The sequence below is a fragment of the Triticum urartu genome, chromosome 2A (genome assembly GCF_056163025.1).
Source record: "Triticum urartu cultivar PI428250 chromosome 2A, HENAU_Tu73, whole genome shotgun sequence".
Classification (NCBI taxonomy): Eukaryota; Viridiplantae; Streptophyta; class Magnoliopsida; order Poales; family Poaceae; genus Triticum; species Triticum urartu.
This window is the reverse complement of record NC_141874.1, coordinates 8,686,803-8,758,353: the sequence shown is the minus strand read 5'-3', so window position 1 is coordinate 8,758,353 and position 71,551 is coordinate 8,686,803. Positions and strand designations below refer to the sequence as shown.

At 42.4% G+C, this 71,551-nt stretch overlaps 5 protein-coding genes across 5 annotated transcripts; 2 read left to right on the top strand and 3 right to left on the bottom strand.

Annotated features, from left to right (window-relative positions):
• The first annotated feature begins 22,903 nt into the window (after nucleotides 1-22,903).
• Nucleotides 22,904-24,041, top strand: LOC147982797 (uncharacterized). Its single transcript, XM_087539351.1, has one exon. It carries the CDS (start codon nucleotides 22,934-22,936, stop codon nucleotides 23,936-23,938), a length of 1,005 nt encoding a protein of 334 aa, XP_087395477.1. The 5' UTR covers nucleotides 22,904-22,933; the 3' UTR covers nucleotides 23,939-24,041.
• Nucleotides 24,042-25,208: 1,167 nt separating this feature from the next.
• Nucleotides 25,209-33,354, bottom strand: LOC125535027 (uncharacterized). The gene is made up of 4 exons (XM_048698090.2): nucleotides 33,093-33,354; nucleotides 26,277-28,051; nucleotides 26,110-26,193; nucleotides 25,209-25,535 (listed from the first exon to the last, which is right to left on the bottom strand). The coding sequence occupies exons 2-4, from the start codon at nucleotides 27,994-27,996 to the stop codon at nucleotides 25,435-25,437; spliced, it is 1,905 nt and encodes a 634-aa protein (XP_048554047.2). The 5' UTR covers nucleotides 27,997-28,051; nucleotides 33,093-33,354; the 3' UTR covers nucleotides 25,209-25,434.
• Nucleotides 33,355-34,280: 926 nt separating this feature from the next.
• Nucleotides 34,281-42,425, top strand: LOC125535026 (protein DA1-related 1). The gene is made up of 12 exons (XM_048698089.2): nucleotides 34,281-34,758; nucleotides 35,752-35,905; nucleotides 37,439-37,529; nucleotides 38,220-38,427; nucleotides 39,237-39,357; nucleotides 39,433-39,516; nucleotides 39,810-39,929; nucleotides 40,048-40,260; nucleotides 40,346-40,408; nucleotides 40,493-40,608; nucleotides 40,989-41,047; nucleotides 41,821-42,425. The coding sequence occupies exons 2-12, from the start codon at nucleotides 35,786-35,788 to the stop codon at nucleotides 42,138-42,140; spliced, it is 1,515 nt and encodes a 504-aa protein (XP_048554046.1). The 5' UTR covers nucleotides 34,281-34,758; nucleotides 35,752-35,785; the 3' UTR covers nucleotides 42,141-42,425.
• Nucleotides 42,426-44,719: 2,294 nt separating this feature from the next.
• On the bottom strand, nucleotides 44,720-48,741 carry LOC125535025 (disease resistance protein RPM1-like). Its single transcript, XM_087542698.1, has 3 exons — nucleotides 48,585-48,741; nucleotides 45,117-47,984; nucleotides 44,720-45,047 (listed from the first exon to the last, which is right to left on the bottom strand). Exons 2-3 carry the CDS (start codon nucleotides 47,900-47,902, stop codon nucleotides 44,846-44,848), a joined length of 2,988 nt encoding a protein of 995 aa, XP_087398824.1. The 5' UTR covers nucleotides 47,903-47,984; nucleotides 48,585-48,741; the 3' UTR covers nucleotides 44,720-44,845.
• A 16,088-nt stretch (nucleotides 48,742-64,829) lies between these two features.
• On the bottom strand, nucleotides 64,830-69,342 carry LOC125534709 (L-type lectin-domain containing receptor kinase IX.1-like). Its single transcript, XM_087542697.1, has 3 exons — nucleotides 68,433-69,342; nucleotides 65,882-66,521; nucleotides 64,830-65,762 (listed from the first exon to the last, which is right to left on the bottom strand). Exons 1-3 carry the CDS (start codon nucleotides 69,325-69,327, stop codon nucleotides 65,123-65,125), a joined length of 2,175 nt encoding a protein of 724 aa, XP_087398823.1. The 5' UTR covers nucleotides 69,328-69,342; the 3' UTR covers nucleotides 64,830-65,122.
• Between the last annotated feature and the right edge of the window lie 2,209 nt (nucleotides 69,343-71,551).

Here is a 71,551-nt window from a genome sequence, read left to right as displayed (position 1 = left end):
GATGAGTTTGATAATTTTATGTTTAAGCAAAAAGACTTCAATGTTTATTTTGGTAGACAATTAAAACAAGATGCTGATATGATTAAATACTTGGGTGATTATATGGCTAATATTAGAGGTGAGCTTAAACTTGTTAGCAAACATGCCTCTATGGTTAGCACTCAAGTAGAACAAGTACTTAAAGCTCAAAAGGAATTGCTCAATGAGATGAATAGTAAGAAAAATAATTATGCTGTTAAAGTGGCTACTAGAACTGGTAGAATGACTCAGGAACCTTTGTATCCTGAAGGCCACCCTAAGAGAATTGAGCAAGATTCTCAGAGAAATAAAATTGATGCACCTAGTTCTTCTAAAAGGAAGAAAAAGAAAAATGATAGAACTGTGCAAACTTCTAGTGAACCTATTGCTCAACCACCTGATAATCCAAATGATATCTCTATGTCTGATGCTGAAACACAATCTAGCAATGAACATGAACCTAATGAAAATGTTAATGATGTTGTTCATAATGATGCTCAACCTAGTAATGATAATGATGTAGAAATTGAACCTGTCGTTGATCTTGATAACCACAATCAAAGAATCAATGTTATGATAAGAAAGACTTTGTTGCTAGGAAACATGGTAAAGAAAGAGAGCCTTGGGTTCAGAAACCCATGCCTTTTCCTCCCAAACCATCTAAGAAAAAGGATGATGAGGATTTTGAGCGCTTTGCTGAAATGATTAGACCTATCTTTTTGCGTATGCGATTAACTATATACTCAAAACAATCCTTATGCTAAGTACATGAAAGATATTATTACAAATAAAAGAAAGATACCAGAAGCTGAAATTTCCACCATGCTTGCTAATTATACTTTTAAGGGTGGAATACCAAAGAAACTTGGAGATCCAGGAGTACCTATTATACCATGCTCCATTAAAAGAAACTATGTTAAAACTGCTTTATGTGATCTTGGAGTCGGTGTTAGTGTTATGCCTCTCTCTTTATATCGTAGACTTGACTTGAATAAGTTGACACCTACTAAAATATCTTTGCAAATGGCTGATAAATCAACTGCTATACATGTCGGTATTTGTGAGGATGTGCCTGTTGTGGTTGCAAACGTTACTATTTTAACGGACTTTGTTATTCTTGATATTCCCGAGGACGATAGTATGTCTATTATTCTTGGAAGACCTTTTCTTAATACCGCAGGGTCTGTTATTGATTGCAACAAAGGCAATGTCACTTTTCATGTTAATGGTAATGAGCATACGATACACTTTCCGAGGAAACAACCTCAAGTTCATAGTATCAATTCTATCGGAAAAATTCCATCGATTATATTTGGAGTTTTTGAATTTCCACTTCCTAGTGTCAAGAAGAAATATGATATACTTATTATTGGGGATGTGCATATCCCCATTAAGGTAACCTAGTGTTATTCGAAATTTCTCCGGTTTCATGTTAATCGGAATGAGTTTGTTAACAAGGCTTGGTCAACCTTGTTAGTGGATTCCTTTTGACGAGCATGAGATGGATGAAACTAGAAGCACAACCTTCTGTACCCTCTCTATACTTTCTGTTATTTATATTAAATAAAGTAAAAAAATAATTTTCTGTCTGTTATCTGATTATCCGTGCAATATAAAAATACCTCGAAAATAAAAGTTCTCCAAATGCCCTGAAAATTAAATATGATTTTTATAGAATATTTGAGGATTTATGGAACAAAGAACACACCAAGGGGGCCAACCACCTTGCCATGAGGGTGGAGGGCGCGCCCACCCCCCTAGGGTGCGCCCTCCTGCCTCGTGGGCCCACTGTGGCCCTCCTCCACTTATTCTTCCAGCTACACACTTCATCTTCCTCCCCCGACATGAAAAACCAACTCAAACCCGAGTCCAAGCTCGTTTTGCTGCCATTTTTGATCTCCTTGCTCAAAGCACCTCTCACAAAACTGCTTGGGGAGATTGTTCCTTGGTATGTGACTCCTCCATTGGTCCAATTAGTTTTTGTTCTAGTGCTTTATTCATTGCAAATTTGTGTTGCTTAGGTGACCCTGGTCTTGAGCTTGCATGTCAAATTTATATGGTCAAAAGTAGTTTTGATGCATGATATAGGCTGTAGGCACTTGTAGGAGTAGCTGCTATCAGTATTATTGAGTCTGGTTTACATTTATTTTGAAGTTACTAAAAAATTCAGAATTTTTCAGAGAATAATGAAGAGATTTTTGAGGGGCTCATCGAGCCAAAGCTCGAAGGAAAAGGCACCGAAGCCTAAGTATAATTTGCCGCGCACCACGGAGATTCGGGCATGTGAATGGCCTTCTGATGATTTCTTGAGAGCAGCCGGTATCTATGAAGATTTTCATGAATTGGCTCATAATGCAGGCCTCACCGCTTTCCTCCACGACCAATGAGATCAGTATCTCTTACTCACAAATACCTTTGTGCAAAACTTTCATTTTTATTCTAGGAACTCACCACCTATGGTGGAGTTTCATTTATATGATGAGCATAAGGAGATGTCACTTTATGATTTTTGCCGGATTTGTTTAGTCCCTTTTGAGGGCAAGACAGAAGAACCACATCATGATGATGTGGAAGGGTTCATTAATACTATCACTGTAGGAGAAACTAGGAAGGTTTCCGATGCACGAATCACTAGCATACATTTTCTGTTTTACGTTACTTTGCATTATTTGCTAGTTGTTGCTTAATTGGGCGCGGAAACTGTGGAAACCTTAGCATCCCTGATATCATTATTCTGCTCCACGGTTTATACAGTGATAACACTTTTAGTATTGGCGGCATTATTGCTAGATGGTTAAGTATGAACCGTACCAAAGGCCCCATCTTTGGAGGCATTTATGCCTCACGCCTAGCTGCACATTTTAACATACCTATTAGGCATGCTAAGAAGGAAGAAAAAGTGCTGCCCCGTGTTTATCTAGATCATAAAAGTATGGTAGCACATGATTTTATTATTAAGAATGGGGCAGGAGAGCTTAAATATCAATTGTTCTTTAATAAACATCATCCTGAGACTATTACCTTGCCTGATCCTTGTTTGTTTGATTTGACTGTAGGCATGTACCTTGTTCCGTTGACGGCTATCCAAGCCTACTAGAACCCTGCACCAGCCCCGGAACCGGAACCACAAGAGGAGCCTCCACGACAGTTTGTTTATTCTTGGGATCCGGAGGTGGCTGTCAGCCAATGGCAATCGGAGTCTTCTTCTTCCTCATCACAGTACGACCCCAACAACTATTATTATGGATATCCGCCAGGCCAGCCGTGGCCATAGACCAACTTAGGCCAAAAGCCTAAGCTTGGGGAGTACGTATTTCCCACCGACATTACATTTATGTTCACACACACTCATTGCTAGATGTCGGTGCTCATACTTTTTCATTGTATCATCCATGTTAGTTTATTTCCTTTTATGCTTTCTTCTTGTGTGTTTAATAAACCTTAAGAAAACCAAAAAAAATAGTTGTAGCTTTTAATTAATTTACTTTCCATGCCTGTAGTAGTAATTAAAAAGAAAACCCAAAAATATTTCATATTCTTCTTTTACTTGTTGGGAGCTTTCCCGTATAAATAGTTTTATCTCTTTTCTTTCTTTGGGGTCAGTAGGAGAAGATCATGATTAAATTGTTGAAGTGGCTCTTTTATGCATTATTGTTTATCTGATAGAAGAGCCCATATTTCCTTGTCTTCTCCTATTTATTAAATGCCTGTAGATTCCAGCTTAGTCCAATGCACGTGCACTCTTATTATTATTCACATCTTTCGGTCGTGCAAGTGAAAGGCAATTATGATGATATATGATGGACTGACTGAGATGAGAAAAGCTGGTACGAACTCGACCTCTTTTGTTTTTGTAAATATGATGAGTTCATTGTTCTTGATTCAGCTTATTGTGAATAAACATGTTTGCAATGACAATTAGATATCATAGTTGCTTATGCCATGCTTGATTAGCTATGAGTTATAATGGTTTACCTTGCGTGCCAACATGCTATTAAAATGGTTATGATGTGGTATGATAGGGTGGTATCCTCCTCTGAATGATTTAAGTGACTTGACTTGGCACATGTTCACACATGTAGTTGAAACAAATCAACATAGCCTTCACGATATTTATGTTCATGGTGGCTTATATCCTACTCATGCTTGCATCCAATGTTTATTAATTTTAATGCATGTACATGGCTGTTGTCGCTCTCTAGTTGGTCGCTTCCCAGTCTTTTGCTAGCCTTCACCTGTACTAAGCGGGAATACTGCTTGTGCATCCAACCTCCTTAAACCCCAAAGTTATTCCACATGAGTCCACTATACCTTCCTATATGCGGTATCTACCTGCCGTTCCAAGTAAATTTGTATGTGCCAAACTCTAAACCTTCAAATAATTATCCTGTTTTATATGCTCGAATAGCTCATATATCAACTAGGGTTGTCTGTATCTTCCATGTTAGGCGGGTTATTCTCAAGAGGAGTGGACTCCGCTCCTCACTCACGAGATAAAGGGCTGGTCACTGGGATGCCCAGTCCCATGCTTTATGCAAACTAAATCAAAATAATTGAAACAAAACTCCCCCTAGGACCTGATGTATGTTGGAGGCACTCGTTGTTTTGAGCAAGCCATGGATTGATGTTTGTTGGTGGAGGGGGAGTATAAATTTTACCATTCTGTTTGGGAACCGCCTATAATGTGTGTAGCATGGAAGATATCGCCATCTCTTGGTTGTTATGTTGACAATGAAAGTATACCGCTCAAAATGTTATTCACCTCTATTTCAAAACCAAGCTCTGGCACCTCTACAAATCCCTGCTTCCCTTTGCGAAGGGCCTATCTATTTACTTTTATGTTGAGTCATCACTCTCTTATTAAAAAGCACTAGCTGGAGAGCGCAACTGTCATTTGCATTCATTACTGTTAATTTATATTGGGTGTGACTATGATTGGATCTCTTTTACCATGAATTACAATGTATAGTCAGTCATTGATCTTTAAAGGTGCTCTGCATTTATGTTTTGTGGTTTCAGAAAGGGCTAGCGAGATACCATCTTGTTATATCATATTATGATTGTTTTGAGAAAGTGTTGTCATCCGAGATTTATTATTATGGCTTGCTAGTTGATTATGCTACAGATATGGGTAATCATGAGACCTGAGAATTATTGCAAATGTGGTTAGTTATAATCTTTGCTGAAAACTTGAATGCTAGCTTGACATATTTACAACAATAAGAGCAAACAGAGTTTGTAAAAGTTTTTCTTTATTTCTTTCAGTTTGTCAACTGAATTGCTTGAGGACAAGCAAGGGTTTAAGCTTGGGGGAGTTGATACGTCTCCAACGTATCTACTTTTCCAAACTCTTTTGCCCTTGTTTTGGACTCTAACTTGTATGATTTGAATGGAACTAACCCGGACTGGCGCTGTTTTCAGCAGAATTGCCATGATGTTGTTTTATGTGCAGAAAAAAAAAGTTCTCCGAATGACCTGAAACTCCACGGAATACCTTACAATAAATAATAAAAAATCCTCGCCAAAGATTAAGACCAGGGGGCCCACACCCTTCTCATGAGGGTGGGGGCGCCCCCCCCCCTAGGGCGCGCCCCCTACCTCGTGGGCCCCCTGTTGCATCTCCGACTCCAACTCCACCTCCATATAACTGCTTTCGGGGAGAAAGAAATAGAGGAGAAGAAATCATCGCGTTTTATGATACGGAGCCGCCGCCAAGCCCTAAAACCTCTCGGGAGGGCTGATCTGGAGTCCGTTCGGGGCTCCGGAGAGGGGGGTTCGTAGCCGTCGTCATCATCAACCATCCTCCATCACCAATTTCATGATGCTCACCGTCGTGCGTGAGTAATTCCATCATAGGCTTGCTGGACGGTGATGTGTTGGATGAGATTCACCATGTAATCGAGTTAGTTTTGTTAGGGTTTGATCCCTAGTATCCACTATGTTCTGAGATTGATGTTGCTATGACTTTGCTATGCTTAATGCTTGTCACTAGGGCCTGAGTGCCATGATTTCAGATCTGAACCTATTATGTTTTCATCAATATATGAGAGTTCTTGATCCTATCTTGCATGTCTATAGTCACCTATTATGTGTTATGATCCGTTAACCCCGAAGTGACAATAATCGGGATACTTACCGGTGATGACCATAGTTTGAGGAGTTCATGTATTCACTATGTGCTAATGCTTTGTTTCGGTTCTCTATTAAAAGGAGGCCTTAATATCCCTTAGTTTCCATTAGGACCCCGCTGCCATGGGAGGGTAGGACAAAAGATGTCATGTAAGTTCTTTTCCATAAGCACATATGACTATATTCAGAATACATGCCTACATTACATTGACGAATTGGAGCTAGTTCTATGTCACCCTATGTTATGACTGTTACATGATGAACCGCATCCGGCATAATTATCCATCATTGATCCAATGCCTACGAGCTTTTCATATACTGGTTTACGCTTATTTACTTTCCCGTTGCTATTGTTACAATCACTACAAAATGCCTAAAACATTACTTTGCTTTCATTACTCTTTTGTTACCGTTACCATCACTATCATATTACTTTGCTACTAAACACTTTGCTGCAGATACTAAGTTTCCAGGTGTGGTTGAATTGACAACTCAGCTGCTAATACTTGAGAATATTCTTTGGCTCCCCTTGTGTCGAATCAATAAATTTGGGTTGAATACTCTACCCTCGAAAGTTGTTGCGATCCCCTATACTTGTGGGTTATCAGTATGCACCGTTGCCAAAGTTCGTCGTGCTGAGACACCATGTGATGATCGGGTGTGATAATCTCAACGTTCATCTACAACGGGTGTAAGACAGTTTTACACATGCATAATACTTGGGTTAAACTTGACGAGCCTAGCATATGCAGATATGGCCTCGGAACACTGAGATCAAAAGGTCGAGCGTGAATCATATAGTAGATATGATCAACATAGTGATGTTCACCATTGAAAACTACTCCATCTCATGTGATGATCGGACATGGTTTAGTTGATTTGGATCACGTGATCACTTAGATGATTAGAGGGATGTCTATCTAAGTGGGAGTTCTTAAGTAATATGATTAATTGAACTTTAATTTATCATGAACTTAGTCCTGGTAGTATTAGCATATCTATGTTGTAGATCAATAGCTCGTGTTTAGCTCCCTGTTTTATTTTTGATATGTTCCTAGAGAAAAATAAGTTGAAAGATGTTAGTAGCAAAGATGCGGACTAGCTTCGTGATCTGAGGATTATCCTCATTGTTGCACAAAAGTATTATGTCCTTGATGCACCACTACGTGACAAAACTATTGCAGGAGCAGATGCAGACGTTTTGAACGTTCTGACAAAAGCTCAGTGTGATAAATACTTGATAGTTTAGTGCACCATGCTTTACGGCTTAGAACCGGGACTTCAAAAATGTTTTGAACTCCACGGAGCATATAAGATGTTCCAAGAGTTGAAATTGGTATTTCATACACATGCCTGTGTCGAGAGGTATGGGACCTCTGACATGACTTTTCCTACAAGATGGAGGAGAATAGCTCAACCAGTAAGCATGTGCTCAGATTGTCTAAGTACTACAATCACTTGAATCAAGTGGGAGTTAATCTTCCAGATAACATAGTGATTGATAGAGTTCTCTAGTCACTATCACCATGTTGGAAATATGCCCTAGAGGCAATAATAAATTGATTATTATTATATTTCCTTGTTCATGATAATCGTTTATTATCCATGCTAGAATTGTATTGATAGGAAACTCAGATACATGTGTGGATACATAGACAACATCATGTCCCTAGTAAGCCTCTAGTTGACTAGCTCGTTGATCAACAGATGGTTACGGTTTCCTAACCATGGACATTGGATGTCGTTGATAACGGGATCACATCATTAGGAGAATGATGTGATGGACAAGACCCAATCCTAAGCATAGCACTAGATCGTGTAGTTCGTATGCTAAAGCTTTTCTAATGTCAAGTATCATTTCCTTAGACCATGAGATTGTGCAACTCCCGGATACCGTAGGAGTGCTTTGGGTGTGCCAAACGTCACAACGTAACTGGGTGACTATAAAGGTGCACTACGGGTATGTCCGAAAGTGTCTGTTGGGTTGGCACGAATCGAGAATGGGATTTGTCACTCCGTGTGACGGAGAGGTATCTCTGGGCCCACTCGGTAGGACATCATCATAATGTGCACAATGTGATCAAGGAGTTGATCACGGGATGATGTGTTACGGAACGAGTAAAGAGACTTGCCGGTAACGAGATTGAACAAGGTATCGGGATACCGACGATCGAATCTCGGGCAAGTATAGTACCGATAGACAAAGGGAATTGTATACAGGATTGATTAAGTCCTTGACATCGTGGTTCATCCGATGAGATCATCGTGTAACATGTGGGAGCCAACATGGGTATCAGGATCCCGCTGTTGGTTATTGACCGGAGAACGTCTCGGTCATGTCTGCATGTCTCCCGAACCCGTAGGGTCTACACACTTAAGGTTCGATGACGCTAGGGTTATAAAGGAAGTTTGTATGTGGTTACCGAATGTTGTTCGGAGTCCCGGATGAGATCCCGGACGTCACGAGGAGTTCCGGAATGGTCCGGAGGTAAAGATTTATATATGGGAAGTCCTGTTTTGGTCACCGGAAAAGTTTCGGGGTTTATCGGTAACGTACCGGGACCACCGGGAGGGTCCCGGGGGTCCACCAAGTGGGGCCACCAGTCCCGGAGGCTTGCGTGGGCCAAGAGTGGTGAGGGACCAGCCCCTGAGTGGGCTGGTGCGCCTCCCACAAGGCCCAAGGCGCAGCAAAGGAGGAGAAGGGGAAACCCTAGGCTTAGATGGGCCCTAAGGCCCACCCTAAGGGGCGCCCCCCCCTCTCCCCCTCTTGGCCGCCACCCCAAGACCCATCTAGGGCTGCCGCCCCTCTAGGGGTGGGAACCCTAGAGGGGGCGCACCCTCCTCCCCTTCCCCTATATATATGAGGCCTAGGGGCTGCCCAATACACGCGATTTGATCTCTCTCGTTGGTGCAGCCCTCCCTCTCTTTCTCCTCATATCCCATGGTGCTTGGCGAAGCCCTGCAGGATTGCCACACTCCTCCACCACCACCACGCCGTTGTGCTGCTGCTGGATGGAGTCTTCCTCAACCTCTCCCTCTCTCCTTGCTGGATCAAGGCGTGGGAGACATCGTCGGGCTGTACGTGTGTTGAACGCGGAGGTGCCATCCGTTCGGCACTAGGATCATCGGTGATTTGGATCACGACGAGTATGACTCCATCAACCCCGTTCTCTTGAACGCTTCCGCTTAGCGATCTACAAGGGTATGTAGATGCACTCTCCCTCCCCTCGTTGCTGGTTTCTCCATAGATAGATCTTGGTGACACGTAGGAAAATTTTGAATTTCTGCTACGTTCCCCAACAGTGGCATCATGAGCTAGGTCTATGGTAGTTTCTATGCACGAGTAGAACACAAAGTAGTTGTGGGCGTTGATTTTGTTCAATATGCTTGCCATTACTAGTCTTATCTTGATTCGGCGGCATCGTGGGATGAAGCGGCTCGGACCAACCTTACACGTACGCTTACGTGAGACCGGTTCCACCGACTGACATGCACTAGTTGCATTAGGTGGCTGGCGGGTGTCTGTCTCTCCCACTTTAGTCGGATCGGATTCGATGAACAGGGTCCTTATGAAGGGTAAATAGCAATTGGCATATCACGTTGTGGTTTTGCGTAGGTAAGAAACGTTCTTGCTAGAAACCCATAGCAGCCACGTAAAACATGCAAAAAACAATTAGAGGACGTCTAACTTGTTTTTGCAGGGTATGCTATGTGATGTGATATGGCCAAGAAGAATGTGATGAATGATATGTGATGTATGAGATTGATCATGTTCTTGTAATAGGAATCACGACTTGCATGTCGATGAGTATGACAACTGGCAGGAGCCATAGGAGTTGTCTTAATTTATTTATGACCTGCGTGTCAACATAAACGTCTTGTAATTACTTTACTTTATTGCTAACCGTTAGCTGTAGAAGTAGAAGTAATAGTTGGCGAGACAACTTCATGAAGACACGATGATGGAGATCATGGTGTCATGCCAGTGACGATGATGATCATGGAGCCCCGAAGATGGAGATCAAGAGGAGCAAAGTGATGATGGCCATATCATGTCACTATTTGATTGCATGTGATGTTTATCATGTTTATGCATCTTGTTTACTTAGAACGGCGGTAGTAAATAAGATGATCCCTCATAATAATTTCAACAAAGTGTTCCCCCTAACTGTGCACCGTTGCGATAGTTCGTTGTTTCGAAGCACCACGTGATGATCGGGTGTTAGATTCTAACGTTCACATACAACGGGTGTAAGACAGATTTACACACGCGAAACACTTAGGTTGACTTGACGAGCCTAGCATGTGTACAGACATGGCCTCGGAACACAGAAGACCGAAAGGTCGAGCATGAGTCGTATGGTAGATACGATCAACATGAAGATGTTCACCGATGTTGACTAGTCCGTCTCACGTGATGATCGGACACGGCCTAGTTGACTCGGATCATGTAATCACTTAGATGACTAGAGGGATGTCTATCTGAGTGGGAGTTCATAAGATGAACTTAATTATCCTGAACATAGTCAAAAGGATTTTGCAAATTATGTCGTAGCTCGCGCTTCAGTTCTACTGTTTAGTTATGTTCCTAGAGAAAATTTAGTTGAAAGTTGGTAGTAGCAATTATGCGGACTAGGTCCGTAAACTGAGGTTTGTCCTCATTGCTTCATAGAAGGCTTATGTCCTTAATGCACCGCTCAGTGTGCTGAACCTCGAACGTCGTCTGTGGATGTTGCGAACATCTGACATACATGTTTTGATAACTACGTGATAGTTCAGTTAAACGGTTTAGAGTTGAGGCACCGAAGACGTTTTTGAAACGTCGCAAAACATATGAGATGTTTTGAGGGCTGAAATTGGGATTTCAGGCTCGTGCCCACGTCAAGAGGTATAAGACCTCCGACGATTTTCTCAGCCTGCAAACTAAGGAGAAAAGCTCAATTGTTGAGCTAGTGCTCAGATTGTCTGAGTACAACAATCATTTGAATCGAGTGGGAGTTGATCTTCCAGATGAGATAATGATGTTTCTCCGAAGTCATTACCACCAAGCTGCTAGGGCTTCGTGATGAACTATAATGTATCTGGGATATATATGATGATCCTTGAAATATTTGCGATGTTTGACACCGCGAAAGTAGAAATCAAGAAGGAGCATCAATTGTTGATGGTTGGTGAAACCACTAGTTTCAAGAAGGGCAAGGGCAAGAAGGGATACTTCATGAAACGGCAATTCAGCTGCTGCTCTAGTAAAGAAACCCAAGGTTGAACCCAAACCCGAGACTAAGTACTTCTGTAATAAGGGGAACAGCCGCTGGAGCAGAATTACCCTAGATACTTGGTAGATTAGAAGGCTGGCAAGGTCGATAGAAGTATATTGGATATACATTGTGTTGATGTGTACTTTACTAGTACTCCTAGTAGCACCAAGGTATTAGATACCGGTTCGGTTGCTAAGTGTTAGTAACTCGGAATAAAAGCTATGGAATAAACGGAGACTAGCTAAAGGTGAGCTGACGATATGTGTTGGAAGTGTCTCCAATGTTGATATGATCAAGGATCGCACGCTCCCTCTACCATCGAGATTGGTGTTAAACCTGAATAATTGTTATTTGGTGTTTGCGTTGAGCATAGACATGATTGGATTATGACTATCGCAATACGGTTATTCATTTAAAGAGAATAATAGTTACTCTATTTATTTGAATAATACCTTCAATGGTCTTGCACCTAAAATGAATAGTTTATTGAATCTCGATCGTAGTGATACACATGTTCATGCCAAAAGATATAAGATAGTAATGATAGTACCACCTACTTGTGGCACTGCCACTTAAGTCATATCGGTATAAAACGCATGAAGAAGCTCCATGTTGATGGATCTTTGGGCTCACTCATTTTTTGAAAAGTTTGAGACATGCGAACCACGTCTATTGGTGTTTATGCATGAAGAAACTCCATGCAAATGGACCGTTTGGACTCACTTGATTTTTTGAATCACTTGAGACATGCAAATCATACCACATGGGCAAGATGACTGAAAGCCTCGGTTTCAGTAAAATGGAACTGGAAAGCAACTTGTTGGAAGTAATACATTTTGATGTGTGCAGTCCAATGAGTGCTGAGGCGTGTAGTGGATATCGTTATGTTCTTACTTCACAGATGATTTGAGTAGATGTTGAGTATATTTACTTGATGAATCACGAGTCTGAATTATTGAAAGGTTCAAGTAATTTCGGGGTGAAGTTGAAAGATCGTCGTGACAAGAGGATGAAGTATCTATGATATGATCATAGAGATGAATATCTGAATTACGAGTTTGGCACAGAATTAAGACATTGTGGAAATTGTTTCACAACTGATACAGCCTGGAACACCATAGTGTGATGGTGTGTCCGAACATCATAACTGCACCCTATTGGATATGATTCATACCATGATGTCTCTTATCGAATTACCACGATAGTCTATGGGTTAGGCATTAGAGACAACCACATTCACTTTAAATAGGGCACCACGTAATTCCGATGAGATGACACCGTATGAACTATGGTTTAGAGAAACCTAAGCTGTCATTTCTTAAAAGTTTGGGGCTGCGACGCTTATGTGAAAAAGTTTTAGGCCGATAAGCTCGAACCCAAAGCGGATAAATACATCTTCATAGGACACCCAAAACAGTTGGGTATACCTCCTGACTCAGATTCAAAAGCAATAAGGGATTGTTTCTGGAATCAGGTCCTTTCTCGAGGAAAAGTTTCTCTCGAAAGAATTGAGTGGGAGGATGGTGGAGACTTGATGAGGTTATTGAACCATCACTTCAACTAGTGTATAGCAGGGCACAAAGAGTTGTTCCTGTGGCACCTACACCAATTGAAGTGGAAGCTTATGATATTGATCATGAGACTTCGGATCAAGTCACTACCAAACCTCGTAGGATGACAAGGATGCGTACTACTTCAGAGTGGTACGTAATCCTGTCTTGGAAGTCATGTTGCTAGACAACAATGAACCTACAAGCTATGGAGACGCGATGGTGGGCCCGGATTCCGATAAATGGCTCGAGGCCATAAAATCTGAGATAGGATCCATGTATGAAAACAAAGTGTAGACTTTGGAAGAACTACTTGATGGTCGTAAGGCTGTTAGGTACATATGGATTTTAAAAGGAAGACAGACAATGATGGTAAGTGTCACCATTGAGAAAGCTCGACTTGTCGTTAAGATGTTTCCCGACAAGTTCAAGGAGTTGACTACGATGAGACTTTCTCACACGTAGCGATGCTAAAAGTCTGTTGGAATTATATTAGCGATTACTGCATTATTTATGAAATCTTGCAGATAGGATGTCAAAACAAGTTTTCTTACCAAGTTTTCATAAGAAAAGTTGTATGTGATACAATAGAAGGTTTTGTCAATCCTGAAAGATGCTAACAAGTATGCAAAGCTCCAGCAATCCTTCTAAGGACTGGAGTAAGCATCTCGGAGTTGGAATGTATTCTTTGATGATGATCAAAGATTTTGGGTTTATACAAAGTTTATGAGAAACTTGTATTTCCAAAGAAGTGAGTGGGAGCACTATGGAATTTCTGATAAATATATGTTGTTGACATATTGTTGATCAGAAATGACGTAGAATTTCTGGAAAGCATATAGGATTATTTGGAAAGTGTTTTTCAATGGAAAGCCTGGATTAAGCTACTTGAACATTGAGCATCAAGATCTATAAGGATAGATCAAAACGCTTAATGGTACTTTCAAATGAGCACATACCTTGACATGATCTTGAAGGTGTTCAAGATGGACCAGTCAAAGAAGGAGTTCTTGCCTGAGTTGTAAGGTATGAAGTTAAGACTTAAAGCTTGACCACGGCAGAAGAAAGAGGAAGGACGAAGGTCGTCCCCTATGCTTTTGTCATAGGCTCTATACGGTATGCCATGCTAAGTGCCGCACCTGATGTGTGCCTTGCCACATATCTGGCAAGAGGGTACAAAGGTAATCTAGGAGTAGATCACCAGATAGCGGTCTAAATTATCCTTAGAGGAATAAGGATATGTTTCTCGGTTATGGAGGTGATAAAGAGTTCGACGTAAAGAGTTACGTCGATGCAAGCTTAACATCTATCCGGATAGCTCTGAGTAGAGATACCGGATACATATAATGGAGCAACAATTTAGAATAGCTCCAAGTAGAGCAGTTATTTGAAATGGCTCCAAATATAGCGTAGTAGCTGCATCTACAAGATGACATAGAGATTTGCGAAGTACATACGGATCTGAAAGATTCAGACCCTTGACTATAACATCTCTCACATGCATAACATGATCAAACCCAGAACTCATCGAGTGTTAATCACATGATGATGTGAACTAGTTTAGTGACACTAGTAAACTCTTTGGATGTTTGTCACATGGCGATGTGACCCATGAGTGTTAATCACATGACGATGTGAACTAGATTATTGACTCTAGTGCAAGTGGGAGACTGTTGGAAATATGCCCTAGAGGCAATAATAAATTGATTATTATTATATTTCCTTGTTCATGATAATCGTTTATTATCCATGCTAGAATTGTATTGATAGGAAACTCAGATACATGTGTGGATACATAGACAACATCATGTCCCTAGTAAGCCTCTAGGTAACTAGCTCGTTGATCAACAGATGGTTACGGTTTCCTGACCATGGACATTGGATGTCGTTGATAACGGGATCACATCATTAGGAGAATGATGTGATGGACAAGACCCAATCCTAAGCATAGCACTAGATCGTGTAGTTCGTATGCTAAAGCTTTTCTAATGTCAAGTATCATTTCCTTAGACCATGAGATTGTGCAACTCCCGGATACCGTAGGAGTGCTTTGGGTGTGCCAAACGTCACAACGTAACTGGGTGACTATAAAGGTGCACTACGGGTATCTCCGAAAGTGTCTGTTGGGTTGGCACGAATCGAGAATGGGATTTGTCACTCCGTGTGACGGAGAGGTATCTCTGGGCCCACTCGGTAGGACATCATCATAATGTGCACAATGTGATCAAGGAGTTGATCACGGGATGATGTGTTACGGAACGAGTAAAGAGACTTGCCGGTAACGAGATTGAACAAGGTATCGGGATACCGACGATCGAATCTCGGGCAAGTATCGTACCGATAGACAAAGGGAATTGTATACAGGATTGATTAAGTCCTTGACATCGTGGTTCATCCGATGAGATCATCGTGTAACATGTGGGAGCCAACATGGGTATCCAGATCCTGCTGTTGGTTATTGACCGGAGAACGTCTCGGTCATGTCTGCATGTCTCCCGAACCCGTAGGGTCTACACACTTAAGGTCCGATGACGCTAGGGTTATAAAGGAAGTTTGTATGTGGTTACCGAATGTTGTTCGGAGTCCCGGATGAGATCCCGGACGTCACGAGGAGTTCCGGAATGGTCCGGAGGTAAAGATTTATATATGGGAAGTCCTGTTTTGGTCACCGGAAAAGTTTCGGGGTTTATCGGTAACGTACCGGGACCACCGGGAGGGTCCCGGGGGTCCACCAAGTGGGGCCACCAGTCCCGGAGGCTTGCGTGGGCCAAGAGTGGTGAGGGACCAGCCCCTGAGTGGGCTGGTGCGCCTCCCACAAGGCCCAAGGCGCAGCAAAGGAGGAGAAGGGGAAACCCTAGGCTTAGATGGGCCCTAAGGCCCACCCTAAGGGGCGCCCCCCCTCTCCCCCTCTTGGCCGCCACCCCAAGACCCATCTAGGGCTGCCGCCCCTCTAGGGGTGGGAACCCTAGAGGGGGCGCACCCTCCTCCCCTTCCCCTATATATATGAGGCCTAGGGGCTGCCCAATACACGCGATTTGATCTCTCTCGTTGGTGCAGCCCTCCCTCTCTTTCTCCTCATATCCCATGGTGCTTGGCGAAGCCCTGCAGGATTGCCACACTCCTCCACCACCACCACGCCGTTGTGCTGCTGCTGGATGGAGTCTTCCTCAACCTCTCCCTCTCTCCTTGCTGGATCAAGGCGTGGGAGACATCGTCGGGCTGTATGTGTGTTGAACGCGGAGGTGCCGTCCGTTCGGCACTAGGATCATCGGTGATTTGGATCACGACGAGTACGACTCCATCAACCCCGTTCTCTTGAACGCTTCCGCTTAGCGATCTACAAGGGTATGTAGATGCACTCTCCCTCCCCTCGTTGTTGGTTTCTCCATAGATAGATCTTGGTGACACGTAGGAAAATTTTGAATTTCTGCTACGTTCCCCAACACACCAAGTTGCTAGAACTTCGTGATGAACTATAATATGCAAGGGATAACGGAAAAAATTCCCAAGCTCTTCGTGATGCTGAAATTGACGAAGGTAGAAATCAAGAAAAGCATCAAGTGTTGATGGTTAACAAGACCAGTAGTTTCAAGAAAAGGGCAAAGGGAAGAAGGGGAACTTCAAGAAGGACGGCAAGCAAGTTGTTGCTCAAGTGAAAAAGCTCAAGTCTGGACCTAAGCCTGAGACTGGGTGCTTTTACTGCAAAGGGACTAGTCACTGGAAGCGGAACTGCCCCAAGTATTTGGCGGATAAGAAGGATGGCAAAGTGAACAAAGGTATATTGGATATACATGTTATTGATATGTACTTTACTAGTGTTTATAGCAACCCCTCGGTATTTGATACTAGTTCAGTTGCTAAGAGTAGTAACTTGAAACGGGAGTTGCAGAATGAACAGAGACTAGTTAAGGGTGAAGTAACGATGTGTGTTGGAAGTAGTTCCAAGAATGATATTATCATCATCGCACACTCCCTATAGTTTCGGGATTAGTGTTGAACCTAAATAAGTGTTATTTGGTCTTTGCGTTGAGCATGAATATGATTTGATCATGTTTATTGCAATACGGTTATTCATTTAAGTTAGAGAATAATTATTATTCTGTTTACATGAATAAAACCTTCTATGGTTATACACCCAATGAAAATGGTTTGTTGAATCTCGATCGTAGTGATACACATATTCATAATATTGAAGCCAAAAGATGCAAAGTTAATAATGATAGTGCAACTTATTTGTGGCACTGCCGTTTAGATCATATTGGTGTAAAGCGCATGAAGAAAATCCATGCTGATGGGCTTTTGGAATCTTGATTATGAATCAGTTGATACTTGTGAACCATGCCTCATGGGCAAAGATGACTAAGACTCCGTTCTCCAGAACAATGGGGCGAGCAACTTGACTTATTGGATATAATACATACTGATGTATGAGGTCCGATGAGTGTTGAGGCTCACGGCGGGTATCGTTATTTTCTGACCTTCATAGATGATTTGAGAAGATATGGGTATATCTACCTGAAGAAACATAAGTCTGAAACATTTGAAAACTTCAAAGAATTTCAGAGTGAAGTGGAAAATCATTGTAACAAGAAAATAAAGTTTCTATAATCTGATCGCAGAGGCAGATATTTGAGTTACGAGTTTGGTCTTCAATTAAAACAATGTGGAATAGTTTCACAAACTCATGCCACCTGGAACACCACAGCGTAATGGTGTGTCCGAACGTCATAACCGTACTTTATTTGATATAGTGCAATCTATGATGTCTCTTACCGATTTACCACTATCGTTTTGGGGTTATGCATTAGAGACAGTTACATTCACATTAAAAAGGGCACCATCTAAATCCGTTGAGACGACACCGTATGAACTGTGGTTTAGCAAGAAACCTAAGCTGTCGTTTCTTAAAGTTTGGGGTTGCAATGCTTATGTGAAAAAGTTTCATCTTGATAAGCTCAAACCCAAGTCGGAGAAGTGTGTCTTCATAGGATACCCAAAAGTAACTGTTGGGTACACCTTCTATGACAGATCTGAAGGCAAGATATTTGTTGCTGAGAATGGATCCTTTCTAGAGAAGGAGTTTCTCTCAAAAGAAGTGAGTGGAAGGAATGTAGAACTTGATAACGTAATTGTACTTTCTCCCGAATTGGAAAGTAGTTCATCACAGAAATCAGTTCTAGTGATCTCTACACCAATTAGTGAGGAAGCTAATGATGATGATCATGAAACTTCAGATCAAGTTACTACCGAACCTCGTAGGATAACCAGAGTATGGTCTGCACTAGAGTGGTACGAAAATCCTTCCTGGAAGTCATGTTACTAGACCATGATGAACCTACGAAGTATGAGGGAGCGATGATGAACCCATATTCTGCGAAATGGCTTGAGGCCATGAAATCTGAGATAAGATCCATGTATGAGAACAAAGTATGGACTTTGATCGACTTGCCCAATGATCGGTCAGTCATTAAGAATAAATGGATCTTCAAGAGGAAGACGGACGCTGATAGTAGTTTTGCTATCTACAAAGCTCGAATTGTCGCAAAATGTTTTCGACAAGTTCAAGGTGTTGACTACGATGAGATTTTCTCACTCGTATCGATGCTTAAGTCTGTCTGAATCATGTTAGCAATTGCCGCATTTTATGATTATGAAATTTGGCAAATGGATGTAAAGACTGCATTCCTGAATGGATTTCTGGAAGAAGAGTTGTATATGGTGCAACCTGATGGTTTTGTCGATCCTAAAGTTGCTAACAAAGTGAGGAAGCTCCAGCGATCCATCTATTGACTGGTGCAAGCATCTCGGAGTTGGAATATGTGCTTTGATAAAGTTATCAAAGCATATGGTTTTATACAGACTTGCGGTGAAGCCTGTATTTACAAGAAAGTGAGTGGGAGCACTACAACATTTCTGATAAGAATGTGTCAATGACATACTGTTGATCGGAAATAATGTAGAATTTTCTGGAAAGCATAAAGTAGTGTTTGAAAAGGGTTTTTCAAAGAAAGACCTCGATGAAGCTGCTTACACATTGTGCATCAAAATCTATAGAGATAGATTAAGACTCTTGATAAGTTTTTTCAATAAGTACATACCTTGACAAGATTTTGAAGTAGTTCAAAATGGAACAGTCAAAGAAGGAGTTCTTGCCTGTGTTGCAAGGTGTAAAGTTGAGTAAAGACTCAAAACCCGACCATGACAGAAAATAGAAAGAGAATGAAAAGTCATTCCCTATGCCTCAGTCATAGGTTCTATAAAGTATGTCATGCTATGTACCAAACCTATTGTATACCCTGCTCTAAGTTTGGCAAAGGAGTACGATAGTGATCTAGGAGTAGATCACTGGACAACGGTGAAAATTATCCTTAGAGGACTAAGGAAATATTTCTCGGTTATGGAGGTGACAAAAGAGTTCGTCGTAAAGAGTTACGTCGATACAAGCTTTTGACACCGATCTAGATGACTCTAAGTCTCGATCTAGATACATATTGAAAGTGGAAGCAATTATCTAGAGTAGCTTTGTGCAAAGCATTGTAGACATAGAAAATTGCAAAATACATATGGCTCTGAATGTGGCAAACTCGTTGACTAAATTTCTCACAAGCAAAACATGATCACTCTTTGGGTGTAGATCACATAGCGATGTGAACTAGATTATTGACTCTAGTAAACCCTTTGGGTGTTAGTCACATGGAGATGTGAACTAATCACATAAAGATGTGAACTATTGATGTTAAATCACATGACGATGTGAACTAGATTATTGACTCTAGTGCAAGTGGGTGACTGAAGGAAATATGCCCTAGAGGCAATAATAAAGTTTTTATTTATATTTCCTTATATCATGATAAATGTTTATTATTCATGCTAGAATTATATTAACCGGAAACTTAGTACATGTGTGAATACATAGACAAACAAAGTGTCACTAGTATGCCTCTACTTGACTAGCTCGCTGATCAAAGATGGTTATGTTTCCTAGCCATAGACATGAGTTTTCATTTGATTAATGGGATCACATCATTAGGAGAATGATGTGATTGACTTGACCCATCCTGTTAGCTTAGCACTTGATCGTTTAGTATGTTGCTATTGCTTTCTTCATGACTTATATATGTTCCTATGACTATGAGATTATGCAACTCCCGTTTACCGGAGGAACACTTTGTGTGCTACCAAACGTCACAACGTAACTGGGTGATTATAAAGGTGCTCTACAGGTGTCTCCAAAGGTACTTGTTGAGTTGGTGTATTTCGAGATTAGGATTTGTCACTCCGATTGTCGGAGAGGTATCTCTGGGCCCACTCGGTAATGCACATCACTATAAGCCTTGCAAGCATTGTAACTAATGAGTTAGTTACGGGATGATGTATTACGGAACGAGTAAAGAGACTTGCCGGTAACGAGATTGAACCGGGTATTGAGATACCGACGATCGAATCTCGGGAAAGTAACATACCGATGACAAAGGGAACAACGTACGTTGTTATGCGGTTTGACCGATAAAGATCTTCTTAGAATATGTGGGAGACAATATGACCATCCAGGTTCCGCTATTGGTTATTGACCGGAAACGTGTCTCGGTCATGTCTACATAGGTCCGCACGCTTAAAATTCGGTGACGATCGGTATTATGAGTTTTTGTGTTTTGATGTACCGAAGGTAGTTCGGAGTCCCGGATGAGATCGTGGACATGACGAGGAGTCTCGAAATGGTCGAGACGTAAAGATCGATATATTGGACGACTATATTCGAACATCGAAAAGGTTCCGAGTGATTCGGATATTTTTCGAAGTACCGGAGAGTTACGGGAATTCATCGGGGAGTAGATGGGCCTTATTGGGCTTTAGGGGAAAGAGAGAGGAGAGGTTGCGCCCCCCCCCCCCAAGGCCTAGTCCGAATTGGACTAGGGGGAGGGGCGGCGCCCCCTCCTTCCTTCTCTTCTTCTTTTCCTTTCCTTCTCTCCTACTCCTACTACTTGGAAGGGCTTTAATAGTAGGTATAGATATAGATATAGATATAGATATAGATATAGATAGAAGATAGATATAGATATAGATATAGATATAGATAGTAGGTATAGATATAGATATAGATAGAAGATAGATATAGATATAGATATAGAGATTTAGATTTTTCCATTCATGAACATTTTTTGAATAAGAAAAGTTTTATTCAATTTCATTAATAGTTTTTAATACACGAATTTTTTAAAAAAATCATAAACATTTTTTCACTACCCAAACATTTGTTTTTAAAATTACGAACTTTTTTTGAATAAGAAAATATTTTATAAAGTTGCAAACATTTTTTGAATCCACAAACATTTTACAATTTATTAATAAATTATTCCAAAATTATCATATTTAAAGTTTTCGAACTTTTTTAAGTCCCATATTATTTAAAATAGAAAAAAATAAATTTAAAAACGAGGCCGCCCGGATATGGGCTGGCCCAAACGGACGCGCTGCGTCTTCTCTGATTTATGCTACGTTTCTTGCCCAAAAGATAATGGGCGATCAAAAGGAAATCCTATGAATGGCGCGTGCAGCGCTCCCTAAATGGGATGCTACTTCGTTCGTTTCCTTTTGATCGCACATTATCTTTGATCTATTCTTTTCTTTCATAATTTTATTCATATTCCCAAATATCCTAAAATAAAAATATTTATATTTAAAATGCTTACACGGTGTTTAGAAACTGTTTATGCAGTACTTAAAAAAGTTCATGAAACTTTTAAAAATGTTATTGGCTTTAAACGAAATGTACGTTAAAAATGTTCACAAGTTTCCCAAGAAAACATGACATTTTAATAAAATATTACGTACCATTGAAAAAATAAAAATTTGTGCACACCTTTCAAAAAATATCTTCACGGAATTTCTAAAATATTTATGCAATGTACAAAAAAAATATCATAGTCTAAAAATGTTTTATGGCACTAGAAAAATTCAATGTGCATTTGAAAAATGTTTAACATGTATTAAAAAAACATCTAAACATATGTATTTTTAAAAATGTACATCAATTAGAAAATGATCAACGTGTATCAAAAAGATGTATACGAAAAATGTAGAATGTGTATTGAAGAAAGTATGGACATGTTGATTAAAAGAATAAAAAGAAAAAAACAAATAAAACCGATGAAGAAACACGAAAAACGGGGAAACCCGATGAAAGAAATACAGAACCACCCGAAACAAGCATGAAGAAAACATGCAAAAAAAGGTTCAAAATAATCACAAAAACAAATAGGAAAAAACAACCACGTGAAGCGAACCAACCCGTGGTTGGATGGTTAGGTGGACAATGGTATCCCCAGCCCACCAGGGTTCAAGTCTTGGTGCTCCCATTTATTCCTGGATCTATTTCAGGATTTCCGGCGATGCGCATTCAGTGGGAGGAGACGTTCCCGTCGATGACGAGGTGCCTACGGTGACTTTGTAAATTTCAAGATGATATGCCGGCTCAGTCTCTCGGAGGTGCTTATAGGGGTAGGGTGTGTGTGCGCGTATATATGAGCGCTTGCGTCTGTACTGTGTTAAGAAAAACAACCACGTGAAAAAAAGGTCAAAACTACCAGAGAAACAAACATGAAAAAAGCACACACGGAAAACCGATCAAAAATCTTCCCTAAGAAACCGCTTCCCCGGACCCCTATTAGACAGGCCCATCAGTCCTTGTCTCATTCGCGGGCTGGATCGTGGCTGAGGGCCCTGCATGGCCCAAGGTCGCTGGCACCAAAAAAGATGAGCCCTCGTACTATTACGTGTTCCAGGTGTTACGCGATCGACGACGTAGGCCTTCTCCGCCTTCCACTCAGAGATCTGGTAGGCTTCGTTGCTAATCGACCGGGGCCGCGTCGGATACGGCTCCTACCTCCACTCAGATATCGATCCAGCCGCTACAAATATATACATATCCCCGCACCACGTATGCCACCAACCACCAAAGCAACACATAAGAGCGGAACCATGAGCCATCTGAAGACGAGCGCCTGCACCATGGCCGCCGGCGACGACGACGACTGGGTGTACATCGACGGTGACCAAGAGACGAAGGCTTCGCCGGCGCCAGCGCCGGCTGTCGTGTGTGCCTCCGATAGCCTCGACGAGTCGGAGCATTGCGCATTCGACTTGAAGCTGCTTGCCGATCTAGACTATCTCACAAGGAAAAAGGATTCCCGGATCAGGATGGATGTCCGCGCCCCGGCGCCTGACGATGCTGCGACGGAGGTGGTGCCTGCCGCGGACGCTGTCGGTGATGGCGCCGACGTCGTGGAAGACGAAGACGACTGCTCTGGCCGCCTCGAGAAAGCCTACGAGTTGGACCAAGACCTCGGTCAAGTCGACGACGAGTCCGAGCGTCTCGAGGATGGGACGTCCGACCTGAGGCTGAGGGGACTGCTCGACAACCTCAAGACCATCGAAAGTAAACTGCTCGACTGCCAGAGGGAACTGCTAGACTGCCAAAAGTCCATCCAAGACCACCACAAAGCTACACGCGATGCCCCTGCGCCGGCACTGTCAGCTCTTGCCTCGTCGTACAGCTCTTACGACGGCTACCGCAGCGGAGGTTACGGCACCAGCTCTGTCTATGGTGGCAACGGCTACGGCGGCAGAGGTTATGATGGCGGCCTCTCAGACTATGACTACGGCGGCGGACGTGGAGGTTACTACTGCGGCATCTCGGGCTATGACTACGGCGGCCTAGGTTACCATTACTACCTCTTAGGCTATGACTACGGAGGAGGTTACGGCATGAGCAGTGGAGGGGGTTACGGCATGAGCGGCGGAGGAGGTTACGACATCGGCTCTGGCTATCGCTACGGTGGCGGCCGAGGCTACGGCGGCATCTCGGACTATGGATATCGCTACAGCCGCGACGGAGGTCATTACTCTGACTTTGACTACGACGGCCTTGGAGATCGTTACAACGGCAGTTCCGGCAATAGCTACGGTTATTTGTTCATCGCATAGGTGTGTGGTGCTTGGTATCGTTTCATGTAATAGTAGTTGGCAATTGCTGTTTGGATCTATATATTGTTACGTAGTATTATTAGATCTTGTCAGAAAGAATTAAACTATTAGTTATATCAAGTGTGTTGCTGAACTCTTGAACTTATTTGCTACTTCTCCGTTGCTATGAAATCCTATGTGACAGTTTGATACTTCCTTTCTTACACGTATAGCACTTACTTCCTCCGCTTAAGAATTAGTCTAGATATATACATCCGTTTAAGCATCAACTAATTCAAGATGGAGAGAGAGTAATATATAACCCAAGTCCCAACTAATAGAAGACTAGCATAGCCTAAGCGCGCGGCGCCCATTGTCCATAGAAGCGCCCATCATTAAATTAGATGTTGACAATATTGAAGGATTTATATAAGGGATAAGTATATTTTTCATCCTCGAACTATTTTGAAAGTTTAAAAATCGTCTCTCAACTTCAAACTGGATAGTTTTCGTCCCTCAACTATCAAAACTGGATACTTTTCGTCCCTCATGCCGCTTCGGGCGGTTTTAGTACGTGGTGAGTAGTACTCGGCGAACAGTAAAATCGAAAAAAAAATAGCAAAAGAAAGTTCTGAAATTTTACAGCATCGAAGTTACTCTGGTGCGCAAGACCTGAACTTATTTTTTTCGATTTTACTGTTCACTGAGTTACTGTTCGCCACGTACTAAAACCGTTCGAAGCGGCATGAGGGACGAAAACTATCCGGTTTGATAGTTGAAGGGACAAAAATTATCCGGTTTGAAGTTGAAGGACGATTTCTAAACTCTCGGAAGAGTTCGAGGACGAAAAGTATACTTATCCCTTTATATAAAGGTAGTGGTCGCTGCGCCCCTGTGGATTTTTGTTATATGAAGAGAAACTAGTGTTGTTGTTGTTGTAGAAAATAAAGTTAGCCAAATCTCAACGGCTGCCCTCATAACATCTCACCAGATTCAGATTTAGCAAACGCGTGGATATAGGATTTTCTTTTGATCCCAGTCAAAATACCCAGTGACAGTACATGTGAAGCATGCATTGTGCCACATGCCACCATCCAAGGCATATGCTAAGATTTTTAACATGAAATGAAAACGACAGTCAACCAGACAAAACTGTCACCTTATCAGATTTTTTTTACCAAACTATTTGCACAAGCACAGCATAACAAAAGAATAAATCAAATCGCTCAAAAAAAAGAATATCAAATTCCAACTCAAAGAAGAAGAATAAATCAGATGGCACGCATGGGTATAAACAGTTGCTAGGCTTGGCCATTAAGCCTGACAGGTTTATCCAAACAAGTTGCTCTTTTAATTACACCATATAACAACATACCCACAGCACAGCGCCGAGTATAGGTAAAAACAAAAGGAAAAGGAAAAAAACCAAAAAGAAAAGTTCTAAGCAGAACATGTCCTTTCTGCAATGTATACATGATGCATATATTTTTGGCTCTACAGAGATATCTTCAACCATCTCATTTCTGGCACGACCGCTGCAAGGGATCCTGCTTCGAAGGACCGTTTGGAGAAACTTTCCCCAAAACATTCAAAGCCTTCATTCGTTGCAGCTCTTTACCTGCGTGATACAGTGTTAGTGCACGCAGGATGTAAGTTAATAAATAAAACAAATATGCAAGAACTGATCTTGGTAACATGTCGGCCCGATAAATACTTGACGAATTGGGCCATAATGAAAAGATGGCAAATGCATGACGCACAGATTCAAACAATTAATATCACTCAGGACTTGTAGTGTTGAGATTGCAGAAAACTACATTAAAACATAGATTTATCGATGTTGAAACATATTCAGGCAGAGTGTTCCATTATGGATCTCAAATGCCTACTTGCTTGGAATGCTGACACCATATACGGCTGATACACTAATACTGTAACTTCAGAGTTGTTTTATTTCATGCATAGTACAGGCCATGATGAGGTGTTCCAGCCGTCATGCAATATAGTGCGCACATTGCACTCAAAAAGATACCGTGCATAAGATGCTACCCATACCAACAAGGTTACCACAGTATCAAGCTACTGAGATTTTGCAGCATAAATATGCAACATGATAAGACAGTCCAATATGACGGCTGAAATATAAGCTTCAAGAATGATAAGAAAGCAAAATAAGGCAAGTGAAGTATCACCTTCCTCCACTAGGAGGTGTATTGCCCTTTTCTCCAGCTCAATCGCATGCATGCTTCGACCGGCTGCTGAGAGTGACCTAAGCACTGTAATTAGGAGGAAGAAGTCAAATACCCTGTGAGAAAAATCGATTTACAAATAACTAATGTTGCTACCCAAAATTTCTTACTTCGCATATAACCCTCCTGGGGTGACCGATCACAGTTCTCCAAATATGTCTGTAATCGATCATATCTCTCACTCCAGTAAGAATTTTGGTTGCCTGATCTACGGATATCACCTTGAACGGTGGTACTAGGAGCGATAGGTGGCTCGTTAGCAGAAGCAATCGGCAGCTCATTTATCTTTGGCACAGTTTCTGCATGTGTTTCTTCGGGAGATTTAGATGGCTCTAGCCCTCCAGATTCAGTCATTTCAGATGAGACTAGACCTGCAGATTCAGCAATAGTAGGTGCCACTTCTGGCTTATTGACCTGATCATGTTGTACCATTTGCGGTTCCTCCTGCTCTTTTATCATAGGTTCAGCAACAGGAGGTGCCACTTCTGGCTTATTGACTTGATCTGGTTGTACCATTTGCCGTTTCTCCTGCTCTTCTATGCAAGGTTCAGAGATAGGAGGTGCCACTTCTGGCTTATTGATCTGATCATGTTGTACAGTTTGCTGTTCCTCCTGCTCTTTTATTCCGATTTCAGCAATAGGAGGTGCCATTTCTGGCTTATCGACCTGATCATGTTGCACCATTTGCTGTTCATCCTGACCTTTTATTCCAGGTTCAGGAATATGTGCCATTTCTGACTTATTGACCTGATCATGTTGCACCGTTTGCTGCTCATCCAGCCCTTTTATCCCAGATTCAGCAATAGGAGGTGCCAATTCTGGTTTATTCACCTGATCATGTTGCACCGTTTCCTGTTCATACTGCTCTTTAATTCCAGATTCAGAAATAGAAGGTGCCACTTCTGGCTTATTCACTTGCACCGTCTTCTGTTCATCCTGCTCTTTTATTCCAGATTCAGAAATAAGAGGTGCCACTTCTGACTTATTCACTTGCACCGTTTGCTGTTCATCCTGCTCTTTTATTCCAGATTCAGCAATAGGAGGTGCCACTTCTGGCTTACTGACTTGATCACATTGCACCAGTTGCTGATCCTCTTGCTCTTCTATTTTTTCTCCTACATTACCCTTCAACTCTTTAGAAGAGCTCACTTTACTATGTTCAGTTTTCACTTTCTGTTCCTCCTGCTCCTCTGTTTTCTTGCTTCCACTACCCTTCAACTCTTGAGAAGGGTTCACTCTACTATGTTCAGTTTCCATTTTCTGTATTTCCTGCCCTTTTGTTTTCTCACTTCCACTACCCTTCATCTCTTGAGAAGGGTTCACTTTACTATGTTCAGTTTTCACTTTCCGTTCCTCCTGCTCCTTTGTTTTCTCGCTTCCACTACCCTTCAACTCCTGAGAAGGGTTCACTTTACTATGTTCCATTTCCATTCTCTGTATCCCCTGCTCTTTTGTTATCTCACTTCGACTACCCTTCAACTCTTGAGAGCAACTCACTTTGCTATGTTCAGTTTCCACATTTCGCTGTTCCTCCTGCTGCTTTGTTTTGTCCTTGCCAATAACCTTCATCTCCGGAGACGAGTTCACTTTATTATGTTCAGTTTCCACCTTTCGCCGCACATAAACATTATGATAAACAGGGCTTGAAGGAGCATCAGTATGCAGCCGTTTTGTGCCCACAGCCTTTAAAGGTTCTTCAGCAGCACCTTTATCCTTTGGCGGCAGAGAAGTGCCTTGAGACATATTTATGATGTTTGTACCTTTGTTTAGCAGCTCACGCGATGCTGCTGTTTTCACCGAGAATGCTAATTGCTTGTCGCTAGATGGCATGACTCCTCCAATACTTCTCTACATTATACTTATCAGTTATCAATGTTGACGAAACCTGCAACACATGAAATGATTTCCATCAATAAGATGAACATGGACCACAAAAGATAATTGGGAGAAAAAACCAACTGTTCAAATAATGGCAGGAAAGAATAACACTTCAAGGTGACAGTTCAGTGATGTAGCGTTCATGGTTCAGAATTCAGACTTTTGTCTCTAGTTTGTTGCGGGTTCATAAAACTGAGGGCTCTTTGATTGGGGCTTTAATTTTTTTTTTTAAATGTGATAATGCTGGATGGCTACATAGAGCAACATTTTAATTATTGTTCAAAAGGAACATATACATTGCAACAGTATGCAGCAAATATTTAAGCATTAAAAAGTGATAGACTAACATAGCATCTAATACATCAATTGCATGGTTTAGTTTAACCAAATTCCAGACAAGGTCATTGTAGTAAAGAACGGGTGAAAGGCATTTACAAACCCGTTTCATTAAGAAACACAATAGGCACAAGAGAAACAGGGCAACAAGTGACCATGGTGTCAGCACGTGAAAAGGAGCAACACATAAGACATATACTAAACCCTGCTCCTCATGGAGGTTCAGCTCGTACAACCTGGGGTGGTAACCCTGTCTCCACAGCTCCACCTCTATTTTGATACCATCCCCTATATAGTTAGAATACCATGGCTCTCATCTTGGAACAACCTGCTGTTTCTCGCTAGACCCTGCTTCCGACATTGACCATACATGTAGCACCAGTGGTAGTCAAACTCCTGGCCTTTCTCTGGGATTCACTTGTGCCTTTCTATCAACCAGGTGACAGTCCACTAGGGAGTCGTCTGTGAATGCAATGCTGCAAACGTGGCCCAGACCACTGTAGGATGAGCAGCCAGAGCTGCCAAGACCCATGGGCAGCTCATGAATAGATGCCCAGCTCACTCCAGCGCTTGTGAGAAAAGAGGACAGGTAAAATGGCTAGGGAGGCTGTGGTGCTCACACCTATCAGCTGCCCAGCAGCGATGCTCAAGCAAGCCAAAGTAAAAACCAGCCCTCTAGCAGAACCCTAGCTTTAGCAGATGCTACCCTGATTTTGCAATTTTCCTCAAGAGAGAACTATGGGGAAAGTTTACTGTTTAAGAAAAGAAATATAAAGAACTACTCCCTCTGCTCACAAATATAAGATGTTTTATCATTTTTCTGAATCATGTATCTAGACACTTTATAGCGTGTTTGTTCATTCATTTTAGTCCGTATGTAGTCCATATTGAAATATGCAAAACATCTTGTTTTTGTGAACAGAGGGAGTAGATATTCTTGTTGCAAACTAGCATAATTTGTATAAACCCTGACTTAATTCTCTACTGTTGAAAGAAGAAAAATATTGAGATGTTTGACCTGTGTAGTGAACTAAAAAAACAACAAACCATCATATAAGAGTAACTTTCAAATCAAAACCAGACTGAATAATCCATGGTTTAAAATGGAGACTAAACTGACAGGCAGTACTACCGTGACAATAAACATATAATATTGGTAACACAGAAAAGCTAGAACCACATCTAATAATATCCATCTGCAAAATTGCAACTATACGAACATGAAATCATGGGCAGGGGCCGATCTAGAGCTAAACCTACCCTGATGCACCACTTTTCCATGGCTTAAAAATTTCAAACAACAATGTACTGATTTACTGAATAATGGTGCATTTCATGGAATTGTGAAAGACAATGTATTGTACTAAAAAAATCAAATGAAAACCAAAATGATTGATATAATGGTGAAACAAAGGATAAAAATGATAACATTTCCAAAGTGATAAAAGAGAACGTGTTAGCTGAAAAGGCAATGCATGCATATCTCACTTGGATTAGCTTTTGAAACGACAGCTCATTCGTTATTCCACGTATAATGATGAAGTATCTTCCATATTATGACGTTTCAGTAAGATGTCACATTAAAAATGAAACTTTGACGGTTAACTTTTTTTTATCATACTTTGTTACTTGTTAGTGCAAGTAGCTAGAAATCATGCTCACACAAAGAACTTTCAAATAGGGTATGGTAGTATGAAACCACCTTAGTGTCGTTAAACACATATGCTGTTGGACTTGTTACTGGACAAACATCAATAAGATTTTGGAACCCGCAGGTGGCAGAAATCAACAGAGAGAGTACAATCAAATACTCCCTCTGTAAAAAGAAATATAAGACATTTCAGATCACTACTTTAGTGATCAATACAAGACGTTTCAGATCACTACTTTAGGGAGTAGGACATTACTGAATGAATGCACAATCATACTGCAATCACATTGTTTAGACAGTAATCAAAAGACAAAAGGAACGCAGATATATCCAGATAGAATCTAGTTCACATGTCCTGTTAGATAACTTCTATGTATAAACGTTTTTTGATTCAAACAGCATAGAAGATCAATCTCTTTAGCACAAGGAACTTGAGAAGATAGACTTCTGGTAAGTAAAAGCAAAGCCAGCAAGATCTAGCAAAGTAATCTCATCAAAACAAACAATGTATCAAATATTAGATCTAGTCAAAATGAACAACCATATTTGTATATCTAGTGCAGACTGCAGTAAACCATGAAAAAATAATCACAATGAGTTTATTCACAATAAATATTAAGTCTTTTTGTCTCATTTTGATTATGTTGAAATGGCATCTTGTATGATTTTCAAGTATGAATCATAGCAACTTATAAGCCAGCATGAGAGAATAGTAACATCAGCAATTTTTACAATGATATCATGAAGATCTTTTCATGATATCCCAAACTAAGTGAAACAGAAACATAAATTCTTTATGCACAATTAATACATGTACTATGATCAAGTGGCGCTATAAGCAGAAAATCCCCATCTTTATTTTTCTTAATGACCTACGGCAACTGCTACTTGAAATAGCATCTGTCCACATGCACAAACAATTAAATCAGATAATCAAAGGGGAAACCACACTAACGCAGATTATTACCCTATAATGGTTGGATAATAAAATGGAGATAAGCGGGAAATCTCGTCTGTTTGAAACTAAACTTACAATATCTGATGCCGTATCCCTTATGGCAGCTATCACCTAAATGGCATCTCGTTCACATTCACAAACAATTAAGGGAATCATAACTTCAGCAATTATTTACCATGAGCCAAGCTATCCTTTATATCTCCTAGTGACAGCAAAACTGCAAAGGACCAAATGCAGAACTAGTACTACAAAATTTAGGTCTTCAGTCTTCTCATGATCTTTTTCTTGGATTTATGGTAATTTCATGACACCCTTGAACTAAGCAAAACACAAAATAACTGTTGTCAAAACATAAGTTCTTTATGCACAATTAATTACAACATCTACTATGATCAAGTGGCGTTATAAGCAGCAGATCCCCATCTTTATGTTTCTTAATGACATATGGCAGCTGCCACCTAAAATAGCATACGTACACTTTCACAACCAATTAAGTCAGATAAACAAAGGGGGAGCTACACTGATGCAGATTATTACACTATAATGGCTGGATATTAAAATGGAGATAGGCCGGAAATACCACCTAAAACTAAACTTACCATATCTCATGCCGTATCTCGTGCACATTCAGAAACAAGTAAGTCGGACGATCAGAGGGCGGAAACACCAATTAAGCCACGACTGAATTGCTGAATGGACACTGGCATGGATCACAAGGTGCTTTAACAACCCCCTTCCTAGTTCGGAGGGGATTAAATCTGGAATTAACACAGCATGCCTCCCTCCACACATTTACTTACTTCCATATACTACCAGCATCAAGGATTTGGTTCTAGGCAACAATTGTAAAATATAATAAAGCCCAGCAGTAACGTCAACTGGCACTTGGAGTAACCACAGTATGTGTACGCACTGAACAAAACATAACCAAAAGCAGAGAATTGCTATCCATCCGATTGCATACTTTGCTATCCTTTATCACCTAGTGACAGCAAAAGCTGTAAAGCAGCAAATGTAGTACTAGTGCAACAAAATTTGAGGTCTTCAGTCTTCTCACGATATTTTTCTTGGATTTAAGGTAATTTCATGAGATCCTTGAACTAAGCAAAACACTAAATAACTTTTGTCAAAACACAAGTTCTTTATGCACAATTAACTACATCTACTATGATCAAGTGGCGTAATAAGCAGCAGATCCCCATCTTTATTTTTCTTAATGACATATGGCAGATGCTTCCCAAAATAGCATACGTACACATTCACAATCAATCAAGTCAGACAAGCAAAGGGGAATCACACTGATGCAGATTGTTACACTATAATGGTTGGATATTAAAATGGAGATAGGCGGGAAATACTGCCTAAAACTAAATTTATACCATATCTCATCCCACATCCCTTATGGCAGCCACCACCTAAAATGGCATCACATTGACAATTTAGGGCGGATTAAGGGCATCTCATCCCACATCCACACAGATGCAGATTATTACACTATACGTTCACATTCAGAAACAATTAAGTCGGACGATCAGAGGGCGGAAACACCAGCAATTAAGTCACGACTGAATTGCCAAATGGACACTGGCATGGATCACACGGTGCTTTAACAAACCCCTTCCGAGCTCACAGGGGATTAAATCTGGAATTAACACAGCATGCCTGCCTCCCCACATTTACTCACTTCCATATACTACCACCATCAAGGATTCGGTTCTATGCAACAATAGTAAATAAAATACAATGAAGCCCGGCAGTAATGTCAACTGGCACTTGGGGTAACCCCAGTGTGTGCGCGCACTGAACAAAACCTAACCAAGAGCAGAGCAATTGCTATCCATCCGATTGCACACTTTGGTATCCAACGGAAGCAGAGGAAATGGACGGTGCTAGCCCGTCGGCACGCCGGAGGGGGCAGGGCTCCCCGGGGATCACCCGTTCGTGCTACCCAACGCGGAGATTCCGCCGCTTCCCCTCAAAACGGGCGTACGCAATCTCTACACGATTCCAGCGGAACCGCGGCAAAACCGATCGGCGGGAAACCGAATGCGGTTGCGGGGGGAAGGCGGGACGTGGGCGCGGGGGCGCGGGAGGAGGACTCACCCGAGATCGGCGGTGCCGGTGCCGGTTGCGCCGCTGGGAAGAGCCGTGGGGGTGTGATGGTGGGTGGCCGGAGGGAAGCCGTGGGGGGTTGCCGGCGGCGAGGTTGCGGCGGAGGAGGCCCGGCGAGCGGGCTGATCGGCGGGGAGAGGGATGGAGGATTCGAGGAGGAGATTGGCGTCGGGTAAAGAGGGAGGGAGAGAAGCAGATGCGGTGGTGATGTTGATCCGCGGGCAGGGAATCCAACGGAAAACTGTGGGGCGGTGCTGGCCGTACGATCGGGCTGATCCGTGGATCGACGGTGGAGGGGGCTTCAGCGGGTTGTTCTATGGGAGGGGGAATGTGGCGTGGAAGGAGGGGGGCGATTTGATGGCATGCCTTGTTTGGAATTGCGGTTACACTTGTTGACTATGCTCATTTAGTGAGTATATATTTATATATTTATTGCTTGGATTGCGGTTACACTAATTAACGCGCGAGCGGAAAGGTACACGTTTTCGCCCTCGGGTGTAGACGGGACGGCGAGAGACAACAGAGAATAGAGGAGGGATCTGGACGTCACATTTCAACATTGTTTATGGACCCTCATAACCAGGGAATGTTAGCTTGGAGATGCCAATTACGAACGATTTTGATGGCAATTTGTGCTGGCCGAGCATGGCAGATTTAGTCGGCGATGATGGCAACTTTGGTCCAGTTCTGTTTTTTCGCCTATAAACTGCCGTGCGTGCAGACTAAAACTAATTGTCATCCTTATCCTTATGATGATATAGATTGCCATGAAAGGACATTCACAATCGCCATTCCTCCCAACGAACGTTACCTGAATAGCATTATCGTTGCTTATTACCCGCCGAAGCGGTGGCGAGCAGCGACACCCACGTCGTCGAGTAGGAGGGCGAGGAAAGAAAGGCGGCGTTGTGCTCGGCCGCGACAACGACGGCCCGCAGCTAGCAACCCGATGTCGGACGGCAGTGATCTGCACCGGCGACGGCGACGCCAAAACCAGCGTCGTCGAACGGGGAAGAGGAGGGGGGACCACGGGGCGGGGAGAGAAGGGGGCGAAGGGGTCAAACGCGTTGACAGATGTAGCGGGCGCTCGGTCTGAGCGAGACGGTCGTCGTTGGTGGGCTATTGTGTGCGTGTACACATTCGATACGACGACGCGTACGATACGATACAGGCAGCAGCCCCCCCCCTCTTCCTTCCCGTCGGTTTCTTCTCTGCTCGCGCTGCCGGTACAGAGGAGGGGAGGAGAGGAGGGGCGGGGGCTCGCCGTTCGCCGCTCGCCCAATCCCGCCGCCCGCCGCGGCCCGGAGCGATCCACCGCCCGCCCACCTCCTCCGCCCCGCCGACCGACCCCGCCGACGGGCCGCGGCCGGGGTGACCGAAATCGGGGCCCTGCTCCCCCTCCCTCGCGGGTCCAGTTCACACCGTTTCTTCCCCGGGCGCGGCACCCGGCGGAGGGCGGAGGCCTCCCTCCCTGCCCCGATCTGTATCCACCCGTCTCCCCCCGCATAGCACCCGGCGCCGCTCGACGCGTCCCGCCGTCGCCGTTCCCCGCGCCGACGCCGGCTGCCCCCTCCCCAGCGGATCGCTGCGTCGGCCGCCAGCGCCGGCTCCTCCTCCCGTCCACGCCCGCGGGCCCCGTTGCGGGAGGTCGATCTCGGTCGGTACCTTTCGTTTTCCTTCTGCTCGCGAAGTTTAACTGTCGGACCGCTCTATCTGCCTGCCTGCCTGCGTTCAGTACCTGTTCTTTACCTCTTCTGTTATTGCATTTATCTGTTTTTGCTAGCTGTGTCCTTGTGCTGTGGAGACAACCAGAACTGGGCAATCCGGGTAGCGGTCAGTAGCTTCTGCAGCGTGTGATCCATGTGCAGAAGAACCCTCCCTGTAATCTGTAAACATGCAGGGATGCGCTAATATGTGGAAACGCCCTAGTTTCCTCCAATCCAGAAAGGGGAACATTTCCATACTCGCGTGGTTGTAGTTTTCTGTTACTTGTTAACCGTTAGCGGTTGGTCATCGTGCTCCTAGTCTATCTGGTAAGCAGCGGTCTCTTAGCGTTCTATGTGAAGCTCTGCTGCTCGGCGATCAGTAGCCAGGGTGGAAAACAGGGGTGCAGGTGATCTAGGGACATGCTGGGATTTTCATGTGGGGAAGATGAAAGTCGCAGAGAAGGGACAGAAATCGCTTAGATGGGAAACCGCTGAATCCTGATTAAGCATTTTTCTACCTTCCTTTAGTTCTGCATTGCACATGTTTTATTGCATCTTGTATAATAGTAGCACATCCGTAAGTCCTACTCTTCGAGGTATCATATAACATAGTACAATCTACCTTCCTAAGCTTTAAATTCTCAAAGGATGCTGCTAGTGATAGAAAATTTCAGCCTTAAGAGTACCTGTTGACAAGTTGGATTGGCTCTGTGGGGATCCTTGCTTGATCTCTATCCGTCGTGCTAGCTATTTCTGCGACCTGGATGGTTATTTATTGGTTAGCTGCGTGAGGGCATTTAAACGGTTGTACATTTCTTACACGAAAAGCGATCTACTAAGCTGACGAGGCTTGATGATTGTATGCCATCCTTGAGCATCTAGTATGTCTTCCAAAATGTGTAGCTACCATTTCTGTGTGCCCTAACATAATTGGTTGATTGCAGATAACGGTGTTCCTTCATTGCCATTTGGGAAAATATGGGTTGGTTGACCAAGTTTTTTAGAGGTTCAACCCACAACATCTCGGAAGGGCGAGAGCAAAGCAAGCCTGCAGAAGAGACAAGATGGAATGAACCCTCCACTTCCACTGTTGTGATTGTAAGTACTCCAGTGTGATACACTACGCTCTCAGCAAAAAGGGTTCAACGGTGTTCCAATGTACGATGCAGTACCCTTGCCATTTTATTTATCTGAATGGGGAAAGGAGACACACATGAATTGAGCTTTACGGAAGCTCCAATGGCACCCATGTGTATAGTAAAAGGATATTTCGCTTTGCTGGGCACTCTGTTTATAAGTTATATGCCACTGTGGAAAATGTATAATTACCGTTTCCCAAATATGCTACATCTATATTTTATATGAAGTCTTGACCACTCACTTTTTATAGCGGCCGTTGTGTCTATGGAAAAAGTTCCGAAATTGCAGATAATCTCCCACAAAACTGCAATTATCGTATTAACAATAAGACTTACAGCACTTCCATCACAGCTTAATAAGTGTTAAACCTTGTTACTGATGCAAGGAGCACGTATCAACGGAGATATGAATCTATCCTTGATCAACAGCAATAGATGCCTCACCTTTAATCGCGTGCTAGCTTGTGCAACTTAGATTCCAGCACTATGCCTTTGACGGAACTGGTGATTGCAAGTGGTGGTGTATTCAGGAGCGCCACACAAGTGCTGTTCGACTTGCTGGCAGTGCCATTCATGGCTGCTGGTCTCGACAAACCAGATATCCCTGAGATGTGGTGTGCAATAGAGGCAGTGGACCCCATCAGGCCCACTCGTTACGTGCTGCCCACGATAACACTTCTTGCACACCTCTGATGCTCACCATCTGCCGGATTTAGTGTTTTAAGGGGTCTGCAGGTTATATATGTAGTTCCAGTACTTTGGAGGTGCATAGATGCAATTGCTCCTTGTTGTAGAACACATCATTACCATCAAAGGAAGGCCACCTTATTTGTCGTTTATCTGTCTCACTAAATGATACTCCCTCCGTCCGGAATTAATTGTTGCTGAATTAATATGTAGTTCTAGATACACTCATTTCAGCGACAGTTTATTCTGGACGGAGGTAGTATTAATTATTTTCCATCTGCCATTGGTAAACGTATTTTGACTGAGATGCATGCATAAATATATGAACCAGCCAATTTCTTTACTGTTTTTAAGGGGTCTGCAGGTTTATTCATGTAGTTCTAGTACTTTGGAGGTGCATAGATGCAATTGCCCCTTGTTGTAAAACACATCATTAGCATCAAAGGAAGGCCACCTTATTTGTCGTTATCTGTCTCACTAAATGATACACTCTCTGTAAAGGAATATATGACGTTTTAAATCACTACTTTAGTGATCTAAAACGTCTTATATTACTATACAGAGGTAGTATTAATTATTTTCCATCTGCCGTTGGTAATTGTACTTTGACTGAGATGTATCCATAAATATATGAACCAGCTAATTTCTGCGTGACTATTCCTCTAAATTCTCGTTTGAGCGCTAATTAATTTGGAATATACCAAGCTTATATACTGTTATGTTGGTATTTAAAATTTAATGTGAAAAGGAAATAAAAACCATTTCTTTGACTATGTAGCTGATCCAGTTCCTGTACTTGATGTAGGATCCCCTTTCGGAATTTGATAATGAGGATATTGACCGTGCTATAGCACTTTCTCTATTAGAAGAGGAACACAGAAAACCAAAGGAAACAGGTTAGTATTGTATTTATTACACGTGCTGCTGAAATGCTCATTGCCCAGAAGCATGCTTTTTCATTGGTGTTTGTCCTCTTATATTTTTCTTATGCCTTGATTTCTGCTGAGGTTCTACTACTACTAGTACTACTACTGCAAAAGTTTTTTGGGCTAGTTTATTGTAGATTATTGTTGGCATTTGTTGTTTCAGAGCTTGGTTGATCTTTACCAATTTGCATGTTTGAATAAGAACGCAGTCAGACTTACCTAGTTTTTAATGGACAAACTTTCTTATAGATGTCCTTGGACTGTGGATGTAAGTAAAATCGAACAGAGCATAAATAATTTCATATTGTAATAAGGCACGTGGCTAATGTTTTTTCTTCTGGCAACTACTTGATTGTTATAAGTAGTTTATTTCTCATATAATTTGGAGAAAATTGTGGTGCAAATTCTATTGCTCTAGATGTAGCAATCAAATTCCTGGGATAAACATTTGCATATATTCGTTACTGTTGTTTTGGGCTGTGAGTTAGATCACTGAGACATGACACCATAGTCAGAAATAAAAATGATGTGTTGTTTGGATGTTCCTATCAAGCTATTCAAGCTCACTGTAGTCTCCAGTCTTCCATTGCCTTATGACCGTACATTTGAAATGATATTTAGTTTGTAATACTTTCTTTTTTATTTGTTTTTTCCTTTTAGGAAAGGATCTGCATTTAGATGAGGATGAACAACTGGCAAGAGCTATTCAGGAAAGTTTAAATGTTGAATCACCCCCTCGTGCTCATGAAAATACCTCACCCCCTCGTGCTCGTGAAAATAGCGCACACCCTCGTGCTCGGGAAAATGGCAGCGCCAACGGTGGCAATTCATATCAACAGTTACCATTTATGTTTTCGTCTGGATTCAGGTTTGTATTAGTGTATTTAGCATGCTAAGATTTTATTTGTATGTTCTGTTTTGAGTTAATTGACGTGAAGTGCCACACATTTGAACTGCTATGAGAATTAACCAGAAAGAAAGTATTATAAGTAAAATCCAGATCCATAGAAGCTGTCTGCTAGACGTACTATCATGTGAACATGTCATGTTGACGTTGGTAATTCATTCCCTGAATATCGTGTTTTGTTTAAGAGTTTCACATGATCATCTTAGTGATAATGTGTATTGGGTGAGAACTTATAATTTGAGTTTGCATATCCACTAGGAAAGTAAAAGGCCACCCCCCAACCCCCAACAATGTTTTCTGAAAAAAGAAGTGCAGCTGGGCAGTTTTTATCTGAATTTTGAAATTTATGCGTTTAACATGTGCAATTTTTCGGTCCTTCGTACATGGATTCAAATGTCCTTTAGAAAAAAATCAAACTGTGGTTTGAAATGTGGAGCTCCAGGATAGACATGAAAGAAAAAACTCGTCAGACTTGATTTGCCACTGTCTTATTCGATAAACCATTTCATGTGTATTGAAGCGCGGAAAGACACCATAGGGTGCGATACTGTGAATTACACCTTCACATGAAGTGCCCTGGGTGAAATCTGCCGATGCTGTCAAAAGAAAAGAACAAGATACCTGGTAAACAAAACAAGAGTGTATAATTAGTTCCTTAAAGCATGCCAGGAGAGTGTTGTGTTGGTCCAGAGCACTGTGATTGCAAGCAATTATAGGAGTTATCGGTAATCTGTGGCTATATTTGATGTTATATGCACTTATTTTCTCAGGACATGCGCTGGATGTCACAATGAGATTGGCCATGGACGTTTTCTTAGTTGCATGGGAGCTGTTTGGCATCCAGAGTGCTTTTGCTGCCATGCTTGTAATCAGCCAATATATGACTATGAGGTAGCTCTTTGTTGTTTTGTGTACTAATTAAGCAGTTTGCATTTGTATACTGACTTTACCAACAAAAACATGCAGTTCTCCATGTCGGGAAACCATCCATACCATAAAACTTGTTACAAGGAGCGCTTTCATCCAAAATGTGATGTCTGCAAGCAATTTGTAAGAATCACTTCATTATCTTTTCTTATCTGTTTGCATAAGATGATTCTCTTTGTTCTGCATTTTATATGGCAACCTTCGCATAGAAAATAATAATCTAATATTAATTTCCTTCAAAAAATAATGTGTTTATTGAATGAATTGATTTCTTTTTTATATGGTTGCATTTGCTATTCTGTAAGCCTGGAAGCATGTAGACAGTGACAAACTATATCCCGTGAAAGTTTTTTGTTTAGTGGCTTTGATTTTGATTTTGTTTTTTATGCACCATCTTGTGATCCCTTCTTGTTCAGATTCCTACAAATATGAACGGCCTTATCGAATATAGGGCACATCCTTTTTGGTTACAAAAGTACTGTCCATCACATGAGGTGGATGGTACTCCAAGATGCTGTAGTTGTGAAAGAATGGAGGTATGTTCAGCTATCTTGTTTGCTTCTAGAGTTTTGATCTTGAGCATACTTGGTTACATAAGTTGCTGTCTCCAAACCTTGGCTCACTTCATTCCAATATGGTTCATTTACTTGTCAGCCAAGGGAATCAAGATATGTATTGCTTGATGATGGTCGTAAACTCTGCCTGGAGTGCCTTGACTCTGCAGTGATGGATACAAATGAGTGCCAGCCTCTTTATCTCGAAATACAGGAGTTTTATGAAGGTCTCAATATGAAAGTGGAACAACAGGTTCCTCTGCTTCTTGTAGAAAGACAGGCTTTAAATGAAGCAATGGAAGGAGAGAAAACTGTATGTCTGTTGAACCAAACTACCATTAATTCTTCAGTTTCCTCTATCCTATTAGTTGTAATTATATTGTTTGTGTGGAAACCAGGGACACCACCACCTTCCTGAAACCAGAGGTTTGTGCTTATCGGAAGAGCAGACTGTCAGCACGGTGAGAACTGTTCCAACCACAAGATAACTTGTTCTTTCATCATTTGACTGCTAGGTTCTGACTATGTAATAATGTAATTTTCAGATATTGAGGAGACCAAGAATGACAGGAAACAAAATTATGGAAATGATAACAGAGCCGTATAGGTTGACACGGCGATGTGAAGTGACTGCAATTCTCATTCTATATGGTCTCCCAAGGTGAAGCATTAATTTTCTGCTTCATAATGTCAGAATTGTCTCTGTAAAGAAATAACAATGTCACAATCAACAGCTTCCAGTTGAAAAGCAATAGAAAGAGTTACTGATATAGGTCTGTTTCAACTGATTTAGTATAATGTTCCTTTCGTGTTGTCAAAGAAGATATGGATTACATGGGTAATTTAAAGATATTCTGGGCTACGGATTTACTCAAGGGAGCTAATGAGCAAAAACATTATGTTGTGCTTCATCAATGGATCTTGTCCTGTTACTTAAAGAATCACTGTCTCATGATCTGCATCTTTTGTTGTTCAAACCTGATGAACTCTGAATGTGTTTCTATGACTTTGCGAGTCTCTAATAAGTTCTTGTTCTTGCAGATTGTTGACAGGTTCAATTTTAGCTCATGAGATGATGCATGCATGGTTGCGACTTAAAGGTTGTCTTTCATTCTTGTGGTATTTAGATATTGTGTTGGTAATAAGATATCACACTGACTCGTAGTGCCTGAAAGCCGGAGAGTAAGAATTAACTTACTAAATACCACGTCTTCGCTCTCATTAAACAATTTTTTAAGATAATCAACAGGTGGAGAGTGAGTCCCCGCCTGAATCACAAACAGTTTAGTAACAGCCATTGAAGTGGTATTAAATTGTACTGTTATGAGTCAATGGAGACCTGGTCTTTAATATTATGCACTTTATCGCTAATTATGCTCTACTGGGTGTTACATGAGTTTTATTTAAGTATGTAAAAGTAGATTTTGTAATGAATCTGCTAGTGCTTTGCTCACAGTAAAGACTAAAGGTCGTCATGTTTCAAGATTTTTACCAGAAGTTGCGATTCTCTTTTTGCTTAGAAAGCTTGTACAAGCCTGGTGAGGGATGATGAAGAGTTTTCCTGCCAGGGCCAGAATCTTACATTCTGCTGAGGCAACTGAACTTAGAACCAAGAATGAGCAACTGAACTACTCACTTAGATCTTCTGGGCTTGAAGTAGTGTTATCTTGCTATGAGACTTTGAACCAATTGCTGGTAATCCCGATTCAAGAAGTCAATAATCACAAGTATATTGGCAATGACAAGACAATCAACACTAATTTATCTACTAAGAAAAGTTTGCATCAGCTTATTATACCATTTATAAGTATCTACTGTCTAATGGAATAATGAAGATGGACATTCCAGGCTAATGAGTATGTGCATTTCACAGGATACCGCACGCTCACTCCAGATATAGAAGAGGGCATATGCCAAGTCCTCGCCCACCTGTGGATCGAGTCAGAGATCATGGCAGGATCAGGCAGCAATGCCGCATCGACATCCTCGTCCTCTTCGTCATCCACATCCTCTAAGAAGGGCGGGAGGTCTCAGTTCGAGCGGAAGCTCGGTGACTTCTTCAAGCACCAGATCGAGTCGGACACCTCCGTTGCCTACGGGGATGGTTTCAGGGCTGGGAACCGGGTTGTTCAGCAGTATGGCCTGAAGCGCACCCTCGAGCACATCCGGCTGACAGGGACATTGCCATTCTGAGAGTGTCAGAGATGCACCTTTCTGCGGAAGTTATATACCGATTTGTCATCGAGAGTCCATTTACAGGAAAAAAAAGGGAAATGAATTTTGAAATGCACAAATTGTACAAACGTTCGGTTGATATTTTTTCTTGGAAGGGCTGAGCACAGTATATTATTAGAGATGCATTGAGGTGACTTGCCCTGACCAATCTGTTGAATTGAGGTGGATCAAAAATGGAAATGGAAACAGTGGTATTTCTTATGTGACCATAAAGTTAATAAGGAAAAGTACACTCCATATATATATGCCGTGGCCTCGTGGGTGATACTGCGTGCCATCTTTTCGTTTGTGATTACAAGAATATACATCTATCTTGTAATGGTTTGCGATTACAAGAATATACATCTATTTTGTAATGTTAACAAGATGGAAAAAAGATAAGGCTATCTTGGGTAACTATTTGTCCCCTCCACAGCCTACCCAATAGATAAATAGTGTTAAGCGTCCCTGGTCACCTGCCAATGTCCTATTCTGTAACTTGATACTACTATGTATGTGCAGAAGCTGCCGCAATAATGCTCAAACACATGGCCATCGTCACGATTCTGCAATCTTAGCAACACTGGAACAGGAATTCGTCGCCACGGCTCGCTGTTTCATTCAGGGATATGCGCCTCAGATATGGCCAAGATCGTCATTGCAAACTACTAGTAGTTGATTGACGAGTCAATTACACCGGTGGTGTCAGAACTTGGCGCAAACGGTCACTTTGATGCTAGAACTTGCGGCATACATTGAACTGGTGCAATAACTTGGCTCAAGCCTGCAAATACGGTGCAAATGTTGATTGTGTACGCCCGGACCGCTGACTAGGCATGCCAGCTTGGCGTGGGGCCTGTTGTCAGTGACTCGACAGCTGAGAGGGGGCGTGTGGCCACTTTTTGCGAAAACAACCTTGATTTTTTTAGCAAAAAAAACCCTGTCGTTATTGGTGAGGTGGCATCTCAATTTTTCTGAAAAAAATAAAACATAATGAGAGCTCCGCCTCGAACCATTGACCAATAAATAGTAAATAGTCTATAATAACAAATTCACCCGTAACACATTCATGTCTTAGAAGGATAACTACGCATAATGTAGTTGAACGAAGGCACTCTCTTTTTTATTTTTAGTAAATAACGAAGGCGTTCTAGGAGCTGAAATAACCTGCTGTCAGTGCGGCCATTTGCATCTGCTCGTATCTTTTAGAAAATTGTAAAAGGTATGTAAATTCTAATCTCCGTAATAAAAATAAAGTTCAAATATTTGTGACATATAAATATTATATACATACGTACAAACTAACTAACTTATTTTTTTAAATCAGGCATTATTTTCCGAAATATTAATATATATGAAATAATATTTACGAATTATGAAAATGTTCATATAATTCAAAACAATACAATATAAATACACGTAATTTAAAAATAAAATTGAAAATAAAAATGTTTGTATAATAAAATTATATACATACAAATAAAAATGTTTGTATAATTAAAAAATTCAATAATTATACACACATTTGTATAATAAAATGTTCGTACGAATACTTAATCATGGCTAATATATAAAATATATAACCTTTTTGAATATAACTCATGAGTTAAAATTATACACAGGTGAATATTTAGTAAAGGTTTGTATTCATCATTTTGTATAATTTAAATATAAGCTGCAACTGTATAATTTTTTGTATTCACTAAACATATTTATTTAATGTAAATATTTTAAATGTTTTTATTTAATAAAATTTTTTATATAATACATGGGTGTACATTTAAATGTTTTTATTTACTAATCATCATCGTTATGTATACTATTTATATCCACACAAAAAATAATAATATTTATAAATCATGAATATTCAAACATTATTTTTATTACATACGTTTTACAAATATCATAAAAAAAACTAGTGCGAGCAAAATGGGCAGCACTATTTGCAACCCATTTAAGCCTCACGTGCAACCCATTTTTTTTGTATAGTACAAGAAGGACTGTTATCGATATTGTACGAAAGAGTACTATCGATGGAGTGGTTTAAGTCGGCTAGCATTCTTGCTGTAGTTCATGAGTTCGACCCGTGGGGCTTATTTTTTCCGGTTAATTTTCCTGTACTGAAACCCGGGACCCATGAGTCATTGAAGCGGAAAAATAAAATGCATTCTGAGGCGTAGACAGGGGCTTTTTTTAAGAGGAATAAAAAAATCAGGGGGTTTTCACAAAAAAAAAGCCACACTCATTCCTCTCTGCTTTCTACTCACCGACAGCGGGCCCCATGCCATGCTGGCGCGCCAAGTCATCGGTCTTTTCGTATCCACCGTGATTTGCACGCCTGAGCCAAGTTGTTTCACCAGTTCAATGTATGCCACAAGTTCTAGCATCAAAGTGACTGTTTGCGCCAAGTTCTAGCACCACTGGTGTAATTGACTCTTGATTGACACTACTCATTTGTATGGCTAGGCTGAAAGCTTTTTCACATGAAAAATGCAAGTATGGACCTCTACTCCTCATTGTCATCAATGCTAGTATCATTTATACTCTATGCATAGGGCATCCTTTGCTGAGACTGAGATTTGTAGATGAATAGAACTATATATATAAATGCCATACACTGGGAAAAATTGTTACACACAAATGGTTGAGTTATGAGACTAGGAATAGACAGTATTGATTATAGTTTACAAGCTCACACGAATAGAATACAAACAATATTTGAAAGTATTAACGTATAAAGTCATAGCACAATTCAATCTTACGACATGAGCAAGTGCCTTGTTATTTGAAAGCCGTAAACGAAATAGGTTTGTAGTCTGAATATCACGGTACATGAACACATGTGTCTTGGTCAGATCCACTGCATAATCCTCTCCATGCGGCGACCTGCATAGCCAGCAAGGTGTTAGTAAATCTTGAGAGTGTGCCGCAAGGAGTTGAGAGCGATTGACTTACATACACACATTCAGGGATCGCTGGTCGTTGTCACGGAGAGTGTGCTGCCATTGCAAACCAACAAGTTGAGGACTTTGGCGCAGCAACGTCACGAAGTCACGGGTGATTTCCCGGAAACTTAGAAGCTGGAGGGGCATGAGGAACTCAAGGCCAGGCGGGACCTCCACCATGCTTTCTAGGTTGCCTAGTACTAGTGTTTCTAGAGCTGTCACGGCACCTTGATGTATCTCTAGCATCTTCAGGTCGGGCATGTCCCACAAATAGAGGCTCTTCAGCTTGGGAAACCACCCCGTGAGAAACTCCAACTTCTCTCCATTGTACGCTTTGTCGAGACATAGATTCATCAAATTTGGCAACCGAGAAAGGGATGGCAAAGGATCTTCTCTCAGCTGCGACCAGGATAGACGCAGTGAACACAAGTTCTGCTCCATGGCTTGAAAGAGAGGAGACTCCGCCAACAATGCCCCTTCCGGTAATCTTCCGCCCAAACTTAGCTTTTGCAGGCTAGGCGGGAGGGCGTTCAACAACAGAACCTCATTCTCATCACTCGCACTCACATTTAGGTTGGACAAGAATTGCATAAGAACTAGAGACTCGCAGAGGTGTTCACAAAATGTTCCCTTCACGACCCATATCCTCAAGCTTCTTAGTTGCCTTAACTCCCTTAGTTGTCTAATGGATCCATCCACTTCCTGCACTTCCAACGCTTGCACAGTCTGCAGGTTTGTTAGGTTCCCAAGCCCAATAGGGAAGCATACACCTCTAGCATATCGAATATTTTGTATTCGTCCTGATATAATGTTTTTCTCAGCAAATAGGTGCCTAAGCTTATTTAGCTTGCCAATCCCTGGAGGTAGCTCATGTATGTCAGATCCACAAAGGTCCAGTGTCAACAAATTTGAAAGCTTCTCAATAGATTTAGGGAGAAGCTTCACTTTTGAGTACCGCAAACCCAAATAGCGGAGATTAAAAAGATCCCCAATGGCATCTGGAATCTTCTCGATGGGTAAACCACTTAATTCTAGCACAGTCATATATCTTGACTTCTCAGATAGTAGAGGCAATAGAGGGAATGAGGACATGCTTTTCTCCAGTGTAATGAAAGTTCGAAGTACGTGTATAATTGAAAATGGTTGTTGAATATCCTTCTTTAGCTTGTGCACTACCAATCGACGACCATCTCTCTGAAGAGACCCCCCACATTTATCCTCCTCATATATAACACCAAAACGATCCTTCTGGCACAAATCAACAGCTAGTTCACGTATGATATCGTGCATTCTGAATCTCTTCATCCTGCCAAGTGAGTTCCTTCCAACAAGTTGAAGCATGTTTCTATTGACCAACTCCTTAACATAGCTTTCTGCCACTTCTTCTAATGTGCTGGCACCCTTCTCGACAATGAACCCCTCCGCCCGTCGTACAAGTTTTCTTCTGTGGAAAAGATAGTCTTCTGGAAATAAGCTGCAGTACAGGAAACAACTTTTCAAGTATGTTGGAAGGTAGATGAAGCTTAGATGCAACACATTCCTTATGTGGTCGAGCCTTGAGTTATTAAGTATCTCCCAACTCAATTGGTCATTTATTCTTTTCCATTCTTCAACGGTTTTCTCACGCACATGCAAGAGGCTGCCAATTGACACAATAGCAAGAGGCAATCCTTTGCACTTGCTAAGTATTTCCTCGGACAAAAGCCTCAACTCGCTAGGACAGTGATGGCTTGTTTCTTTTGGAAAAGATTTCTTACAAAAAAGATCCCAAGCCTTATCTTCTGGTAAAGGTTCTAGTGTTAATACGTGTCCTTGAGAAGCAAGTGCAGCAACATCACCCTGTCGTGTTGTGATTATCAATCTGCTTCCCTTACCATTACAAACAAGTGACCTAGACAAGTCTTCAAATGCATCTGGGGTCCAAACATCATCTAATATGATCAAATACTTCATTTCCCCTAGATATCTCTTCAATGTCTCTTGAAGGCTTGTGATGTCCATAGCTGCAATGTTTGATGGACCACTGGCTGTATCTTTGAATAGTTCCTTGATTATATTTCTCAAGACATCTTCTCTAGAATAAGTTTGAGAGATGGAGACCCATGCATGGCACTGAAATTTCTCTCTCTCTTTCCTATAGACATTTGAAGCTAAAGCTGTTTTGCCAAGCCCACCCATTCCTGTCAGTGTAATCAGGGAACATTCCACATCATCACTTCCCAACCACTGCTCAAGCTTTCCTCTGTTTTCATCCACCCCAACTAGATCTTCGTTATCAAGGGAACGTGAGGTGTTTGCTAGATCTTGAGACTTCTTGATCATGTAATTCAAGCTGCTAGTATCTGCATTGTTTATCATGGGAACCCATCGGTTTTTCATCTCTGACAGGTGTGCAAGGTCTTTCTCTATTTCCTTCACTTTGGAAGATATCTGATTCAAGGAAAGCAGAGATCTTGGTTTTCTAAGCCCTTTCTTCAGGTAAAAGCAACACCCAGTATCATGTTCCCGACCAACTTGATACATGTACTCATCAACCATATCCTCCATCGCATGTGCTACCTTCCGCACCTCATCCAACCAGCCCTCATACACTTGATTGTGGCGGTTTCGAATGTCCATTTGACATAGAACATCATGAATTATGCGAAGCTCCCTAACAACGCGACCCATGCTGCCTTGTAACTCTATTAGTCGGGCCGCGTACCTGGAAAAATGTGCACTAGCCTGATGTGCTGCTCCATTTGCCAAGGCTACTCCGATCTTTTCAATTACTAGAAGAAGCACAATCTCAGCCATTACTTTCTCGAGAGTTGCTAATGCCTCACTGTTGGTTTGTGGTCAGGTTGGATTTTTTCCTGATTATCTCCAGGATGACCATCTGTAAAAAAGAATCAAGTGATGCGTTAGTTGAACTATTCATACATTTTGCTTTTAGCAAGCACTTGCCATAGAAGTACCTAACACAACAACTGAAAGGTGAAATAAGCCTGTTTTTTCCTTTTACTAATTAAGCATGCTAGCTACATGGCAATATAATTCCTTTACCGTTGTTCTCTTGGTTTTTAAAAGAATACTAATGCCTCACTATTACAGCTTCTGGGGGTCAAGGATGTTAAAATATATTGTCCGCCTCCCTCTATCAGTTCGGACTTTTGGATGAGTTGGTTGAAGCACGAATTAAATATGATATCAGAGCCAAGAGGTCTTGAGTTCAAGACCCTGGCAACATAAAAATAAAAAGGCAGTTCGAACGCAAGCTAAGTAACATAGAAAATAAATCCAGGAATAAATTCAATCTGACATGGCTGTCCAATTCGATCAGGGGATTGGTCTATACTCGTTCTAACTTCTAATTAAGTAAGTGGCAGGGTTGGTTACCGGAGGAATCAGGACACGAGATTCGGATTCCTATTCGGAGGCACCATGAAAATGGAGCGGACTGTGATTAAGCCTACTGGTTTGGTCATCAGAGGCTCACCTGAGATCGAGACTAACAGAGGTAGGAGGTCAATGGTGACGGCGGCGCAGGCGGGCCGGAGATTCGTCGGAGAAGATGCGACGATCTTCTTTCGGAATTTACACTTGCAAACATACACCTACCAGCATATTGCTGTGGCCTTCATTTTCTCCTAAAAACCAGTACCACCTACCAGCAAGTTGTGTGGTGTTAGAGATAAGGAAGACTTGGTGGGTATGTGAGTCAAGCACGGCAATGGGAAGCATCTTTGGTTACAAACAAATCGACGTCCTATTCTGATGCCACTGTCCTTCCTGCGGTTCACAAAGAAGTGTCACCTTTTATGTACTTCCTCCGTCCAGAATTAGTCTTCATCAAAATGGATAAAACGGATGTATATAGAACTAAAATATGTCTAGATACATCCATTTGTCCGACAAGTATTTTCGGGCGGAGAGAGTATATATTAAGTTAAAACATTAAATACTTTGGCCATCGATACCGTTTTTACTATCTACTCCGTGTTTCTAAATATAAGTCTTTTTAGAGAATCCAATATAGGCTGCATACAGAGCAAAATGAATGAATCTACACTCTAAAATACATCTATATACATCCATATGTAGTCCATATTAAAATCTCTAAAATGTCTTATATTTGAAAGCGGAGGGAGTAGTATAGATCAGAAACTTCAAAAAATAAAATCATGTGCATAGATTTGTCTTGAGAAGTATTCCTGAAACATCATTTGTTTAGTTGGCCGTTATACATATGTTGCAGCATAAGCGAGTGGTTGAAGACTCAAATTACATCTTAAAGACATTGTCCATGCTCACACAATCTTTATTCCCCCCTTGAATTAGACGATCCAAAATGTAAGACCATCTAGAACTTTACTGGTCAAAATATTTCTAAGTGTGATCTTCTGCATCATTAAATACATGGAAATTCTGCACCAAAGCCTACTAGTGTGCCACCTCCTCACGCAGCCGCCTCTTCCCTAAAAACAAGCTTAGTGGTCCTCTGCCTTCCGTTGGCACCGCCGTCGTTCCGCCTCGTCTCCGGTGGTATTAGGGCCATGGGGACACGGTGGATCCCGGCCCTTTCTGGAGGGAGGGCTCCATTTTTAGATGTTTCTTTAAGTTTTGTTAGGTTTTATGTCCTGTTTAGGAAGGCGAGACGGTGGCGGCTCTCTGAAGATGGAACAAGGTTTTAATTACCTAGAAATGGATTTGTTTGCTTAAATATAGCTAACGTACCTCGAAAGATGCCAAATTTTTACACGGATCATGTAACGGTATCTACTGAGTATACAAAAAAAAATCAAGGCCAAAGGATGAAGCAGCGGTCACATTGCCTGCAAAGGTGACATGTTTTCTCTCGAAACCACAATTCTTCCCCGGATAACTTAATGTTTGGGGTTCATTCTTGGCACCATCATACTCCCTCCGTCCCAAACTTCTTGTCTTAAATTTGTCTAAATACGGATGTATCTAGTTACGTTTTAATGTTAGATACATCTGTATCTAGACAAATCTAAGACAAGAATTTTGGGACGGAGGGAGTGTTTGAAATTCCTCCCCTTTTCCTTGACAAGGCCTAACATAGACTAAAGACCACAAATAGGATTTTCAACTTAATTTTGCAAACTTTTCCATGCATTTGCAGGGGGCATGTGTTGAAACCATATTTTGTCATGGCAAAAAGTGTAATTAAGATTGCCTTAATGAAATGTGCTCAACGGAAAAATTATTCGCCTCATCAAAATGAAAAACTTTGATTTTTGGATCATCTTCATCTGAGGCCTTATGCAATCTCGACAACCAAAACAGTGCAGCCCAGCTAATACCCATTTTTGCTTAGTGTAGCACTCTGGAAAGATACCCTTTTGCAGAGTGTAGCGCTCAAGAAAGCATTTTTTGCCAAGCGTTTCGTCCACGACACTCGGGAAAGCACCTGTTTACCGAGTTTTGCTTTTTTGCCGAGTATTTTTTTCACAACACTTGGCAAAGACATGTTTGCCGAGTCCCAGACGAAATTCACTCGGCAAAGACGCTGACACTCGGCAAAAATGAATTGTCCAGTAATGATTGTAAAAGGGTTGGCAACTAGATTTTTGTTTTTATTTGCCACATTTTGTAGGCACTTCCTGTATAGGTAATTTATTTTTATTTTTGTTATTGGACCATGGAAAATTGCCATGCTTTCCTTTTTACAAAATTTATTTCTCTAATTTGTCATGTTGAACAGCAGAACCATTTTTTTTTCAAAATTCGTAATTCTTTTCTTATAAAAGTGCCCGGTAGAAATCGCCCAGCCTAGTAGAAGTCGGGGCCAGGGCAGGTCATATTGGTCTTCGTCATGGCCTGGTTGGCTGGTTTGATCCTCCTAGAGGGAACGAATAGTTCACTGGAGATAAACCACTCAGCTGAAGTACCCCAGTTATCTTTGTTTTTGGACCGTGCAAATTTGCCATGCTTTTCTCTTTACAAAACTTATTTCTCTAATTTTGTCATGTGAACACTGAACAACACAACAATCTTTTCAAAATTCACTATTTTTCCGAAGGGTCCGTCTAGGACACATCTAGATGTGACATAGTTATGTCACATCTAAACTGATATCCACTCTGTTTGTGGTCTTTTTTTTTGTTTTTTGTTGCTGCATTATGTATTTGTGGGAGTCACTGGTAGAAAAAGGGCATATAGTCCCGGTTCGTAAGGGCCTTTAATCCCGGTTCCGGAACCGGGACTAAAGTGTCGGTACTAATACCTCCCCCCTTTAGTCCCGGTTCAATCCAGAACCGAGACTAAAGGCCCTCCATGTGGGCAGTGCGCAGAGCCCAGTCAGGAGACCCTTTGGTCCCGGTTGGTGGCACCAACCGGGACCAATAGGCATCCACGCGTCAGCACTTCTGTGGCTGAGGTTTTTGTTTTTTTTGAAGGGGGGGGGGGGTTGGGGGTTTTGGGGGGTTAATTTAGGTGTTTCATATATTGTGTTAGCTAGTTATAATTAATAGAGAGAAGTGTCCTCTGTTATGTCCGTGCTTGGTCGACGCTACGTACTATACATACGTATATAGAGAGGACTAGACACGCTAGCTAGCTAGTAAGCAAACGAAGGAAACAGAAGATCGTCATGAACATATATGCATATATACAGAGAGAAGTGATATCGACCACCTCTCCTTCTCTGAGAGATTGGTCGAACAATAAGTTCTCGTATATCTATCTGACACTACCGGCTACATATATATATATACAATAATTATCTCTTACAAATATAATCATACGGACTCAGGGTCCACATAGAATTCTCCGTCTTCAGGGATCACGTGGTCAAGAAAGAATGCCGCCAATTCCTCTTGAATTCCTCGCATGCGAGCTGGTGCTAGGAGTTCATCCCGCTTCCGAAACATCTAATTTAAAGAAGGGGGTCAATACATATATATATATGAATGAATGAAACTCAACACAAATGATGGTAATAAAATAAAATAGTGAATGTTGTTATTTACGTACTTCATATTGTTCGTCAGTGTAGCCCTGCTCACAGGTCATGTGGCGGATGGACTCGCAAACATAGTATCCATAGAAATCATTCCCTTGTTCCTACCACAACCACTTTACAAGAAATAGAGGTTAATCAAACTGATAAGCAAGAATGCCAAATGGTATTGATGAAACTAGCGCTTGAATGACTAGTAGATGCGCTTAAAATGCTACTATAGCTAGTACTTACTTTCGGGTGTCCAAATTGCAGCTCCTTCGCAGTCCCGGAGCTTTTCTGGTGAATTTTCTCCAAACCCTGCCGGACAAAGAAAACAATTACTTGATATATCAGAAAATGAACAAAGTTGCTGATATGGTGGATAATGATCGATTTAACTTACTTCTCGAGTATTTGAGTCATGTCTGCATAGTCCTTGGGATCTTTTCGTCTTGAGTCTAAGACGGTTACTAGTCCCTGCTCAAGCTTAATATGTAGGAGAATATAGTGGAAACTGCACACGCATGCATAACTCATCAATTACATTACTATAACCTTGACTAATATATAAGGGAAACCGAATACGCACAAGACAGTAACACTCACTTGAAGTTGTAAGGAAAGAGTATTATATCTTTGTTTTGATTTATTATCAACAATTCTAGCATGGCGGCCTCGGTTTCTGCGGCATGAAATTTAACCTGAGTTGCATCTATGAGATATGTGTTAATGAACCCAATATCACCGACTTGTCTTTTCTTCAATTCGATGATCTTCAATCTGCATAATATAGTGAGGATGATTATAAATACATGCAATAAAAGAGCTAAGCTATATCGAGAAACTTAATGACAGAAGTAGTACTACTTACAGACAGTAGCAGGGGGACCGTTGTTTTATCGAGGGCCAATTGATTGAAAAACTGATAGAACTCCTCAAATGGAACAGGCAACAGATCAATTCCAACGAGGTCATGCTCCTTTTTAACTTTCACATACAAAGTACTCCTCCCCCCAGAGTCTCTGCAGATTTTCAAGTACCAATCATGCAATCTTCGCATCATCGTTGATAGAGATCTTTCATCTTTGACGAGAGGCTTCCCGTACTCGTATCTTTGTATCTGCATCTCCATGGGTTCATAATGTACTTCGTTGGGCAGGTAATCTGCAAGATTGCTATAACCGGGCACCATCCTCGGATCATTATCGACGTTGTGGCTAGGCACCTTGAGCGGGGGGCACGATTGCTTCGCTTGTTCGCCGAGCTGGGCAATTTGTTTCCCAGCTCGTCGTTCTTTCAGCCTTTGATCACTGACAGTACTTCCCGACCGCTCCGCTTCGGCAAATTCCTTTCCAATAATGCGGTCATAGTTTCCTTTCGGCAGATCAGACTTCGGTGGTTTTGTCAAGGCAGCCAGAGTGCGCTTCACTTTCACCCGATCTACCTTCTCCTCCGGAGGTGGATGTTTCTTTGCTTTCACCCCTTCAAAGAATTTATTCACTTCTTCTCGCGCGATCTCGGTGTTCTCCTCCTGGGTCCTCTCGTATGGTAACTTCTCTGGAGTCTTCAGAGAAGGACCGAATCTGTATGTCCTCCCGCCTCTGGTTGTACTGCTAGACGCCGACCGAGCAGACGTAGCGGTTGTCTTCTTTACTTGCTTAAGAGGCGGAGGAGAAGGACTACGACGCGCCAGAGCAGCTGGAGCGGCGGCAGGTCTCTTCCGCCCTTGCTGACGAGGCGGAGAAGGAGGAGGCTGGCTGCTCGGGCGCGTCGGCGCAGGCGGAGAAGGAGGCGGAGTGCCGTCACGCGCCGGAGAAGGAGCCGGCCGAGGGCCCTGATCGTCACTCGCCGGAGGAGGAGGCGGTGGAGGCGGAGTGCCCTGACTCGCCGGAGGAGGAGGAGGAGGCGGTGGCGTCCAGTTCGGAAGGTTGATGAGCTCCTTCCGCCATAGGCATGGAGTCTTCAGAGCAGACCCCAGCCGAGTCTCCCCTTCACCGGTAGGGTGGTCAAGCTGGAGGTCCTCAAATCCCTCCGTTATCTCATCCACCATCACCCTAGCATATCCTTCTGGAATCGGCCGGCAGTGAAAAGTTGCGCCGGGTTCAGTAGGAAAAACAGAGCCAACAGCCGCCTTGACCTTCAAATTCATCCATTGCATCATAAGGTGGCAATTTTGAGACTCCGTTATAGCATCCACGGGATAGCTGGCAGGAGCCGTCAAGGCATGTTCTGGCTGAAGCAGCTCGGTGGAAGCCACGCTGCTTCTGCGCTGAGATGGCGGGGTAGCTTCGGGGGAGGCTTCGGCAGTATGCTTGCTGCGATTTGCTTCTCGTTCCTCTATCGCGTCTACCCTTGCTTTCAGCGCCTGCATTTGGGTCTGCTGCACTTTTTTCCTCCTCTCATGGGATTTGTAACCGCCTGCTCCGGAAACCCAACCTTCCACGGAATGGGGCCTGGCGTGCCTCGTGTCCGTCCAGGGTGCTCAGGATTCCCGAGGGCCATTGTGAGCTCGTTGTTCTCTCTGTCTGGAAAGAACGTCCCTTCATGCGCTGCTTCGATATACTGCTTAAGCTTACTGACTGGTATGTCCATTTGATCGTTCGTCCAAATGCACTTCCCTGTTACAGGGTCCAGTGTTCCGCCAGCCCCGAAGAACCAAGTCCGGCAACGGTCTGGCCAGTTAATTGTCTCTGGTTCGATCCCTTTATGAACCAGATCATTCTCAGTCTTGGACCACTTAGGCCGGGCTACGAGGTAGCCACCTGACCCCGTGCGATGGTGAAGCTTCTTCTTCGCAGCATTTTGCTTGTTTGTCGCCGACATCTTCTTACTCTTTTCCGATGTCTTGTGGGCCACAAATGCGGGCCAGTGATCTCTGATATTCTCATATCTGCCCTTGAATTCTGGTGTCTTATTATTTTCGACAAACTTATTCAGCTCTTTCTTCCACCTCCTGAATAGTTCTGCCATCCTCTTCAGAGCAAAAGACTTGATTAATTTCTCTTTAACTGGGTTCTCTGGATTATCCTCAGGTGGTAGGGTGAAATTTGACTTCAGCTCAGTCCAAAGATCATTTTTCTGCATATCATTGACGTAAGAGACCTCAGGGTCTTCTGTAGCCGGCTTAAACCATTGCTGGATGCTTATCGGGATCTTGTCCCTAACCAGAACCCCGCATTGAGCAACAAATGCGCTCTTTGTCCGGAGGGGTTCAATAGGTTGGCCGTCGGGCGCGATTGCTATGATCTCAAACTTTTCATCCGAGCTCAACTTTTTCTTCGGGCCTCGTCTCTTTACCGAAGTTGTGCTCGATCCGGAGGGCTAGAAAAAAGAACAAAGAGTTAATTAATATGTGTACATACCAAAACAATGAATGCATCAATCAGCTAGTCAGCATAGGCTTAACTAATATATATACCTGGCCGGACTCGGTTCGGTCACCGGAGCCGTCATCACGGTCTCCTTCTTGCACCGGCATTGGGTCACCGGAGCCGTCCTCATGTTCTTCTTCTTGCACCGGCATTAGGTCACCGTAGCCAGCTTGTTCACCCTCTCCTTACAGACCATCGGTTTCGTTGAGAAACAACAAGATGGCATCACTTCCTTCTGCGATTATGTCCCTCAACAACGCTTCTTTTGTTACTTCGTCTAGGGCGGTGTCCATAGTTTCTACAAATATTTACAACATGGCAATTATTATTCAAACATGACAGATGGATATATTAGTGCCAAACGTAGAACTAGCTACCTAATCATAGTAAGCTATCGGGAGGGGGTATATATCGACAACGACGACACTACATCTATGTCCCTCGACGACCCTCGTTCCCGATAAAAAAAGAGGAAGAAGAAGAAAAATAAGAGGAGAAGAACCCTCGACCCCTAGACGACCCTCTTCTTCCTCTCATGTTCGAGAGGATCGCCGAGGGGTCGGGAGGTTGCCTAGTGTCAAAGGATTCAACAAAACCATGTCTTCATCATTAGGCGAAAGTAACATGTGCATGATGGTACGAAGCTCTTCAAAGTTGTTCTGGAACGGAGTCCCAAATAGGATAATTCGCTTTTTGGTACAAAGTTCAGAAAGAGCCTTCCGAATATCGCTATTTGGAAGGCCTTTGCTGAATTCATACCAAAAGGCGGATTATTCTATCCGGGACTCCATTCCAGAACAACTTTGCAGAACTTCGTACCAACATGCCCTGGTTACTTCCGGCTAATGATGAAGGCATGGATTTCTTCAATACTTTGACACTAGGAAACCTCTCTCGACCCCTCGGCGATCCTCGACCCCTCAAACCCTCGACGACCCTGGAACCCTCGACCCCTAGACGACCCTCTTCTTCCTCTCATGTTCGAGAGGATCGCCGAGGGGTCGGGAGGTTGCCTAGTGTCAAAGGATTCGACAAAACCATGTCTTCATCATTAGGCGAAAGTAACATGTGCATGATGGTACGAAGCTCTTCAAAGTTGTTCTGGAACGGAGTCCCAGATAGGATAATTCGCTTTTTGGTACAAAGTTCAGCAAGAGCCTTCCGAATATCGCTATTTGGAAGGCCTTTGCTGAATTCGTACCAAAAAGCGGATTATTCTATCCGGGACTCCATTCCAAAACAACTTTGCAGAACTTCGTACCAACATGCCCTGGTTACTTCCGGCTAATGATGAAGGCATGGATTTCTTCAATACTTTGACACTAGGAAACCTCTCTCTACTTCCGGCTAATAAGAATAAGAAGAAGAAGAAGAATAAGAAGAAGAAGAAGAAGAAAAGAAGAAAAAAAAGAGGAGAAGAAGAAAGGAATAGTGGAGAAGAAGAGAAAATAGAATATATTCTATTTTCTCTTCTTCTCCACTATTCCTTTCTTCTTCTCCTCTTCTTTTTCTTCTTTTTTCTTCTTCTTATTTATTTCTCCTCTTCTTTTCGGTAGAGGAAACCCTAAATAGCTAGCAAGTATCGTGGGTGTGAGATACATGTGGCCTTCGGTGTCAGACACTACATCCACGTCCCACAAGTGACGTGGGCGTCGAAGCCCGCGCCACTTGTGGGATGTGGGTGTAGTGTCCGACACCGACGGTACATGTATCTCACACCGACGATACTTTCTATTTAGGGTTTCTCCTCTACCGCTCCTCGACCTCTCGGCGACCCTCGTTCCCGATAAAATAAAGAGGAAGAAGAAGAAGAAAAAAGAAGAAAAGAAAGAATAGAGGAGAAGACTTCCTCTTCTTCCTCTCCTCTTCTTCTCCCTCTTCTTCTCCTTCTTCCTCGCCTCTCTCATGAATGTCCGACGTTTTCGACCCCCCCCCATGTGTCGAAGAAAAAAAAGAAGAAAAAAAAGAAGAGAAGAAGAAAGGAATAGAGGAGAAAAGAGAAAATAGAATATATATTCTACTTTTCTCTTCTTCTCCTCTATTCCTTTCTTCTTCTCCTCTTCCTTTTCTTCCTCTCCTCGTCTTCTCCTTCTTCTTCTCCTTCTTTCTCTACTTATTTTCCTTTTCCTTATTTTACTTTTTCCTCTCCACTAACATCATCATATATATGAAAAATGCATATATGAAAAAAAACATCATCATATATATCATCTATCATCTATGAACAAAAATATTCCTAGATACATAAAAAATTTCTACAAATGAAAATAACCTAAAAAAATCATATGATCATCTATGAACAAAAAAAACATCATTTGATCATCTATCATCTATGAACAAAAAAAATCATCATTTGATCATCTATCATCTATGACAAAAATATTCATCATTTGATCATCTATCATCTATAAACAAAAATATTCCTAGATACATAAAAAAAATTCTACAAATGAAAATAACCTAAAAAAATCATATGATCATCTATGAACAAAAAAAACATCATTTGATCATCTATCATGCATCTATGAACAAAAAAATCATCATTTGATCTCTATCATCTATGAACAAAAATTTGCAAAGGGATGGCGCCGGCGGCCGGACCAAGCTAAGGAGAGGTCGGCGGCGAGGATGGCGTCGGGGCAGGGGCGCGGGCGACGGCGAGGGCGGGCCGGGGCGGCGCGCGGGCGACGGTGACGGGGGCGGGCCGGGGCGGCCGCGTCGGGGCAGGGGCGGGCCGGGGCAGGGGCCCGGGCGACGGCGAGGGCGCGGGCGACGACGGGCACGGGCGAGGCGACGGCGACGGCGGGGCAGCCTGGCGGCGTCGGCATCGGGGCGGCAACTGCGAGAGACGGGAGTGAAAACTTCCAAAGTCTGAACTTATATAGCAAATCCTTTAGTCCCGGTTCGTGGCACAACCCGGGACTAAAGGTGGGCATTAGTCCCGGTTGGTGCCACCAACCGGGACCAAAGGCCAATTTTCGGCAGCCCAAAGGGCGGGAAGCGGCGGCCTTTGGTCCCGGTTGGTGGCACCAACCGGGACTAAAGGGGTGCAATGGTCACGGTTGGTGGCACGAACCGTGACCAATGCCCCCTTTAGTCCCGGTTGGTGCCACCAACCGGGACCAGTGCCCTTGTGCTGCCCGCGCCCAAAAGTTTAGTCCCACATCGCTAGCGGAAGGGCGCCGGCACTGGTTTATAAGCCCTGCTGTGCCTCTCCATTCGAGCTCCTCTCTAATGCAGGCTTTCGGGCCTAAACTTGCTACTGCCTGTGGGCCTATTGGGCCTCTGCGGGCCTGAATCCTGGCCCATGTAGGGTTTCTAGTCGTATTCAGGCCGTGGAGGCCCAGTAGGTGGCATTTTTTTTGATTTTTTCTTTTTTCTTTTTTATTTCTACATTTTTTTGGTTTTTTATTTTTTTATTTCTACTTAAAACTAAATACTTACAGTTTTTTAGTGATTTCTTTTTGCTTTTAGGTCACAAAAATTATAAACTTTCTGTTAGTGCCATTAGTTTTAAATTTTGAATAGTTCAAATTTGAATTTTTAAAAATTTGTGTGAATCACTAGTTTATGAATAACTTTACTATAAAAATAGAATTTTTTTTCTATTTATTTTTTATTTATACTTACAACTAAATACTTATAGTTTTTTAGTGATTCCTTTTGATTTTAGGTCACAAAAATTATAAACTTTCTGTTAGTGCCATTAGTTTTAAAATTTTGAATAGTTTAAATTGGAATTTTATAAAATTTGTGTGAATCACTAGTTTATGAATAACTTTACTATAAAAATAGAAATATTTTTCTATTTATTTTTTATTTATACTTACAACTAAATACTTATAGTTTTTTAGTGATTTCTTTTTGATTTTAGGTCACAAAAAATTATAAACTTTCTGTTAGTGCCATTAGTTTTAAAATTTTGAATAGTTTAAATTGGAATTTTATAAAATTTGTGTGAATCACTAGTTTATGAATAACTTTATTATAAAAATAGAATTTTTTTTCTTCTTTGCTATTTATTTTTTATTTATACTTACAATTAAATACTTATAGTTTGATTTTAGGTCACAAAAATTATATTCTTTTTGCTATTGAAGAATATTATAGTTTTATTTTAGTTGATCATAACATAATATTTTAATTGATTGTTTTTATTTTCATAAAAGTTTTGTAGTTCATTCTGTTTTCTATTAATTCATTCTTTGAGCTAAATGACTCTGAAATTGGAAAGCATTTCAAAATGAACTTTGAAAAGGTTGAAAGTTGGCATGGTATCATCATTTCACCCACATAGCATGTTTTAAAAAGTAGAGAGGGTTACGACAAAAACTTGATGCACTTCGTGTACAAAATGGACAATCACTTTTGAAGTATCAAAGTTTCGAACCATAAGACATGAAAGCATTTCAAATTAACTCTGAAAAAGTTGAAAGTTGGGATGGTATCATAATTTCACCCACATAGCATTTGCGTATTGCGGGAGAAAGTCTTCACTTTTTCTTATCAGGATGCTTGGGTCAGCCTTGACATTGAAGGGAGGAATTTCATGAAACTTTTCATAATCTTCAGACATGTCTGTCTTGCCGTCCACTCCCAGGATGTCCCTTTTTCCTGAAAGAACTATGTGGCGCTTTGGCTCATCGTATGATGTATTCGCTTCCTTATCTTTTCTTTTTCTCGGTTTGGTAGACATGTCCTTCACATAGATAACCTGTGCCACATCATTGGCTAGGACGAACGGTTTGTCAGTGTACCCAAGATTTTTCAAATCCACTGTTGTCATTCCGTACTGTGGGTCTACCTATACCCCGCCGCCTAACAGATTGACACATTTGCACTTAAACAAAGGGACCTTAAAATCAGGTCCATAGTCAAGTTCCCATATGTCCACTATGTAACCATAATATGTGTCCTTTCCGCTCTCGGTTGCTGCATCAAAGCGGACACCGCTGTTTTGGTTGGTGCTCTTTTGATCTTGGGCGATCATGTAAAATGTATTCCCATTTATCTCGTATCCTTTGTAAGTCAATACAGTCAAAGATGGTCCCCTGGACAACAAGTACAACTCATCACAAACAGTGTTGTCACCTCTGAGACGTGTTTCCAACCAACTGCTGAAAGTCCTGATGTGTTCACATGTAATCCAGTCGTCGCACTGCTCCGGGTGTTTGGAGCGCAGACTGTTCTTGTGTTCATCGACATACGGGGTCACCAAGGTAGAGTTCTGTAGAACTGTGTAGTGTGCTTGAGACCAAGAATATCCGTCCCTGCATATTATTGAGTCTCTTCCAAGAGTGCCTTTTCCAGTCAGTGTCCCCTCATACCGCGATTTAGGGAGACCTATCTTGTTAAGGCCAGGAATGAAGTCAACACAAAACCCGATAACATCCTCTGTTTGATGGCCCATGGAGATGCTTCCTTCTGGCCTAGCGCGGTTACGGACATATTTCTTTAGGACTCCCATGAACCTCTCAAAGGGGAACATATTGTGTAGAAATACGGGCCCCAGGATGACAATCTCGTCGACTAGATGAACTAGGACGTGCGTCATGATATTGAAGAAGGATGGTGGGAACACCAGCTCGAAACTGACAAGACATTGCGCCACATCACTCCTTAGCCTTGATACGATTTCTGGATCGATCACCTTCTGAGAGATTGCATTGAGGAATGCACATAGCTTCACAATGGCTAATCGGACGTTTTCCGGTAGAAGCCCCCTCAATGCAACCAAAAGCAGTTGCGTCATAATCACGTGGCAGTCATGAGACTTTAGGTTCTGAAACTTTTTCTCTGGCATATTTATTATTCCCTTTATATTCGACGAGAAGCCAGTCGTGACCTTCATACTGAGCAGGCATTCAAAGAAGATTTCTTTCTCTTCTTTCGTAAGAGCGTAGCTGGCAGGACCTTTATACTGCTTCGGAGGCATGCCGTCTTTTTCGTGCAAACATTGCAGGTCCTCTCGTGCCTCAGGTGTATCTTTTGTCTTCCCATACACGCCCAAGAAGCCTAGCAGGTTCACGCAAAGGTTCTTCGTCACGTGCATCACGTCGATTGAGGAGCGGACCTCTAGGTCTTTCCAGTAGGGTAGGTCCCAAAATATAGATTTCTTCTTCCATATGGGTGCGTGTCCCTCAGCGTCATTCGGAACAGCTAGTCCACCGGGACCCTTTCCAAAGATTACGTAGTGTAAATCATTGACCATAGCAAGCACGTGATCACCGGTGCGCATGGCGGGCTTCTTCCGGTGATCTGCCTCGCCTTTGAAATGCTTGCCTTTCTTTCGACATTGATGGTTGGTCGGAAGAAATCGACGATGGCCCAGGTACACATTCTTCCTGCATTTGTCCAGGTATATACTTTCAGTGTCATCTAAACAGTGCGTGCATGCGTGGTATCCTTTGTTTGTCTGTCCTGAAAGGTTACTGAGAGCGGGCCAATCGTTGATGGTCACGAACAGCAATGCCTAAAGGTTAAATTCCTCCTGTTTGTGCTCATCCCACGTACGTACACCGTTTCCATTCCACAGCTGTAAAAGTTCTTCAACTAATGGCCTTAGGTACACATCAATTTCGTTGCCGGGTTGCTTAGGGCCTTGGATGAGAACTGGCATCATAATGAACTTCCGCTTCATGCACATCCAAGGAGGAAGGTTATACATACATAGAGTCATGGGCCAGGTGCTGTGATTGCTGCTCTGCTCCCCGAAAGGATTAATGCCATCCGCGCTTAAAGCAAACCATACATTCCTTGGGTCCTTTGCAAACTCATCCCAGCACTTTCTCTCGATTTTTCTCCACTGCGACCCGTCAGCGGGTGCTCTCAACTTCCCATCTTTCTTTCGGTTCTCACTGTGCCATCGCATCAACTTGGCATGCTCTTCGTTTCTGAACAGACGTTTCAACCGTGGTATTATAGGAGCATACCACATCACCTTCGCAGGAACCCTCTTCCTGAGGGGCTCGCCGTCAACATCACCAGGGTCATCTCGTCTGATCTTATACCGCAACGCACCGCATACCGGGCATGCGTTCAGATCCTTGTATGCACCGCGGTAGAGGATGCAGTCATTAGGGCATGCATGTATCTTCTCCACCTCCAATCCTAGAGGGCATACGACCTTCTTTGCTGCGTATGTACTGTCAGGCAATTCGTTATCCTTTGGAAGCTTCTTCTTCAATATTTTCTGTAGCTTCTAAATCCTTTGTCAGCCACAGCATTCTCTGCCTTCCACTGCAGCAATTCCAGTACGGTACCGAGCTTTGTGTTGCCATCTTCGCAATTGGGGTGTAACCCTTTTTTGTGATCCTCTAACATGCGATCGAATTTCAGCTTCTCCTTTTGACTAATGCATTGCGTCCTTGCATCGACAATGACCCGGCGGAGATCATCATCATCGGGCACATCGTCTGGTTCCTCTTGATCTTCAGCAGCTTCACCCGTGGCAGCATCATTGGGCACATCGTCTGGTTCCTCTTGATCTTCACCAGCTCCCCCCGTTGCAGCATCATCGTATTCAGGGGGCACATAGTTGTCATCGTACTCTTCTTCTTCGCCGTCTTCCATCATAACCCCTATTTCTCTGTGCCTCGTCCAAACATTATAGTATGGCATGAAACCCTTGTAAAGCAGGTGGGAGTGAAGGATTTTCCGGTTAGAGTAAGACCTCGTATTCCCACATTCAGTGCATGGACAACACATAAAACCATTCTGCTTGTTTGCCTCAGCCGCATCGAGAAACTCATGCACGCCCTTAATGTACTCGCGGGTGTGTCTGTCACCGTACATCCATTGCCGGTTCATCTGCGTGCATTATATATAATTAAGTGTCCAAATTAATAGAAGTTCATCATCACATTAAAACCAAAGTGCATACATAGTTCTCATCTAACAACATATAGCTCTCCAGAGCATCTAATTAATTAAACCATACATTGAAACTATGTAAAACATTTCAATGCGAAAACAAATGCGATTATAATCGCAACCAAGGTAACAATTGATCCAACGGCATAATGATACCAAGCCTCGGTATGAATGGCATATTTTCTAATCTTTCTAATCTTCAAGCGCATTGCATCCATCTTGATCTTGTGATCATCGACGACATCCGCAACATGCAACTCCAATATCATCTTCTCCTCCTCAATTTTTTTTATTTTTTCCTTCAACAAATTATTTTCTTCTTCAACTAAATTTAACCTCTCGACAATAGGGTCGGTTGGCATTTCCGATTCACATACATCCTAGATAAATAAAATCTATGTCACGTTGGTCGGCATAATTTTCATAAACAATAAATGAACCAATAGTTATAAAGATAATATACATACCAAATCCGAATCATAGACAGGACGAGGGTCGACAGGGGCGGATACCAAAACCATCGCACTATATAAGATGCAATAATAAATGTAAGAAAATGATACAAATATCTATCTAAACACACAAGTAAGAATATTTTTCCTTTCAGAAAGAAGATAAGAACAAGAGGCTCACCATGGTGGTGTCGGTGATGAGATCGGCGCGGGTGATCGACGGCGGTGAAGACGGGGACGGGGCGTGACGGACCGCTAAATCTAGACAAATCTCGAGGAAAATGGAGCTTGGAGGTCGAGCTTCAAGAGGAGAAAGCTTAAGTAGTGTGGCTCGGGCATTTCATCGAACACCTCATGTGCATAGGAGGTGAGCTAGAGCACCACAAAGCCCTCTCCCTCTCGGCCAGAAAAAACAGAGCACTGTGCTCTGCTCTTGCGCGAGGGGGTATATATAGGCACCTCATTGGTCCCGGTTGGTGGCATGAACCGGGACTAAAGGGGAGCCTTTGGTCCCGGTTCAAGCCACCAACCGGGACCAATGGTGGTGGGCCAAGAGCGAGGCCCATTGGTCCCGGTTCGTCCCACCAATCGGGACCAAAAGGTCCAGATGAACCGGGACCAATGGCCCACGTGGCCCGGCCGCCCCCCTGGGCTCACGAACCGGGACCAATGCCCACATTGGTCCCAGTTCTACACTGAACCGGGACTAATGGGCTGAGCCGGCCTGGACCATAGCCCTGTTTTCTACTAGTGAGTTTAGATGTGACATCTTTAAAAAACATCTAGATGTGAATTAGAGAAACTATTTTCCGAAAATCGCCCAGCCCAATACAAGCCGGGGGGTAGGGCCTGTCGTATTGGTCTTCGTGGCCTGGTTCGACGCGCCCCAGGAGGAATGAATAGTTCGCTGGAGGTAAACCCCTAGCCGATGTTCCCCAGATATTCACGTCCTTAATTTTTGCTGTGACAAGTTAGGAATATAACTATTTTTGCATTGCAATAACTCGATCTGTTCAAAAATTATATGAGAGTTGCATGATTTCTTTATCCGGGAAGTAAAAAAAGGAGATGACTTAGTCCCATTACTGAGTTAACCAACTTTATTAAACCAATATGAATGCAAACAAGACCACACGTACGATGTATCTGCCACATAACATCTTATTACATCCATATGTATATATCAGCAAACCAACATGAATGCAAAGCAAATGCATACATACAGTGTGTTACACGTAACTGTATATTACGTCCAGACAACATATGGCCAATCCGGCATGAATGTAAAACCATACAAACACGACGCTTATTGGAACACATTAAGTAGATGAGAGAAGCAACTACTAGTATGCAATGCATTATTAACCCCCAGAAGTCATGCATGCCGCTCACCAAATGGGCTTTCATCTGACGTCGGTGCTTGTGGGCCCGAGCTACTAGTAGTGTAGGTATCTTGTTGCATTGAGGAGGGCACCGAAGTAGTGTTCAACAGGTGGTTAAGGTCAGGCAACGACACACCACGTTCGAGGACCTCCATTGCTTCCTTACTGGTAGGCCTCTTCCTACTGTCAGGAAGAGAACACCAGAGCCCTAGGATAGCCACACGCTCCATCTGCCTCATGTCCGAGTCGCCACAACCATGTAGCCTGTCATCTGCAGCTTCCATCACCCTGCCTCTTACATACAGATCCCAGACTTGCTCCCTGGACTTTCCCATGCACGTGATGTCCAAGAGGACGATCCCGAAGCTGTAGACGTCTGAGCTAAGGTTGAACTTGACTTTCCCTGCTTTCCTGCACTCTGGATCTATGTACCCTTCTGTCCCAACAGCAGTCGTCATTAGTGTCACGTTGTCTTGGTTGCCGATCCTCGACAGCCCGAAGTCAGCAAGCTTGGCGTTGAAGTTGTTGTCTAAGAGGATGTTGCCTGGTTTGATGTCTCTGTGCAGAATGGGTGGGGCGCAGTCATGGTGGAGGTAAACAAGGGCAGAGCCAATGTCTTTGATGATTTGGTACCTGAGAGACATACACAGGTTCATGATTCTACTACAATGGTAATTACAGCATCATGGATCATTGATTCTCGTGAAGTAAATAAATAAATAAAATGCACATGTACGCATACTACATTGTACCTTGTTGGCCACTGTATTGGCTGCTCTGTCTCGTGTAGGTGGTGGTGCAGATTGCCGTTAGGCACCAGCTCATAGACAAGGAAGAGCTCTTCATCCTTTTTCTTCATGCAACACCAGCACATGAAATCAAGAATGTTTGGGCTACTATCCCTGCAACACCAACCTTTAAGTTTGACGAGATTCCTATGCTTCGCTTCGCTAATGGTGTTCATCTCAGTGAAGAAGTCCTGATTTCCTCCCCTTATCTTGTTCAAGATCTTCTTTACAGCCACCTCGCCACCATATGATTCTTTTGAGTTCAACGATGTACCTGAATCCTTGGAGGACGATGCACACGATTCCTTGGAGGAAAAACCACCTGATTCTCTTGAGGGAGCACCTGATGACAATCCCTTTGAGAATGTACCCCTGTAGACTTCTCCAAACGCACCTCTCCCAATAACCCTTTGCTTAGAGAAGTTGTCTGTTGCAGAAGCCAGATCACGGTAGTCGAACCGTCTGGGTCCTCCAGTTTGTGCTACAAGGTCATGGCTTGTGCTCCTTGTCCACTTGAAACATGCAATGATACACCACACCATAACCACCAACGCTACAGCTCCTCCAAGCGACCCTCCAATAATTGCAGCCTTCATGTCATGATCTACATGCACAAAAATAACACTAGTAGTTAATTGTGTTAATTCATGTGTCCAAGTTAATTTTCTCTCCTAGCAGGCAGAGTTGAAGAACCACAAGTGTATTTGATGTGAATCTGTACTTTCATGGAGCTATAAGCATCTAAGCCTATTCATAGCTGTGATATTTATATAAGAATATTATCATCTTTTCCTAGTAGGGCGAGTTGAAGGACCAACATGCATATAGGTAAGATACTGTCATCATCATATACTATCATGGAGCTATAAGCATATAATAATCTTTGTGAGCTATAACCATATTAGCATAACTTCCTAGTTGGCAAAGTTGAAGGACCATGGTGATGGGTATCTTATGCATATAACCAGTTGATATTCTCATGGAGATACAAGTTGATTAATCATTGTGAGCAACAAGCATATTAGCATCTGTTGCTAGGATGCTAGAATTGAAGGACTATGGGATCTGAGCTATAAGCATACCAACTCCCTTTCCCAGTTTGTCGAGTTGAAGGGTAAGCATCAGATACTTTCATTTGGAGTTATAAGAATATATGGATACTAATTGTCGTGAGCTATAAGCATATTAGCACTTTATGCTAGAGGGCCTAGTTGAAGGAAACATCAGATACCGTCATGGAGCTACAATCATACTACTAGATGTGAGCTATAAGCATATTAGTACTTTCTGCTAGCGTGCCTAGTTGAAGGAAGCATCAGATACCACCGTGGAGCTAGTTATAAGCATACTTATCGATATGAGCTCTAAGACCTCTTACAGTGGGTGGTATCATGTATATGATACTACTGTATTATGCTATCCCTATAATGGATGGTATCATATGTTGATATTTTAGATGACCTCATTTATTACTTTGTATGACTCATACTAGCACTTCACTTATTACGATGCACTATCAATGATATGAATAACAGTATCACCTCTTTCCTTATTTAGTGTTATGTCATGTCATCAAAATAACTAGTTAACACATTGCATGAGGTTGCATGATACTACCCTATGATGCTCCATTGTGGGAGGTCTAAGACTATCCAAAGTGGGAGTAACATGGAGAGTAACATAGATGACACCTAAGCAAAAAAATATGCTAGTTACTCATACTATGGGTAACATCACACATACCAAGACAAGATGAGTCTACAACCTAATAAATAAAGTTTTGCATGACACCACACATATAGTGGGAGTAGCATGAGTGGTAACATCACACGTATCTAGACAAAATAGATGGTGTAGCATGTAATTACTGATTAAAGAGAGGCATGTGGTAACATAGTATGTTACTCACACTATGAGTAACATCACACATGCCAAGAGAAGATGAGTCTACAACGTAATAAATGAAGGTAGTAACATAGACTAGTAACATATGCATGTTGCTAGCCTAAGTTACTCCACACTATGGGTAGTCTAAGCATATTTAGCATCTTTTTCTGAGCAGACCGAGTTGAAGGACCACAACAATAATGAGGAATAAGCATGTAAACACATTAATTAATGGAAGAAATAATTATGCTTAGGCCTTTCCTAGTAAGTTGAAGGATAAGCATAAGATGTTGTTCATGTGTACCTATAAGCTTATAAGCATGTTAATCCGTTGCTTGTTTAGACAATATTAATCTTCTGCTAGGGGGCCAAGTTGAAGGAAGGGTCAGAATGTCGATGTGAGATCTAAGCATATTAGTATCTTTTACTAGCATGCCGAGTTGAAGCCTTTAAGGTCCACGTAAGTACTTGATGTATATAAGTATATGGAGATATAATCATATTAACAGTCCTGATCGAGCTATAAGCGTATATTAAATGGCTGAGTTCTAATGTCTCTTGGAGTATTAATTTTGTATCTTTTTCATGGCAGTTGCATCGAAGAAATAAAGGTATAGCTAGTAAACACCTTTGTGGGGCGGAGCAAGCGAGGAGTTGAAGGACCATGATAGTATCTGATGCAGCTCCAAGCTGGCGCCTGTGGCTCCAGAAAACCCAATGGCCACCTGAGGCGGGAGCAAGGTGACTGGATCGGGTAATTGCGTGGTGACCCGAACCGGGAGATTGTAACTCTGGTCATCAAACTGCAGGTCTGCTACCAGCATCCGGGTGGTGTTGTCGAAGGTGACCGTGGCCGTCATGGTGCCATTGAGGCTGAAGCTATCCAGTATTGTCGTGTTCACCGAGTCCATGATAGAGCTGATGTCGATGCCAATGTGGTCGTAGGTGGTGTTGGGGTCCCAAGAGTTGTCGTAGGTGTCGAATTCCACGGCGATGAACCGGTCATTCCCGAAGGTGGTCGGGTTCTTGCCCTTGCCTAAGGGCATCATGCCGAGGTTACCCCCACCTGAATTTGGCGGCATAGTTGACGGGTAAGAGGCAAGAAAGAAAGTCATGCCGTCCCCCTTGTTGTTCTTAGTATCGTCGTCGATATGGATCACGAAGGTGAACCGCGCCTGGAAGCTGGCCACCTCGCCGGTGACGTTGTCGTAGAACGGCACCGGGTGCCGGTACGATACCCGTCCCGTACAGGAATTGGGGTTCTTCTTGTAACTGTTACAGGTGAGGTCAACTAGGTCGCCATGAACGGTCGCATCCCCCTCGAATTTCAGGTCTTCTATGTGGTAGGTGGATGCGTTGGAGAAGTCGAAGCTGAATGAGAAGGGAGACGGGGTGGTTGCGGCGGGAGCGGGAGCAGGAGCAGATGCATCAAGAGAATTCGCTACAAATATTTGTAAGCAAATGAAAAGGAGGAGTAGGAGGTGGCAGCACGGCGTGTTGCCGCTGCTTGCAGGCGAGCCCATGGCCGTAGTGGTACTGATGAGCTAGGCATCTTCACAATATATAGAGGAAACGGAAATGTGCAATAGCACCCGGGAGTCCTGACACCCCTTTATCCCGTGCGTTCAATGCCCTCAAGATTCATGATGTGGCGTAGACAGCAGCAGGCCACTTGCGTTGTCAGTTTAGTTAAGCAGAAAATTTACAGAGTCGAACAGGCCGATCCTAGGCTGCAGCAGATAGAGTAGGTCTAGCAACTGTGCCCGACCAGCTTGTCAGGTCCGGCTGCGAGATGTTTTGTCAGCAGGCCGTCATCTCATTCTTATACTTATGTCTTTTCTTCTGTTCTTTTATGAGCCCGTGTGTGTGAGAGAGAGGAGGAGGAATGGAAGGAGAGATATACTGTGAGAGAGAGGATAGAAAAGAACTATTTTTCATGGAAGAGAGAGAGGCTGTGAGAGAGACAAGAGAGAGGATATAAAAAAACTATTTTCCATGGAAGAGAGGCCGTGAGAGAGACAAACGAGATAGGATAGAAAAGAACTATTTTCCATGAAAAGAGAGGCCGTGAACGAAGAGAGAAGAAAGATGAGGGGCACTTTTTGGGAGCCCATGTGTGAGACAGAGAAATGTGAGAATAGAGAGGCTGTGTGAGAGAGAAAAATAATTGCTTGAATATAAGCAGTGTGGGTGGAACTGCCTGCAACATCATTGCTGCAACCGTGACAGGTGCATGAAGAATCTCTCTGTAGTCAATAGTTCCCTATGTTTGGTAAAGTTGTATTGTCACATCCATTTACTATTCACCCAACCTGCTAATCTAAACAATGGTGCAGGACCCCGGCACATATCACAATGAAATGGGTAATGTGGATAGCCGGGTGTCTAGACACCCGGGTGTTGAAAATCCAGTCTCGTAGAGGAAAAGAAAACAAGACTACCCACCTACCAGTGACTTTACATCACAAAACAGGATGCCAGTCAAGGAACCACATTCGGCTAGCCTATTTGGTTTCACTGTGAGAGGGGACAAATATTCATGCATGTTGTTATCACCTCCAAAAAGGGGGATTGTCACTCAAACGAGCTTTGTTTGGACAAGCAGGGATCGCGCTAGGTCCCTCTAACGGCACAAATAAAACTGGTGGTGAACACGTAAGTGCTGAGCTCACCACCTTCACTATTTCAGTCATCGGCCAGGTCTGCGTACCAGCAAAATTATACGATTAGAGGGACGTAAGTGGTGAGCTCACCACCTTCACTGTATCAGTCATCGGCCAGGTCTGCGTACCAGCGAAATTATGCGATTAGAGGGACGTAAGTGGTGAGCTCACCACCTTCACTGTATCAGTCATCGGCCAGGTCTAGGTACTAGCAAAATTATGCGATTAAAGGCACAATATGTTTTAATAACTAGCACAAATGCCCGTGCATTGCAACGGGAAAAAACACCGGTTCTTGTGAATCAAAATTGGCCAGGTCGAACACGGTCTAGCTGTGTGCTAGTGCTCCAAATATTCTACACGAAACTTCCATGTCCACCGGCGTTGATGCTCACACAACCACAGATGTCTGACTCCATCGCTAGGTCTGCTATGTTATGAGCAAACAGTTAGACATGTACTTGTTTTAACTACAAAATTTAAGTAAAAGAAGCACACTCTATAATACCACATTCTCTAGAAAAACTAATCATGCATAAGAGCACAAGCTTGTTGCACAATAACGCAACCTCCAAAAAAATATCCGTTTCTTTTAGGGCTATACACACAGGAAATAGCGAAGTAAAAATTCTTCACAGAGAATGTACATTGATACCGTCAGATTTTTGGATAAAGAAATGCTTATAATGGCACAACCGATATATGCACATAAGATGATTCTAGGCAGCTAATTGTCTATTTTTAATGAACTAAGTGGGCCTAAACGCCTGATGTGCTATTTTCTAATTAAGAACTTTTAGGCAAAATAAGTAAAGGGACGCTTTGGATGGATGAGAAAATTAATTGGAGAAGCAGATGATTGAACATGTTTAGGCAGCCAACCAAATATTTGTACAGCAGACTACTAGTCCGGCACGCAGTACTGCATCTTCACCGTCATGTCCGAGCAAGCCCAGCGTCTCGTCCTTGCCGAGTCCACTTACAACTGTACCATGCAGCATCAAACTTCTCTTCGCCGCTCTATCTGAGCAGCCCGGCGTTTCGTCCGAGTCCGCTTACAACCCCGGCCGGCGTGCAGGACTGC

Excerpts from the sequence above, each read along its gene's own strand:
- LOC125535025 (XM_087542698.1), bottom strand. The coding sequence starts at position 47,902 with ATGGCTGAGATTGTGCTTCTTCTAGTAATTGAAAAGATCGGAGTAGCC. Across the intron at positions 45,048-45,116 it reads CGATCCCTGAATGTGTGTAT|GTCGCCGCATGGAGAGGATT; the intron begins GTAAGTCAATCG and ends CTGGCTATGCAG.
- LOC147982797 (XM_087539351.1), top strand. The coding sequence starts at position 22,934 with ATGAGCCATCTGAAGACGAGCGCCTGCACCATGGCCGCCGGCGACGAC.
- LOC125535027 (XM_048698090.2), bottom strand. The coding sequence starts at position 27,996 with ATGCCATCTAGCGACAAGCAATTAGCATTCTCGGTGAAAACAGCAGCA. Across the intron at positions 26,194-26,276 it reads CCAGGAGGGTTATATGCGAA|TGCTTAGGTCACTCTCAGCA; the intron begins GTAAGAAATTTT and ends TCCTAATTACAG. Across the intron at positions 25,536-26,109 it reads ACACCTCCTAGTGGAGGAAG|GTAAAGAGCTGCAACGAATG; the intron begins GTGATACTTCAC and ends TGTATCACGCAG.
- LOC125535026 (XM_048698089.2), top strand. The coding sequence starts at position 35,786 with ATGGGTTGGTTGACCAAGTTTTTTAGAGGTTCAACCCACAACATCTCG. Across the intron at positions 39,517-39,809 it reads GTGATGTCTGCAAGCAATTT|ATTCCTACAAATATGAACGG; the intron begins GTAAGAATCACT and ends CTTCTTGTTCAG. Across the intron at positions 39,930-40,047 it reads GTAGTTGTGAAAGAATGGAG|CCAAGGGAATCAAGATATGT; the intron begins GTATGTTCAGCT and ends TTTACTTGTCAG.
- LOC125534709 (XM_087542697.1), bottom strand. The coding sequence starts at position 69,327 with ATGGGCTCGCCTGCAAGCAGCGGCAACACGCCGTGCTGCCACCTCCTA. Across the intron at positions 66,522-68,432 it reads GCTTGCTCCGCCCCACAAAG|ATCATGACATGAAGGCTGCA; the intron begins GTGTTTACTAGC and ends TTGTGCATGTAG. Across the intron at positions 65,763-65,881 it reads CCAATACAGTGGCCAACAAG|GTACCAAATCATCAAAGACA; the intron begins GTACAATGTAGT and ends TATGTCTCTCAG.